The sequence below is a fragment of the Schistocerca americana genome, chromosome 5 (assembly GCF_021461395.2).
Source record: "Schistocerca americana isolate TAMUIC-IGC-003095 chromosome 5, iqSchAmer2.1, whole genome shotgun sequence".
NCBI classification, from domain to species: domain Eukaryota; kingdom Metazoa; phylum Arthropoda; class Insecta; order Orthoptera; family Acrididae; genus Schistocerca; species Schistocerca americana.
In genome coordinates, this window is record NC_060123.1 from 543452849 (window position 1) to 543524937 (window position 72089).

Consider the following 72089-nt stretch of genomic DNA (forward strand, 5'->3'; position numbering starts at 1 on the left):
GCAGGAGCAACGACGACATAAAAACCAAAGTAGCGTTGGCAAGAACGCAGTTCCAGGGCAAAAGTAGTCTACTAGTTTCATAGGAAGAAATGTGGCCTAAGACGATGATCGAGAAGGTCATTTGGACATGTGGATGGAAATGTGTTCCGAGATAGCGAACACTTGAAGTTGGAGATAACAGATCTGTGACAATGTAAGTTGCGGTGACTGATATCACGCAAGATAACACAACAGGAAAGTGGGACTATCCTGTCTGAACTAGTGGTTTGGCACCACACTCAAGAGAGCAGTAATGTTATACATAACAGCGGTACGCTCACACATCGGCCTAGAGGGACCCACTTCACTGCTGTTGCCGAATCACGTCGGTGAGGATGTCTGTCGTGCAGTGCACTGCTGAGAGTCGACCGCTCGGTACACCAACCAAGAAGCAATCGACATTGTATTTACATGCGAAGAAGCAAATGGCAATCGGTGGGAAGTAGTAGAGCTGTTCCAAGCGAAGCATCCCCACTGACAGCACCGCACCATGAAGTGTTGGCAACAGCGTTTGTTACATTTTAGATTGTGTCGGCGACAGAATCGTTTAAGAAAATGAGTAACCAAGAAAGCCGGGTGCACCTGGTGTGAATACCACCCCGGTATCAGCACCTCTCAGATGGGCCATCGTCATGGGGTAAGTCAGGCGACCATGTGATACACTCTTCCCAACAACTGTCACTCTCTGTATGACAATGTGCACAAGAATGAGATTTTCAATCTGCAGCGTAGTGTGCGCTGATATGAAAGTTCCTGGCAGATTAAAACTGTGTGCAGGACCGAGACTCGAACTTGGGACCTTTGCCTTTCGCGGGCAAGTGCTCGACCAATTGAGCTACCCAAGCACGACTTACGCCCCGTCCTCACAGCTTTACTTCTGCCAGTACCTCGTCTCCTACCTTCCAGACTTAGAGCACTTGCCCGCGAGAGGCAAAGGTCCCGAGTTCGAGTCTCGGTCTGGCACACAGTTTTAATCTGCCAGGAAGTTTCATATCAGCGCACACTCCACTGCAAAGTGAAAATCTCATTCTGGAAACATCCCCCAGGCTGTGGCTAAGCCATGTCTCCGCAATATCTTTACTTTCAGGAGTGCTAGTTCTGCAAGGTTCGCGGGAGAGCTTCTGTGAAGTTTGGAAGGTAGGAGACGATGTACTGGCAGAACTAAAGCTGCGAGGACGGTGCGTGAGTCGTGCTTGGGTAGCTCAGTTGGTAGAGCTCTTGCCCGCGAATGGCAAACATCCCAAGTTCGAGTCTCGGTCTGGCTCACAGTTTTAACCTGCCAGGAAGGTTCAATGTGCACAAGCCTTATCACCCTCGGACTTCCTTCTGTGGCGACCATGTTCTCACTGGCTGTCGCAGGTCACCAAGGTGCCGGGATTTTTGTCATTCATTTACATGAGGCAATTTGTATTGGGGGCGTTATCGTCAACCTTCACGACACCAACTTCTGGTGTAGGGCGAATCCCCATGGTGGCAGTGAACCATCAGCACCGCTTCATTCTCGATGTCTGGACGGCGATTGTTGATGACCAACAGGAGTGACTGCCCACAACATCTCATAAACGAGGCATTTGTACTCTTCCTGCGGGTGTCTCCGTCTCCCCTGCTCGAAAACCTTTCTTTGGTGGCAAGAAGGGTACTGTGCCTACGACATGATGCTGTTCTTGCTCACTTTGGCATTTCCGTGCCGTGGATTCCTGACAAAATCTACCTCAGCTAAGGAAAATGACCAGGTGCTCCAGTCAAGACCGTCTGCCCACTGAACCTTTAACATCATACGTGCTGGGGTGTTGTGGAGACCATTCAGCACCTGCAGACACTGGAACGAGGTCCACATGCCTCCAGTGCCACCATTCGGTGGCAGGCTGAGACGTCTGAATATAAATGCCAGTGGGAGTTACGTAGTCTTGGAGTATGGTTAGATACCCTTGGGGGTCTCTTCGAACGCATTGCCTAGCTGCAGTCTTACGACAAGCCATCAAGCAGTGAGTTTTTACTGTATGGCCATGACGAACTAATACATACCTTTTGACATGGAGAGAATCCGTTTCTTCCCATGTATCTATATGCCTTGTTTTGCTCTCGATCCTCTCAGTGATTGTCTTCACATTGCAAAGCCCTGTGGTTGTCTGAAAACGAGCGTGTAGTCTTCGTGATGTGCAATATCCCTCTCCCCAGGAATCATACTGAAATGGCCTGGCCATCAGTAATTTTGATGTCTCTTTCTGCCTTTAATCCTCTCAATGTGTTTGTTTCATTAATGTAGAACACAGTTAGCGGTAACTAACGAATACATTAATGGTTTAACTTATTACTTACTAATTTTTAGTTCTTATTTACCTACCTGTTACTGCACTAATGTAGTCTTACTTCCATTTTTATTAAGTTATTTACTGCCATATTATTCGTTTTATCCTACCTTACTAAGAAGTTGAGTGTTCCATATTACATTATTTTTTATTGCGTTTCATGTTTCTTATTTACAACATTAGCTCCTATACTTTTTTTAGCCGTGTAATGTCACATCATTGGCCTTGCTCATTGTTAGCTCTATGCATAGTACATCTTCTTTTACCTTGCATTTAACGGTGTTGTGTGTTGATTATTATAATTCTGGTTAGGGGGATATGTTTCTGTCTCTACATCGCTGTCTCTCTACTGCTGGAAACGCAGCAGACTTTGAACAAAGTAACTCCTTTCTTCCTGAAACTATCTTTCCCGCTTTTTCCTTCCTTCCTCCTAAGACTTGGCCCAAACAAAGCACTCCATAAATATAGGTGGCTATGTCTTTCTAAGACACAATTGACATAACAGGCGAAGGGGTGGAGGACAGACTTAAATATGCCCTAATTTATTGCGTAAAGTGCTACTTGCATCCCACAATACTGAAGATAAGCCAGTGAGTTATGTTGTTGTTATGGTTTTCAGTCCTGAGACTGGTTTGATGCAGCTCTCCATGCTACTCTATCCTATGCAACCTTCTTCATCACCCAGTACCTACTGCAGCGTACATCCTTCTGAATCTGCTTAGTGTATTCATCTCTTGGTCTTCCTCAAAGATTTTTACCCTCCACGCTGCCCTCCAGTACCAAATTGGCGATCCGTTGATGCCTCAGAACATGTCCTACCAACCGATCCCTTCTTGTAGTCAAGTTGTGCCACAAATTCCTCTTCTCCCCAATTCTATTCAATACCTCCTCATTAGTTATGTGATCTACCCATCTAATCTTCACCATTCTTCTGTAGCGCTGAATTTCGAAAGCTTCTATTCTCTTCTTGTCTAAACTATTTATCGTCCATGTTTCACTTCCATACATGGCTACACTCCATACAAATACTTTCAGAAACGACTTCCTGACACTTAAATCAATACTCGATGTTAACAAATTTCTCTTCTTTAGAAACGTTTTCCTTGCCATTGCCAGTCTACATTTTATATCCTTTCTACTTCGACCATCATCAGTTATTTTGCTCCCCAAATAGCAAAACTCCTTTACTACTTTAAGTGTCTCGATTCCTAATCTAATTCCCTCAGCATCACCCGACTTAATTCGACTACATTTCATTATCCTCGCTTTTGCTTTTGTTGGTGTTCATCTTATACCGTCCTTTCAAAACACTGTCCATTCCGTTCAACTGCTCTTCCAAGTACTTTGCTGTCTCTGACAGAATTACAATGTCATCGGCGAACCTCAAAGTTTTTATTTCTTCTCCATGGATTTTAATACCTACTCCGAATTTTTCTTTTGTTTCCTTTACTGCTTGCTCAATACACAGATTTAACAACATCGGGGAGAGGCTACAACCCTGTCTCACTCCCTTCCCAAACCACTGCTTCCCTTTCATGTCCCTCGACTCTTGTAACTGCCATCTGGTTTCTGTACAAATTGTAATTAGCCTTTCGCTCCCTGTATTTTACCCCTGCCACCTTCAGAATTTGAATGACAATATTCCAGTCAACATTGTCAAAAGCTTTCTGTAAGTCTACAAATGCTAGAAACGTAGGTTTGTCTTTCCGTAATCTTTCTTCTAAGATTACTCGTAGGGTCAGTATTGCCTCTCATGTTCCAACATTTCTACGGAATCCAAACTGATCTAGCCCGAGGTCAGCTTCTACCAGTATTTCCATTCGTCTGTAAAGAATTCGCGTAAGGAATTTTGCAGCTGTGACTTATTAAACTGAGAGTTCGGTAATTTTCACATCTGTCAACACCTGCTTTCTTTGGGATTGTAATTACTATATTCTTATTGAAGTCTGAGGGAATTTCGCCTGTCTCATACATCTTGCTCATCAGATGGTAGAGTTTTGTTAGGTCTGGCTCTCTTAAGGCTGTCAGTAGTTCTAATGGAATGTGGTCTACTCCCAGGGCTTTGTTTCGACCTAGGTCGTTCAGTGCTCTGTCAAACTCTTCACACAGTATCATATCTCCCATTTCATCTTCATCTACCTCCTCTTCCATTTCCATAATATTGTCCTCAAGAACATCGCCCCTGTATAGACCCTCTATATACTCCTTCCACCTTTCTGCTTTCCCTTCTTTGCTTAGAACTGGGTTCCCATCTGAACTCTTGATGTTCATACAAGTGGTTCTCTTATCTCCAAAGGTCTCTTTAATTTTCCTGTAGGCGGTATCTATCTTACCCCTAGTGAGATAAGCCTCTACATCCTTACATTTGTCCTCTAGCCATCCCTGCTTAGCCATTTTGCACTTCCTGTCGATCTCGTTTTTGAGACGTTTGTATTCCTTTTTGCCTGCTTCATTTACTGCAGTTTTATATTTTCTCCTTTCATCAATTAAATTCAGTATCTCTTCTGTTACCCAAGGATTTCTACTAGCCCTCGTCTTTTTACTTACTTGGTCCTCTGGTGCCTTTACTATTTCATTCCTCAAAGCTACCCATTCCTCTTCTACTGTATTTCTTTCCCCAATTCCTGTCAATTGTTCCCTTATGCTCTCTGTGAAACTCTGTACAACCTCTGGTTCTTTTTGTTTACCAGGTCCCATCTCCTTAAATTCCCACCTTTTTGCAGTTTCTTCAGTTTTAATCTACAGTTCATAACCAATAGATTGTGGTCAGAGTCCACATCTGCCCCTGGAAATGTCTTACAATTTAAAACCTGGTTCCTAAATCTCTGTCTTACCATTATATAATCTATCTGAAACCTTTTAGTATCTCCAGGGTTCTTCCATGTATAAACCTTCTTTCATGATTCTTGAACAAGTGTTAGCTATGGTTAAGTTATGCTCTGTGCAAAATTCTACCAGGCGGATTCCCCTTTCATTTCTTAGCCCCAATTCATGTTCACCTACTACTTTTCCTTCTCTTCCTTTTACTACTGTCGAATTACAGTCACCCATGACTATTAAATTTTCGTCTTCCTTCACTACCTGAAAAATTTCTTTTATCTCATCATACATTTCATCAATTTCTTCATCATATGCAGAGCTAGTTGGCATATAACCTTATACTAATGTAGTAGGCATGGGCTTCGTGTCTATCTTGGCCACAATAATGAGTTCACTATGCTGTTTGTAGTAGCTTACCCGCACTCCTATTTTTTTTATTCATTATTAAACCTACTCATGCGTTAATTCTATTTTATTTTGTATTTATAACCCTGTATTCACCTGACCAAAAGCCTTGTTCCTCCTGCCACCGAACCCAGTATATCTAACTTTAACCTATCCATTTCCTTTTTTTAAATTTTCCATCCTATCTGCCCGTTTAAGGGATCTGACATTCCGCGCTCCGATCCGTAGAACGCCAGTTTTATTTCTCCTGATAACGACGTCCTCTTGAGTAGTCACCGCCCGGAGATCCGAATGGGGGACTATTTTACCTCCGGAATATTTTATCCAAGAGGACACCATCATCATTTAATCATACAGTAAAGCTGCATGCCTTCGGGAAAAATTACGGCTGTAGTTTCCTCATCCTTTCAGCCGTTCGCAATACCACAACAGCAAGGCCGTTTTGGTTAGTGTTACAGGGCCAGATCAGTCAATCATCCAGACTGTTGCCCATGCAACTACTGAAAAGGCTGCTGCCCCTCTTCAGGAACATTCCGTTTATTTGGCCTCTCAACAGATACCCCTCCGTTGTGGTTGCACCTACGGTACGGCTATCTGTATCGTTGAGGCACGCAAACCTCCCCACCAACGGCAAGGTCCATGGTTCATGGGGGGAAGTGCGTTATATGTTTGTAGAATGAGAATCGCTTTACAGAAGGTGACTAAGATGTTAATTTTTTGTAATTGAAAAAAACTGCAGTGACTGAATTTCAACCCTGAACTATTCAACACATATTCTGAGAAATCGTGACAAACGAAATGCAAGCAATAAAACAATGGTAAACATAACTTTCGTCTCCTCATTACAATCCTTACAGAAAATACTACGTAATTTTTTAAATATTGATAGATACAAAAATCTCAGGATCACATAAGTTTCGTTTAAAGAAATATTCCACGAGCGGACGCCATTGGTGTTTGGTACTTTGCCATCAAAGTATTCGTCATCAACGTATACTGTTTTTAGCTTGAAATAAAATTCTAAAAATAAAAATAATATTATGTGCATGAAAAGGACTTTGTTGGGTGGTAGAATAGAGTTAAGACATCAATTATTCAACTAATTAGGATACAAATCTTGACTTACATAGCCACGGGAATACAAGAAACAAGAATCTTAGACAGCAGAGAAATGGATCTTTACCTTTCTCCATGATGTTAAGTAAGTGAATTACAAAGCTAATGCAAAGATTATACGTCAAGATGTGCCCACAAAACTCATACAATCTTCTCTCCTCTCCATCAATAAAAACTTTACAAAAATCCATCACTGAATAATGAATTGATAGAAATAGCAGTTTATTCCAGTGGTAATGTTTTATCGTCCCCTTGAATGCTTGAATCAATCATGGTGATAACATACGCTACAAAGATTTTGCTGCAGCATGTGAGGTGGGTGGTAGCGTTTCTCTTAATGTAGAATACTTACGTTCTACTTTATGAAATATTTACTAGATTGCAAAGTAAATAATTCAGTATTTATTGTCTTGTTTTTAATTCCGAAAGTACAATTATGACTTTTACAATCTCGTCTATGATTGTTTTAGCACCAAGGATAAGTTTCAATTTCTGAATGTCAAATTTCCAAAGTTGTCTTTCAAGTCTCTCATTTTTTTTTTCCTAAATATATATAGGCTTCCACATTATCCTGTATCTTCTCCAGTCGCTCTTCACTGAGTTTCTTCCATTATATGACCGAATTCTGGTTTTATTTCTGTGTTGTTAACACCTCATTTATCACTGATTTCTTGTATTTTATTGTCTTCTATCACCTACGTATCTGACATTTCTTTCATTATACTGTAAATGTGGGAGTAAGCTCCCTGTGTTTCCATTTTGGTCAGAGTAGGCGGGTCTTACCGCCACCTTAAATAGTCCAGAATACAAGGAGACTATTCTTGAGGATCATCTCTTGTTCATTATTTCTAACGTGTGCACGCAATAACTGTTTTAAATACTTAAAATTACCGTGCTTACGCGAATAACATAATGCCAGGAAGGCAGTTTAGGTCGTTTTTCTGTTTTTAGATCTGTATTTGCTCTAGTAATACTACGCAGTTGGCCTCGTTAACGTTTTTTACAAAATTGATGAGGCTTTCTTGTCCGGTTTTTGACAAATGTCACACTCGGGTTCTTCGGCGGAGGTTTGTTTGATGATTTTGCTGACGTCTTCCCAGCTCAAGTGGCAGGAATTGTCAAAGGTTGAACGTCCACTACTGATGGTGGAACTTGAGTCGAGCTCGCGGTTGCAGATTACATGTACCTCGCACGTAAGCGTCCAAGAGCTTTTCCTTGCTCATTTCCTGTACAATTCTCCCCTTGCTACCTGCAACGTTCGTTCGCAGCAGCGCGGTAATCCATGATCCGTTCGCCTTGAGTCTTTCATCCTTGTTGAAGCTATTGTCGTGTTTCTGTATTTCTATAGTTTCTCTGAACAATGAAGGATGATAGTTTTTGTCTACAGCAAGATATTCCGCGTCGGACAATTTTACTAGGTGATCGGTCTCACACAGCGCGTGCTCTATCATGGCCAGTTTCTCACCCGCCCAAATCTATGTTTTGTTGACATACTTCGAATAACCAAGAAGATAAGAAAGTGTTGTAAAAAGCGTGCTTTCGTAATCCGTTTTATTCCATGTTTACTGTACTTCTTTGGGTAGCAAATAAAGCTGGAACTGCGTAACCAGCGCTTGTTTGCTTACTGGTATTGCTTCGTGTTCGTTAAATTTTCAGCTTTAAACTCGTATGCTCGACATTTTTAATGTTTGCATATGCAGAAAACTTACCTTGTGTTCTTTACTAATCCATAAATGTGTGCAATGTCGGAAGACGCAAGGCAAGCATCGCATTTTGTGTATGTCAACAAAGTGAATTTTTATTGAAATGTCAAAGAAACAGAACTGCACTGAGGGCTACCTCCATACAGAACAGAGTTCTTGTTTTATTAGATTGTCAGTGATTTAGTTTCACCGTACTTTGCATATCTTCTCACTCAGAAATCTTACCTACGATGCGACATTCAGTGTGTGACCAATATAGCAAGTTACTATAAAAATATAATTTTTAAATTCCAGCATTACACAAATTTACAGCAGTATATAATACTGTAAATGTGATTAACGAAATGGTCTAAAACGCTTAGACTCCGTAAAATAAATATTTTGTGTTAACATGTATTATACCATTTTTTAGTAATGATAGGCTAACCTGTGTAACATACAGGCCTACCTTTCCAACAGTGCCTGTTTGCTTCTTTTCCCGGCGTATTTCTCGGTAGTAACTCCGTTTTTCAGGAAAAATCGATTTTGTCACGATTGTAACGTACGCCTAGTTTAATCATGTGCGTCGTTTTACCTGTCAATTTCATTTTGATGTTTCCAAAGTATAGAAGTCCATACAATGCTTTGTGATGTACCAAGTTTCAACTTCCATATATCATTTAAACGATAAATGATAATGATATTGATAGAGTCATTTTGTGTAACACAACTTTTTGTAAATATGTCGCTATACTTACCATTTATTTCGTTTTTTGCTTTTTAATTACAGACTGATGTCAGCCAGTAATTCATAGTCTTCACCATTTATACGTTACAATAACAGATAGCCTTCTGTAGAATATGAGGAGATGTCAAAGAGAAAAGTTTTCAGCTTAGTTTCAAATTATACTTTGCTGTCGGTCGGGAATTTTATATCACTGGCTAATTGATGTAAACCTTTGGTTGGAGCATTGTGATGAACCACTGTTTGTGCTGCAAACAATCCTATTGTAGCTTAATGAATGTCATTTTTATTCTTCTGGGATCGTGATTATGTACATCATGGTTCCTGATAAAGTGCAGTGGATTACTTACAACAATGCCGACGAAGGCAGTAACTATAACTGTGAAGCTGTTAGATTGCTGCTCAGACGCCGAGCAACTGGCAGACACGACGAAACCAGTGTTTACATAAGTGTTCCGCGAAAGCCTTCTTCAGAATGGAAGCAAAGCACACTCATACACTCATGCACACGCGCACACCCACCCACCCACCCACCCACACACACACACACACACACACACACACACACACACACACAAACAATAATACGTACGAATATCATGCTGTCCCCAGTTTTTCTAGCCACAACTTTTTTAACGAGGCAGAAGATGTGAACAATGAATAATTATCGGCAGAAAGAATTTAGGGCATGAGGAACAGCACCAATAACCAGAACAGTCACGTAGCCATGTGTTGTGCGGGGACGAAGCTATTCATGCAGCGCGGATCGGATGTCGGAGCGTTTGCGTTTGGGAACGCAATGAAACACACAAGATTAAATAAAAGCAAATAGCGCAACCATATATCATATATACTAAAGAAAATATTACTTGAACGGCACCTCTTACGAATAAATGTGATTCCTTTACACTTTACATTACGATCTAATCGATTAGTACAGCCGAAAAAGACGTAAGTTGGGATTTTTCATGAAGCAGCTATGTCTCCACATAGTCAAAGCACTAGATAATATTTGAGGTACGACCACAGAAGTCGATGGATTTCCCCAAATGGCGAAACTGGTCACAGGTACGTCATAGTGACGTCACAGATAATTGTCACATGGAAATGTAAATACGTTGAACCTAAAGTATGAGCTGTTTAAAAAGGCGGACAACGGTTCCATGTCTAAGAAGTAATGACAACTGCCTTCTTTTTTTTACCTCCATGTTCCTACCTGGATGGACTGTAGCAAGTTCTCTGGTGCCGACACTCTGTGTTGTCTCACCCATTGCCGGTCCATCAGAATGCACCAAAAATAAAGCCTCATGGTTCCACTAGCAGAACGGGGTATGTTGATATAATACTGAGAATGCAGATTGCCTTAAATAACGGTCGACGGGCGAACGATCATCAACCCAGTCCGCTCATTTATTTTTCACGTCTCCAAAACTAAAATGTTCAGTTGCTCAGCCAAAATCACAGATTTCAATAAAACTTTGAACATACCAAACCAGACCATGGCCAGGTCAGTGCCATAAACGAAAACATTATTCGGCTAAACTCTCAGTTGCAAAGCGACATAGTTCACAATCGTCGCTTATCTGTCTCTTTATAACATGATTTGCAGATATTAACTTTTCTAATGGGCCGTCGCTCTTAAAATTAAAACGAAATGACATACATACATGAATTACCATTTCGCAATAAACAACAACATTGATTCTACATAATACATCTCATGAAAACTGTACACACAAAATCGTTATAATCCAATATAAACAAAGTTAACAGAGAAAAAAGGAGAATACTCTAGCGGCACCACCGTTTAGGATAGGTAAAGTTTAGTGCCATATTGTGAGCACAAGTTGCAGCCAGGTGCAGGCCGGATTGCAGTAAGTTATGCTGGCCAGCGGTTGCAAAGTGGAATGGAGGCCACAGGGCCGTTGAACCATTGAAAAGAGTAAACGCAGCGGTTCGCATGGCGGAAGCTATAGGCAGAAGGGGCCCACTGGCATAAGCGGGGTGTGGGCATATGTGACTCGGAGCGATATGTTAGTGAAACAGAGGCGCGCAGCCGAGTATAAATAGGTCTAGTTTTCTAACGAGAATCACTGAAGTGTGGCAGCTCTCCCGGATGGCAGTGCGTGTCACTCTGGCAGGCTACATGCAGCAACAGATGGGGCGACAGTGTCCCAGTCCACGGTGGGTCGTTGGTTCGACCCTCTGAGGCTGACATGGGGTCCGCAGCCAGCCTGGGCAGGCCACCCTTTGGCTCGCTACCGCAGACAGTCGTCTTGGCTCCCGACACACACTGAAGACTTCCGTGGCGAGGACGCCGGATCGCGTGCGGTCGTTGCCACCGCGTTCCCAGGTGTGCCAGCTGACGAAGATTTCTGGCGGAGCAGCACAGAGTCAACTGGGATAGTGGCAGCTGAGTTGGCTGCTGGCGCAGCCATCCTGACGTAACCGGAACTCTACAGCTGGCGAACAAGGCCGGCACGACACAGCGTTGCGTGACACAGGTCGCTGGGGCAGCGGCCTCAGCATTGCAGGGCCTGTGATGCAGACCGAGGTCAACGAAGCACTCTAGTGGTAACGAACAAATCATTTGAAAAGCTCGGCCGAGTTTTAATACGGCACCTCCTGGCACCCATCCACTACATTTGGTGTCAACATGCCGCATTTGGTGTCTGATGCCACAACAAAAAAATAAAGGAAAATTTTCCTGTACGTACTGACTTTATTGATGTTTTACAGAACTCTGAACGATTAGTATTACTGTATGTTCAAAACAGTAATACAACCAAAATACGACCTACACAATACCAAAGCGGGAGAGATGGCTCAATAAAGGGTGCTACGTCAATGGGGACAATGCATTTGCATGATGGCCAAGGTCGTTTGAAGATGTGGGGCTGGCTCAAGAGGTGTTGGGTCAGAGACAGGTGGCGTAGAGCTTAAGTCTGTAGTTCCACCTGTCTCCACCATTTTTTTTTTTGGTACCTTCATGTGTAGGAAGCTTCTGACTGCATATCTCTACAGTCGCACCGTTGACTGTCAACCGAAGTTTCAACTGCTATGGAGTGTCAGTACAAATGAACTCATACAGCATAATATAAGTAAAGTGTATCACATCGGTAGATGTCAGTTTTCAATTTAACTTTTGACAGTTATACTTCAGTAACAACTAAAATTAAAACTATGTTTATGCTGTTAAGGGCAATTTCAATGTCACAAGTTTATATAGTTGCAACATGAGTAACTCTGTTGACCTAGCGGACATAGCTTAACTAATGATATTTTGAAGACAGTACTGTGAATAATAAATATTTTTTCCAGTTATTCTGTGAATTCACATTAATAATGACAGAGTTTGTGAAACAGTAGACATTTATAATCAGATAACAGCGACTTCAGGTTGATATTGTTTATAGCCGCATCATTCCAAGCCAGGTCAACACTCATTCTCCTGCGCTGACAATAACGTTATTCCTACCATGAATCATCTACTGGTTTGTTGATTTCACTGTTAATAATTGAAGTTTCTAACCAGGGACATATTTTTGTAATTTCTTGCATGTTTGAGTGCTCACTACGAACAACCTTACATTTGAAAAACTATGCAGCGTAGAGCACCGCCGTTGCTATCTAACCTTGTACTGACCCTCGATCGTACAGGCTTGAGTTTGCTTTGCTTAAAACAGCTGAGTGACTGTTAGACCATCAGTGACAGAGCCACTCGGGTTCATGCTACTAATAAGGTGAGTACACCATTTGTTTATTACATATTTTTACGAGTTTTAGACACAAGCAACTTCAGAAATGGATAGGCAGTGTGATTCCTGTTTGCAGATGCGAGCTGAGTTGATGAACCTTCGCTCACAGCTCCAGGCAGTGTTGGCTTCTGTCACACAGCTTGAGCTGCTTCCAAGGGCATTCCTGTGGGGGATCGTACGGGGGAACGTCAGGGACGTCGAGCACGACCTGTGTGTCCCCTAATCGGCCCACTGCTGTGGCCACCCCGCGTACTGCTTGCACTGAGGTTGATCCCTCACCTGTGGTCGAGTGGGAGATCATTCCAAAGTCTGGCAGGCAGCGAAAGACTTTCTGAGGGGCCGAACATAGGGCCTCTTCGGTTCGTTTGAGGAACAAGATTCGGGCGTTATCTGTGGCCGATGATGTCTCTAAGCTGGATGCAGTCATCCATCCTATTTCAGAGAAAGTTTCTCGGCCCACACGTTCGGGGCATTCACAGAGGGTGGGTTTGCTGGTAGTTGGGAGCTACAACATTATGTTCATTGTGGGGCCCCTTAAGAACATGGCCGCCATGGAGGGGAAGGAATCCTGTGTGTAGTCTGTATGCACACTGGAAGGAGCCATTCTGAATTTGGAAAGGGTGCTTCCGGATGCCACGAAGAGTTCAGGGTGCAACCAACTGCAGGTGGTGGCCCCATGTCGGTACCAATAACATTTGTTGCTTTGGATCGGATGAGATTCTCTCTGGTTTCAGGCGGCTAGGTGAAATGTTAAAGACTGCCAGTCTTGCTTGAGAGATAAAGGCGCAGCTCAACATCAGCAGCATCTATGACAGAACTCACTGTGGTCCATTGGTGCAGAGCCGAGTGGAGGGTCTGAATCAGAGGCTCAGGCGCTCCTGTGAACGTGTGGCAGCCGACCAGAGTTGCCGAGCGGTTCTAGGAGCTTCAGTCTGGAACCGCGCGACCGATACGGTCGCTGGTTCGAATCCTGCCTCGGGCATGGATGTGTGTGATGTCCTTAGGTTAGTTAGGTTGAAGTAGTTCTAAGTTCTAGGGGACCGATGACCTCAGTAGTTAAATCCCATAGTGCTCAGAGCCATTTGAACCATTTTTTTGAACGTGTGGCAGCAGATTCCTCGACCTGCGCCATCAGGTGGTGGTTTCCGGGTTCCGCTTAATAGGCCAGCAGTCCATTACACACAGAAAGCAGCTACACGGGTAGAGGGGTCTGTGTGGAAGGTCTGGGCGGTTTTCAAGGCTAGAGGGTCTCAGGAAACCACACAAGCGGTGTCCGTCTGGAAGGGGCAGGTAAAACGCAGTAAGGTAGTAGTAGAAACGATCGTTATTGTAGTTGTAAATTGTCGTATCTGTGTTGGGAAAGAACCAGAGCTCCAAGCCCTAATAGAAAGCACTGAAGCTCAAATAGTTATAGGTATGGAATGCTGGCTAAACCCGGAAATAGGTGCAGCCGAAATTTTTCCAAACGACGTAATAGTGTTCGGAAAGGATAGATTAAGTACAGTTGTTGGTGGAGTATTTATTGCTGTCAGAAGTAGTTTACTTTCTAATGAAATTGAATTAAATACTTCCTGCAAAATAGTATGGGTGGAGGTTATACTTGACAATCGGACTATACTATTAATTTGATCGTTTTACCAACCCCCCGACTCAGATGTAGGTACTCAACAGTTCAAAGAAAACTTGAGTCTCAATTCAAATAGGTACCCCACTCATAGAATTATAGTCGGTGGTGACTTCAATCTACACTCGATACGCTGGAAAAAAATATACGTTTAAAGCCGGCGGTGGTATAAAACAACATCCGAAATTGTACTGAATGATTTCTCAGAAAATTATTTTGAACAATTAGTTTACGAGCCCACACGAAGCGTAAGTGGTTGCGAAACATACTTGACCTCTTAACAACAAATAATCCTGGACAAGTAGGGAGTATCATGAAGAATACAGGGATTAGCGACCACAAGGCAGTTGCTGCTAAGCTGAATACCGTAACGCCCACAACCATCAAAGAGAAACGCAAAGTACATCTATTTAAAAATGCAGATAAAAATCTGATCACGTAAGCGTAGAAAAGCTGTGGAATGATTTTAAACAGATAGTATCGACGGCAGTTGAAAGATCTATAACACATAAATTAATAAGTGATGGTATTGATCCTCCATGATACACAAAACGGGTTAGATCGCTGTTGCAGAAGCAACGAAAACAGCATGCCAAATTTTAAAGAACGCAAAATCCCCAAGATTAGCAAAGTTTTGCAGAAGTTCGTAATATAGCGCGTGCTGCAATGCGAGATGCTTTTAATAATTTCCGTGAGGAAACTGTGTCTCGGAATCTGGCCGAAAACCCTAAGAGTTTCTGTTCATCTATAAAGCACATCAGTGGCAAGGTGCAGTAATACCTTCAATGCGCGATAACAACAGTGAAGTCACTGATGATAGTGCCACTAAAGCATAGTTATTAAACACGGTTTTCCGAAAATCTTTCACCAAAGAAGTCGAAGTAAATATTCCCAAATTCGAATCGAGAACAACTGTGAAGACGAGAAACATAGAAGTAGATATCCTCGGTATAGCTAAGGAGCTTAAAATCACTTAATAAAGGCAAGGCCTCCGGTACAGATTGTATACCAATCAGGTCCCTTTGAGAGTATGCTGATGCAATAGTTCCATATTTAGGAGTCATATACAACGGCTCGTTTACTGAAAGTTCCGTACCTAAAGACTGGAAAATTGCTCAAGTCACACCAGTACCCAAAAAGGGAAATATGAGTAATCCGTTGAATTAGAGGCCTATATCACTAACGTCGATTCGCAGTAGGGTTTTGGAACATATGCTGTGTACGAACATTATGAGTTGCTTTAAAGAAAACGATTTCTTAACACATAGTCAGTTCGGATTCAGGAAACATCGTTCTTGTGAAACACAACTAGCTTTTTATACTCATGAAGTAATGAGTGCTATCAACAGTGGATGTCAAATTGATTCCATATTTTTAGATTTCCAGAAGGCTTTCGACACCGTCAGTCACAAGCTTCTTCTAACTAAACTGTGTGCCTATGGAATATCGCCTCAGTTGTGCGACTGGATTCGTGATTTCCTGTCAGGAATGTGACAGTTCCTAATAATAGGCGGAAAGTCATCGACATAAACAGAAGTAAAGTCCGGCGTTCCCTAAAGAAGTTTATAGCCTCTCTATTGTTCCTGATCTGTATTAACGGCATAGGAGACAATCTGAGTAGCCGTCTTAGATTATTTGCAGATGATGCTGTCATTTACCGTCTTGTAAAATCATCAGATGACCAAAACTAATAGCAAAATGATTTAGATACGATATATGTGTGGTGCGAAAAGTGGCAATTGACCCTGAATAAAGAAAAGTGTGAAATTATTCACAGGAGTACTAAAAGAAATCCGCTAAATTTCGATTTCGCGATAAGTGTAACAAATCTGAAGGCTGGAAATTCAACTAAATACTTAGGGATTACAATTACAAATATCCTAAAGTGGAACGATCACAAAGCTCAATGTTCGGGGTAAAGCAAACCAAAGCCTGCGATTCATTAGCAGAACACTTACAAGGTGCAACAGATCTGCAAAAGAGACTGCTTACACTACACTTGTCCGCCCTATTCTAGCGTACTGCTGTGCGGTGTGGGATCCGCATCCGGTGGGACTGTCGTATGATATCGAAAAAGTTCAAAGAAGGGCGATTAGTTTTATTTTATTGAGAAATAGGGGAGATAGTGCCACAGACATGATACGTGAATTGGAGTAGCTAACGCTAAAGCAAAGGAGTTTTTCATTGTGACGGGATCTTCTCATGAAATTTCAATCACCAGTTTTCTCCTCCGATTGCGAAAACATTCTGTTGACACCGATCTACGTAGGGAGCAATGATCATCACGATAAAATAAGAGAAATCAGAGCTCGCATGGAAAAATTTAAGTGCTCGTTTTCCCTCGCGCCGTTCGAGAGTGGAAAGGCAGAGAGACAGCTTGAAGGTGGTTCATTGAAACCTCTGCGAACCAATTAATTGTATAGCAGAGTAATCACGTAGATGTAGATGTAGATGTAGATGTAGAGTAAGTAGTCTAACGGATGTACATTGCAATTAACAATGACCCAATGCACTTGGGATTAAGTGGTTTGGTGGAAAGCGTTTTCGTATAATACTGTGGCCCTGTATACCCACACATCCATCTTCAATAGTAAACGGTAACGAAGAGTTATTTATTGCTAAATAATGTTTGTAGATATTTTATCTGTCTATACGTTTCACTTACACGTATTTATTTTGTATGTAATTGAAATGTGCTTGTGTCCCGATTTTGCGATCTCAGTAATTCTCAGAAATAGACACAGTCTACCAGATAACGTCAGCAACACATTAGTTCAAGACATAAACAGTATGTCTAGAGATCTGGTCAAAGGGTTGTCAAAGGGTCGTGTGTATGGAATTTTAATCCCAACAGTTTACGAAGGGTTTTGGTGAACGTTTTCCAACAAAATGTTGATGTGTTAAGTGCAGTAAACACTTTCAAATTTTACACGCTAATTAACAAGTTGGGGAAAGGCACTAGCTGCATATTTACTTGCAGGACTCTGTCTAAATCTTTATAGTACACGTAGTAGAGGACAGTCTCTGCAACTTTTTCGTAAACAGTCTCAACCGAATAGCAGCAATAAATCGGTGTCAGACAAAATACAGAAGAAGAAGTTTGGACTGTTTTAGCATCCAGGAGAATAGAATGTCTGTGGGCGATTTTTTATATATCGTTAATCACCTGCAGCACAGATTCATCACCACCGTAGGTAGTAGATGGCATGTTATTTGCAGTACTAAATGGTTGACTACTTGGTAACGTATGTAGCTAACCACTTAGAACCGAAAATGCTTCACTACTTATAACAGTAGACATCTATTACACAGAAACTATTCATGAGCAGCTTAATAAAAATGCCACGTAAGAAAGGTAATAAGAGAGCTAACTATACGTAACAAATGCACAAACAGTCCAAATGGTTCAAATCTCTCTAGTATTATGGGACTTAACATCTTAGGTCATCAGTCCCCTAGACTAAGAACTACTTAAACCTGACTTAACTAAAGACATCACACACATCCATGCCCGAGGCAGTATTCGAACCTGCGCCCGTAGAAGCAGCGCGGTTCCGGTCTAAAGCGCCTAGAACCGCTCGGTCACAGCGGCCGGCTCGGATGCATAAAAACAAAATTACCACCACACTAGTTCAATGCACACACCAGTTCTGTACAAACTGCATATCAATGAACTGAGGTGGTCTAGGTTCCAGGTGAGCAGGGTACGACAGAGAGCGCGTTATGCAAATAAAACAATTGCTTAATTGCCAAATAAAAACAAAGCAATAAACACAATAAGATCTTTTTAGAAAGATGACCTCTTATCATATCTGTAAAAACGATTCTATCTCTTTTTGACATTCAATACAACGTTGCTCTACCCCAGGAACTTGAAAATGCTTCCATTCCTCTTGATATGATGTTCGCGAGGTACTCGAGAAGTTTCCGCTAAACCCTGTCCTTGTTTTCGACGGCGGTCATCCTTTCAACCAATGTGTGAAGAAGGTTACTGCGATGACGCACTGCAGCATTCAAATGTGTAAAGTACCTCATTCTTTTCTACCACATTTTGCTTCTCCTAATTTCCAAATTTACATTTTATGTCGCGCTTGCAAGTATCACTGGCATCCAGTGAGCTGAAGCAGTAATGCAGGACACATTAGCAGGTGTAAGATTTCAGTTCGCACGGTAACTAAAGTTACCGCTGGACGATCTGCCGCTGCCAGTGGACGGTGAGATGAGGCCCGATGGCTAGCCATAAGAAAGCTAAATCAACACACGCCACGTAGGAAAGCCACAGCCATTTTGGTGCGAAACAAGTGATTTTGTCGATTAATATTTACTATTAAAAGCTGTAGGGGTAGCGTCTTTGATTCTTAATCGAAACGTGTTTAGTACAGGGATCGAATCCCGCCGCTGCTTAAATTTTGATTTATAATCAAGATTGCCGGCCGAAGACTTCCAGCATAAAGAGTCACCCTCATTCTGCCAACGGCCTTGTTAAAGAGGGCAGAGGAGTGAACCGAGGTTCAAGGCACTCCCTTCTCCTAGGTGTGGGAAACTGCCGTAAAGACGGGAGAATCAGCAGTGATCAACGGCACGAGGATGCAGAATGCAATGGTAAACACTGCATTAAAGACTAGTAACGTGTATGAACAGGACGCGTGGCATATAAATGAAGGGGTGTCGTGATGACCTCTCCATTGACAAAAGATTCCGGAATAGTTCCCCATTAGGATCTCCAGGAGAGGACTGGCAAGCGGGCGGTTACCATGAGAAAAAGAATGAATTATCAACGAAACGATAATGTTCTACGAGTCGAGCCGTGGAATATCAGACACTTGAACGTGTTAGAGAAAGTAGAAAATCTGAAAAAGGGAAATGCAATGGCTCAATCTAGATGTAGTAGGGGTCAGTGAAGTGAAGTGGAGAGAAGACAAGGATTTCTGGTCAGATGAGTATAGGGTAACATCAATAGAAGCAGGGAATGGTGTAACGGGAGTAGGTTTCTTTATGAATGGGAAGGTAGGGAAGACAGTGCGTTACTGTGAACAGTTCAGTGACAGGGTGGTTCTGATCAGAATCGACAGTAAACCAACACACACCGCGCGGGGTAGCCGCGTGGTCTAGGGCATCCTATCGCGGCCCGCGCGGCTCCACTCGTCGGAGGTTAAAGCTCTCCCTCAGGCATGGGTGTGTGTGTGTGTGTCGTCCTTAGCGTAAGTTAGTTTACTTTAGATGAAAGTCTGTGAATGCTTAGTGACCGATGTCCTGAGCAGTTTGGTCCCATAAGACCCTACCATACATTTCCAATTTTTTTGCAACACCGGCAACGATAGTTCAGGTATACATGCCGACGTCGCAAGTTGAAGATGAATAGATAGTGTCTTAGAATATTAAAACAGTAACACATTATGTAAAGGGGGATGAAAATCTATAGTCACGGGGCACTGGGATGCAGTTGTAGGGGAAGAGTAGAAGGAAAGGTTACAAGAGACAAGAAATGAGTGAGGAGAAAGACTAATTGAGTTCTGTTATACATTTCAGCTAGTAACATCGAATACTCTGCTCAAAAGTCACAAGAGGAGGAGGTATACATGGAAAAGACCGGGTGATATGGGAAGGTCTCAGATTACATCATTGTCAGATAGAGATTCCGAAATCATATACTGTATATAAGGGGTACCCAGGAGTAAATATTGACGCATATCACAATGTAGTGGTGATGAAGACTAGGCTGAAGCTCAAGAGATTAGTCAGGCAGAATCAATACGCAAAGAAGTGGGATACAGAAGTACTAAGGCATGACGAGATCCACTTGAAGTGGCAGAGCAATATGGGGTAATTAAGTAGGCAGTAAAGAGGAATGCACATGTCTATAAGGGCAATCACAGAAGTAGGAAAGGTACACACGGATGTAATGAAGGTACCTGCGAAGAAACCTTGGCTAGTAGAAGAAATTCTTCAGCTGCAGAAAGGAAGTACAAAAATGTTCAGATATATTCAGGAATACAGAAATACACGTCGCTGACGAATGTAATAAATAGGAAGGGCAAGGGCACTAAAACGGAATGGCTGCAGGAAAAATGTGAAGACATCGAAATTTAAATGATTGTCAGAAGGATAGGCTCAGTCTGCAGAAAAGTCAAAACTTCCTTCGATAAAATTAAAAGGAAGGATGATAACATTATGCGTGCAACGGGAATTCCACTGTTAAATTCAGAGGAGAGAGTGGATAGGTGGATAGAACATATTGAAAGCCTCGATGAGGGGGAAAATCGTTGAAATGGCTCTGAGCACTAGGGGACTTAACATCAGAGGTCATCAGTCCCCTAGAACTTAGAACTACTTAAACCTAACTAACCTAAAGACATCACACACATCCATGCCCGAGGCAGGATTCGAACCTGCGACCGTAGCAGTCGCGCGCTTCCGGACTGAAGCGCCTAGAACTGCTCGGCCACCACGGCCGGCTGTGACGGGGAAGATTTGTCTGCTGTGATGGAAGAAGATACAGGAGCCGATTTAGATGAGATAAGGGATCCAGTATCAGAATCAGAATTACAAAGAGCTTTGGAGGACTTAAGATAAAATAGGGAAGTAGTGACAGATGACATTCCAACCGATTTTCTGAAATCATTGTGGGAAGTGGCAACAAAACGACTTTTCACGTTGGTGTGTAGAGTGTGTGAGTCTGGCGACATACCATCCGACCTTCGGAAAAGCATCCGAAGACAGCAAGAGCTGACAAGTGCGAGAACTATCGCACAATGAGCTTAACAGCTCAAGCATCCAAGTTGCTTAAGAGAATAAAATACGGAATAATGAAAAAGAAAATTGAGAATGCCGTAGGTGACTATCATTTTGCCATTAGGGAAGGTATAGGCACGATAGAGACATAACCTCCTTTCCCCATCGGTGACAACATACACATCGTGAGTCTCCCAGGCTACGGCTACGATCCACCAGGCGGCCTCAAAGTCACCTTCACCGGTTGGGGCACCACAATCTCCACCGGGCAGGCGGCGCCGAACACGTTAATGAAGGTAGACATCACCGTCATCGACCGCGCCAACTGCGTGGCCAGTTTTGATGTCAACGACCGCATGATCTGCGCTGGCGAGAATGGCAAGAGCACCTGCAACGGCGGCGACTTTGGTGGGCCGCTCGTCAGTGGCAGCATTCAGGTCGGCATCGTCTCATGGGGAAGGGGACAATGCGAGACCGATGGCGCGGTCTACTCTATTGTCGGCAACCTGCACTTGTTTATCCATGATGCCACGGCATTCGAGGATCCCATGGGAGTCTGATCAAGTTCGCTCATTCTTTCAGCATTCATGTACGAGGGCAGTTCAATAAGTAATGCAACACATTTTTTTTCTCGGCCAATTTTGGTTGAAAAAACCGGAAATTTCTTGTGGAATATTTTCAAACATTCCAGCTTCGTCTCATATAGTTTCATTGACTTCCGACAGGTGGCAGCGCTGTACGGAGCTGTTAAAATGGCGTCTGTAACGGATGTGCGTTGCAAACAACGGGCAGTGATCGGGTTTCTTTTGGCGGAAAACCAGGGCATCTCAGATATTCATAGGCGCTTGCAGAATGTCTACGGTGATCTGGCAGTGGAAAAAAGCACGGTGAGTCGTTGGGCAAAGCGTGTGTCATCATCGCCGCAAGGTCAAGCAAGACTGTCTGATCTCCCGCGTGCGGGCCGGCCGTGCACAGCTGTGACTCCTGCAATGGCGGAGCGTGCGAACACACTCGTTCGAGATGATCGACGGATCACCATCAAACAACGCAGTGCTCAACTTGACATCTCTGTTGGTAGTGCTGTCACAATTGTTCATCAGTTGGGATATTCAAAGGTTTGTTCCCGCTGGGTCCCTCGTTGTCTAACCGAACACCATAAAGAGCAAAGGAGAACCATCTGTGCGGAACTGCTTGCTCGTCATGTGGCTGAGGGTGACAATTTCTTGTCAAAGATTGTTACAGGCGATGAAACATGGGTTCATCACTTCGAACCTGTAACAAAACGGCAATCAATGGAGTGGCGCCACACCCACTCCCCTACCAAGAAAAAGTTTAAAGCCATACCCTCAGCCGGTAAAGTCATGGTTACAGTCTTCTGGGACGCTGAAGGGGTTATTCTGTTCGATGTCCTTCCCCATGGTCAAACGATCAACTCTGAAGTGTATTGTGCTACTCTTCAGAAATTGAAGAAACGACTTCAGCGTGTTCGTAGGCACAAAAATCTGAACGAACTTCTCCTTCTTCATGACAACGCAAGACCTCACACAAGTCTTCACACCCGAGAGGAGCTCACAAAACTTCAGTGGACTGTTCTTCCTCGTGCACCCTACAGCCCCGATCTCGCACCGTCGGATTTCCATATGTTTGGCCCAATGAAGGACGCAATCCGTGGGAGGCACTACGCGGATGATGAAGAAGTTATTGATGCAGTACGACGTTGGCTCCGACATCAACCAATGGAATGGTACCGTGCAGGCATACAGGCCCTCATTTCAAGGTGGCGTAAGGCCGTAGCATTGAATGGAGATTACGTTGAAAAATAGTGTTGTGTAGCTAAAAGATTGGGGAATAACCTGGTGTATTTCAATGCTGAATAAAACAACCCCTGTTTCAGAAAAAAAATGTGTTGCATTGCTTATTGAACTGCCCTCGTAAAACAAGTTACAGCTTAATCAGTTGTCATACACACTCAGACATTTTTAAAATTCCAATTTGTTCTATCACACTTGCAACCAAGGTATGTGTCATAAATTGCATCATCAGATAAATGGTATCGTCTGTCATTTGGCATACATCTTATTTTCACCCTATGTTTTGTAGGAGTAGGTGGCAGGTGCATCACAATGGTAAAATGGAGAGAGAGTAAACAACCATTTCATAACACTAACACTAAGTTGTGTGGAAAGTGGTAAGTAACATTTAGATACTGGATTTTGTGGGAGCAACTAGACACTCCGCCCTCCAATAGTTTTCGTTAAATTATAGGAACCTGTAGAGCGATTAACGTTCCTCATTAACTGTACAGATGTTGTGGATATCTTGTGTTAGAACAGGTAGCTATCTACATGACGTGCCCCTGTAAATCCATTTGAATCGATATGTATGATCGTTGCTAAGGTAATGACTGCTTTCTTCAGCCATAGAACTAGTTTTGACACTCCGTTCACAGTTGCCTTAGTTATGACACTGTAACTCACATAAAGCCCTCCTAACTATCCGTCCATTATTAAAATGAGTCAGATAAGTCGTTTACAAGCTCCAAAAGGGGTTTATTGGTGTTGGTTTCATCTATGCTACTTAAAAATTCGATTTTTCGTTACAACGTGTAATTTATTTTCTTCACTAGAAACAGTCGTTGTTATGAAAATTACACATTATTTACAGTTTTGTTTTACACACGCGAATGCTGTGATTTCAGTAGGATTCATTTACTTTTGGCTTATCCTCTTTTACTTACCGTTTACGTGTTGTATGCATGAAATTTTGACAGAAATTATCATACCTGAGATTTGTTTCCTTACGAAATATATATGAGTGCTATTCGGAAGGTCTGATCGATCACTAAATGGAAGTCATAGCAAAACTATGATGAAGCTTAGCATAGACCTGTCGGATAATGTCTCTAGCATGCCCTTCGTTCACGTCATGTCGCACTTTTCAGTCATGAGTGCACAGTGAACACGTAAAGGTGCCTAGATAATAGTGTCTCCCGCCAAGTATGATTGCCTCTGAGAGATTTCGCCAGGTTTCTGGCAGCCGACACAGCGTCACGCATTTCCTTTTTCGTGACAGTCCTCTGCCGCACACTGCATGGCCAATGAGGAGGCTCCTGTAGCTGTTTCAATAGGAAGTGTTTGATCACCCACCTTACAGCCCGGACTTGGCTCCCTGTGATTTTCTTCTCTGCTCACATCAACTGGCTTTATAGACAACATTCTAGCGCAGACAAAATTTTGACACAGACAACAAATTGCGGTTCAGCGTGTGGAATATGCAGAAAGCCCAGGCGGGTGACTTCCGTGACAAAGGTATTCGAAAGTTAGTACAATGCTACAACAACTGTTTTAGTCGGAACGTCAACTATGTAGATAAGTAGCTGCAAGTTGCAGCTAAGTGTTGTAAATAAAAAAAAAATTTTTCCTTTTCAACTCTGGTTTCCATTTCGCGACCGATTGGACCTTACTTTCCGAATAGACCTCGTAGCATTTGGAGTCTTCCACTTCCTGCGTACTTTATACACATCCACACATTGTATTAATTTCACGTGTGTACGTTCGATTTCCTCACATTTAAATTGTTGTTTTATCAGTTTCTTTGGCAGCGTTCAAAGTGTTTCAACAACATTAAATGTTTGTGAGAGAAGACCTTATGCTGTATTATTAACAAAGAGAGTTAGCTCTTACGAGCTGTGGCTTTACACCCTATGTTCACTCCCACTTGCCCGCTCTCCAGACAGTAACTCATTGACTAGTGCAAACTTCCCATCGGATGAGTACTGCAGATATTCGGGTCCATCACTGCGACTAGAATTATTTATTCACAGTTTACAGCATTTGCTCGAAAAAACGGTGGACGCTAATGATTTTGACTGGTGTAATTAGGCTTACGCAAGCACTCGTAACACACGCTGCCATAATTCAGGTTCTCTGATATAAGCTCAATAGTCTACTATCAGAAAGCTGTCACGATCATACGCCCCATACATTCTGTATGCATTTGTCTGCCATTTCTTTGCTGTAGGGATAGCATTAGGCGACTCTCTGTTTTTCAACAATACTTACGGCGTGGATTGCAGCTCGCTGATAATCTTGGGGATATGAGGAATCAGAAATGATCAAGTCACACATCTATGACTATGTGATTTTCTAACTTGGTGACGATCAGTATCCAAAAAATGATAATGAAACGTTCATTGTAAACCTGGAATGCGTTTCGTCTATTGAGAATAATTAAACATCGGTCTGTTATCTTACTGGTCTAATTTCTTATGATGAAACGATACTATAAGGAGAAAGGAAATAACGCTAAATGCGTAGTAAGGAAAGCACGTCAGGAACACTGCGATAGGTATATTTCTAATATCGAACACGATATCCACGGAAGACAACAAGTGGCATATGAGGTTTTAAAAACTTTAAACACAACAGAAAGAGAGAAGATACAAATAAATAGTAATGAAGAAGAACTGTGGATAAATCATTACAGCGAATTGCGGTATAATCAGACAGCACAAGAAAGTGAAATTGAACAACTAGACGAGAACGGATTAGATGAAATACAGTCTGGCGAATTAACATCTGCACTAACATCACTTAAGAACTGAAAAGCAACAGGAAAAGACGGCATTAAATCTGGATTATTAAAATATTGAGTATTGATGCTACACCAACGACTGCTACATCTCTTCAACGAATGTTGGAAGAAGAAGAGTATTCCAAGAAGAAGAGTATTCTCAAGGACTGGAAAAAAGGTAGAGTAATATCAATTTTCAAAGAAGGACATAAAAGCCTATGCAGTAGTTACCGAGGAATAAGTTTACTGGACTCATGATACAAGGTGTATCCTAAGATGATTAATACAAGACTTAAAAACATAGCAGGAGCAGTACTGCCTGAGGAACAAATGGGTTTTAGGAAAGGACACTCCACAATAGAGCAGTTTTTATTCTACAGGAAATAATAGAAGAACGAGGATAGTACAATAATGAAACACACATTGCTATTATTGACTTTAAAAAAGCTTTTGACAATACACAAAAACTTCTGGAAATAACGACGAATCACGGATATCTAAAGCATATAGTAAATGTGATAAAAAGTTTATATCAAGACACAAATATCACTCTAGATGTCAATGGTAAAACAACTAAAGAGATACCAACTAACAAAGGGGTACGACAATGCTGCTGCATCTCTACAACTTTGTTCAACACCTACATTAATGAAATAATACATGGAAATCAGAATTTCAGAAGGGCATTTACCTAGACAGGAACCTTCTTTTCAATAATTTGCTATATGCTGAAGATGCAGTGATCCTAGCAGACAAGGAAGATGGCCTTCACAAAGTAATCTACTTCCTAAAACATATAAGTGCAAAATTTAACACGGAAATTTCAAAAGAAAACACTAAGACAATGGACTTGATGGGGAAAGAACCAATCAGAACCAAAATGTATCAGGAGATTTTAGAGCAAGTAAGCCATTTCAATTACGTCGGATGTGAAATGACATATGGCTACAGCAGAGACATTGAAATTATGATTAGTAAATTAAGCCAGGTATGAGGAAAAATTAACCGAAACCTAAAAACAAAACCAGGAAAGACACTCAAATTAAATTTATACAAGACTGTTGAACTTCCCGCACTGCTCTATGCACTGTGTGACTACCCAGAAGCAAGAAAGCTGGATTGCGGCACGAGAAACAAAATTCCTTAAGGTGTTAAAGGTTGCACGAGAGAAGACAGACTAAGAAATCGAGATATTAGAGAAGAACTGAAAATCTTTAGCCTCAATGATAAAATTTGAAATTACAGCAGATAATGGAATGAACGTCTACAAAGAATGGAGAGATACTTCCCTGAAAGGCAAGAAATTAAGAGCGCCGTAGGAGAAGAGACAGAGGAAGACCCCGACAGAGATGGGTACCGTAACAGGAAATTCCTGTCTAATACCTGAAGAGAAAAAGAAGAAGAAGAAGATGATAATGATGTTAAATAGAGGTATACAGTAAAACGTCCGATCGCAGCCACTTTCGCCAAGTTAGTTTTTTTTTAAATCAAGAGAGATGGCGCCCCTCCACGCCCGCACCAACGTGGTGACCAAACTAAAAGTGTCACCTCCGTCAACATGTTAGTTATCCAGTAAGTGTACCATAGGATGCTGGGCTGTGATGTTATCCGTGCGTCTGGGTAAAACTACGCATTAACACGGTCCATCAGGTGATAGATAGTGGACGAAACGCGAGTGAGGGTAGCGATTTGAAGAACACAGGGAAAAAAGTGCCAAGGCTCGTGCCGTGGGGAAAAAAACCTCTGCGACAGTGGGATGGGTAATAAGAGCAGTAGTGCCCTTACTAGCTGCTTTAGTTCATGCAAGGTTGGATTTGTTAGTGTGGGTATCATGCATCATTACCGTGGCAAGCGATGGCGATGTATCCCAGTTGCTGCAGCCGCTACATTCCTGGAACAACCAAGATCGTTATACAGTAGTGGGAGATCGGCCATAGATCATCTCACTGTGTGGGGGATGTGTGGAGCTTGTCTGCATGCAGTGTACGGTACGGCTTCCCTTCGCGGTGCCAGTTATTCGGCACTGTATTCCAGCTGGATATCCAGTAATGGCGTCTGATTAACAGGGGCTCACCTGTACCGTTGTGTTTGCGTGTGCTTGGCCATAGATGTTAGGCCCTTACAAGTATGTCTTTTGGTCTTTTATGTTTCCATCTATGCTTGTGGTCGTACTTCCCCAGATTCAGAATAAACGGGTTCTGCGAATGTCTGGAGTTTCTGTATAGTCTTGTGGTGAGTTTGTGGATTACCTCCGTGAGAGTCTCAAGTCGACATTCCCGGTGAAGGTCCACAATGCGCGTGTTTCGTGGAGCATTGCTTATGACTTTGAGTACTTTATTTTGTATGAGCTGCCGACGGCGCAGGCGTGTAGGCGCAGCGTATCCCTAGACAGGAGCTGCGTACGTCATCAGGGGTCGAATAAGTGTCATGTACATGGACCTCGACACCCTTCTGTTCAGTGTGCTACGCCTGTTGAGCATAGGGTAGAGCTGTTAGAACCCCGCGCTAGCTCGGTTGGTCATGTGTTGTATAGCCCCCCCCCCCCCCCCCCAGAGTAATTTCCGGTCCAGCCAGACACCGGCCCACTTCTCACGGAAGCGTATTGGGCATGCATGTAGAGTTATTGGTCTGCAGTATGCCGCGAGAGGCCCTGGAGGAGGATAAAGCCGGACACCTTAGGGGGAGCACCCGGGGAGACAACTGCAGTCATTCTGCAAGGACACAGCGGGATGCCGGGGCGGACGCCCGCGCCTCGCTCAAGGAGGGTCACCATGCGAATGGCTTATCTGACAATGAGGAGTGTGCCGAGAGCTGATGGACACCTGCATCCATTAGGATAGAACGCCAAGAACGTTCGCGCGAAAGCATCTGAATTCTTGTGGCCTGGTGGCAGTCATTTTACCTGCCATAGAAAGCAGAGATGTGTCACTAATTCCAGCACGCCACGGGCACAGGGAGAAGTGTGGAAAAAGCGCGGGGAATCGGCGTAGGGAGGCGTGTGAAAGAAACCAGTATTCTTAAGAAGACGTTCTCCTCGAGGGTGAGGCTTGTAAATGACGGACGCCGGAAGATTTTGAGACGGAGGCCAAACATGAGTCTGTCCAGGGCTCACGCAGAGAGAGCGGTTATAAAGAAGTGTTGCGTAGCTGCTCTTTCTAGAGACTCGGAATGCAGGAAAACATCTTAGGAATGTGAAATCGTGAGGAAGAGGCCAATTCACGAGGCAAACGCCAGCCCACGCCAGATAGAAAATTTCTACCTTGGACGGAGAGGGGTGGCGATGAAACGGCGACCTGTCATTGGGCTACATTGAAAATTTCGTTCGTCAATGATAACGCCGAAAGGAATAGTGTTTCGAAGAGGAGTTGAGCTGAGAGGTGCAGGAGAATCGAAAAAGGAGAGTCGTGGAGACACAGCGGAAGCCAGAAAACATGGTCGTTCTTCCACTCATCGCGAACGTCTGCCTTCCGATGCCGTGACAGCACAGTTTCGGCCTCGCAACTGTCAACCGGCAGAAACGCGGAGATCGTACCTGGGCTCCGCCGCAAAGCCGTGATTGCAGATGAGGGCAGCTAACCCGTGCAGTACACGACGAACAATAACGAGAATGGTGAGACGATTTCCCTCCTGCACGCCCTTAATAACTGAGGCGTGTCCACGCCCAGTCAAATCGGCCCCGATATTTATAATTTTCTTTTTTTGGTTTGTATAAACAGCATAAAAAATTAATTCATTTCTATCATGTTTTGATCAAATAAGCAGTCTCTTACATTCAAAAATGAACTCCCTAATTTTATACCCTTTGTGTTTGATTTAATTTAATCATTGATATCAATTAACTGTTGGCTCCTAACGTGGAGAAATCTCATCAGTCATCTGCTCGTCATTTCACTCTCGATAGAAGACAGAAGAATTTCTCGAGTTAACTACATTTTTGGCGCCCAGCGTGGAGCGACCTCATTGATAGTGTTTACGGTATCTGATGTCACAGAGTAACTTCTCGAGTTCACTACAATACAATTCTTTATATGGGTCAGAGAAAGGGAACAAATGAGATAGAGGGACTGCATATTCATAATGTGACATTTGAGGAAAGGCATTAATGATGAAAAATAAAATATCACACTGTTAGAAAGTGGCCTCGAATGTAATAAACGGATTTTTTATGGTCAACAATTGCAAACGGACTTAGATTACATTGGCATTTATCTAGTGTCATTCGCTTGCATTTAATGTTAGAGATTGCTAATTTTTGTTTGTACCTCTTCATACTTTATCCCCTTAAATGAGTGTTAAGTGCCTCTGACTGCCATGCACCAGCTCTGGCTTTCATTTCAGACTGGTTAGAGATGTTCTCCGCTCGGGTGTGGTAGTTATGTTGTCCTCATCATCGTTTTATCCTCATGGACATTCATGTTGCCATTGCGGCGTCAACTTAAAAGAGTTGCGGTCGAACGTACCCAAGTGAGGACTCCTGGCCATCAATTTAATATGATCAGCTGTTCATAATGCCTTCTTATCGTTATCTGGGATTAGTTTGATTATCAGCTGACCATGTTGCTTAAAGATATCGACAAAAAAAGTTTACTGGATAATAGTATTCTGCTGACACTTAAGATAACGGTGGACAGTGGCACGTGACGTTAACTGTACATTATGGTGGACAGCAACTAGACTGAGGGCCATGACAACCGCAACACCACTGAGGATAGCGAAATGTAGTATAGTTATTTAACCCTCTCGCACCTACTACTACTGTTATCCAGCCTGGCACTCAGTATTTCTGGTATGACGTATCATACCACGTTGCATTAACCCTGTGCTAGAGGTCATAAGTCGTAGTGGTTCGGCAGTACGTGACCAGATGTTCTCAGTAGGTGTGCGATATGGAGAACAAGTTGGCCACAACAGCAGTGGTACATGCTGTGCATTGAGATAGGTCAGGATTGCGTGAACAGTGAGGTTTATCGGGACTTTCTTAATCACTCCAGTCAAATGACAGGATGGTTCCTCTGAAAGGGGATTACTGATTTCTTTCCCCATCCGCAAATCATCTCTAATTAACTCGATGTTAATGAGACATCAAACCCTCATGTTTCTTCCTTTTAGAGCATGAGGAAGTTGAAGTCTTCATTTGTCTCAGGTAATGTATAGTGATCGCGAAGAGAAGGTAACAACCACTGTCATCAACAAGTCACAGATTTAAAGCCTGCTCTCGAAACTACCAGATATGTGAACCAGAACCACATACAATCACGCGAAGTACTGGAACTGCATCACTGCGGCGAAATAATTCTGAAAATATTCATAGCGAAACCATGCGCAAAACTGGGACGCATCAAAGGCGACGACGTAATTAGTCTTCTTTGTTCCGCACTGTCATTGGGAGCACCAGTGGCTGCAAGACACTCCTTGGTGCTCAGTTAAGGCACACCGAAACAGTGGCCACCGTGCTGGCAGTCTACGGTTTCCCAGACAACACTCGTATAGAAGTCGATGTGTTGTGGAAAAAATTTGCCGGCCGGGGTGGCCGAGCGGTTCTAGGCGCTACAGTCTGGAACCGCGAAACCGCTACGTTCGCAGGTTTGACTCCTGCCTCGGGCATGGATGTGTTGATGTCCTTAGGTTAGTTAGGTTTAAGTAGTTCTTAGTTCTAGGGGACTGACGACCTCAGAAGTTAAGTCCCATAGTGCTCAGAGCCATTTGAACCATTTTTGGAAAAAAATTTGGCTGTTGATAACAACTTGAGTACGTATTAACACGTCTTCTTCTGCTTAAATTACATGTAACAGGCTACAACGTGATAAATTAATACGTTCACGGCCAACATACACTCCTGGAAATGGAAAAAAGAACACATTGACACCGGTGTGTCAGACCCACCATACTTGCTCCGGACACTGCGAGAGGGCTGTACAAGCAATGATCACACGCACGGCACAGCGGACACACCAGGAACCGCAGTGTTGGCCGTCGAATGGCGCTAACTGCGCAGCATTTGGGCACCGCCGCCATCAGTGTCAGCCAGTTTGCCGTGGCACACGGAGCTCCATCGCAGTCTTTAACACCGGTAGCATGCCGCGACAGCGTGGACGTGAACCCTATGTGCAGTTGACGGACTGTGAGCGAGGGCGTATTGTGGGCATGCGGGAGGCCGGGTGGACGTACCGCCGAATTGCTCAACACGTGGGGCGTGAGGTCTCCACAGTACATCGATGTTGTCGCCAGTGGTCGGCGGAAGGTGCACGTGCCCGTCGACCTGGGACCGGACCGCAGCGACGCACGGATGCACGCCAAGACCGTAGGATCCTACGCAGTGCCGTAGGGGACCGCACCGCCACTTCCCAGCAAATTAGGGACACTGTTGCTCCTGGGGTATCGGCGAGGACCATTCGCAACCGTCTCCATGAAGCTGGGCCACGGTCCCGCACACCGTTAGCCCGTCTTCCGCTCACGCCCCAACATCGTGCAGCCCGCCTCCAATGGTGTCGCGACAGGCGTGAATGGAGGGACGAATGGAGACGTGTCGTCTTCAGCGATGAGAGTCGCTTCTGCCTTGGTGCCAATGATGGTCGTATGCGTGTTTGGCGCCGTGCAGGTGAGAGCCACAATCAGGACTGTATACGACCGAGGCACACAGGGCCAACACCCGGCATCATGGTGTGGGGAGCGATCTCCTACACTGGCCGTACACCACTGGTGATCGTCGAGGGGACACTGAATAGTGCACGGTACATCCAAACCGTCATCGAACCCATCGTTCTACCATTCCTAGACCGGCAAGGGAACTTGCTGTTCCAACAGGACAATGCACGTCCGCATGTATCCCGTGCCACCCAACGTGCTCTAGAAGGTGTAAGTCAACTACCCTGGCCAGCAAGATCTCCGGATCTGTCCCCCATTGAGCATGTTTGGGACTGGATGAAGCGTCGTCTCACGCGGTCTGCACGTCCAGCACGAACGCTGGTCCAACTGAGGCGCCAGGTGGAAATGGCATGGCAAGCCGTTCCACAGGACTACATCCAGCATCTCTACGATCGTCTCCATGGGAGAATAGCAGCCTGCATTGCTGCGAAAGGTGGATATACACTGTACTAGTGCCGACATTGTGCATGCTCTGTTGCCTGTGTCTATGTGCCTGTGGTTCTGTCAGTGTGATCATGTGATGTATCTGACCCCAGGAATGTGTCAATAAAGTTTCCCCTTCCTGGGACAATGAATTCACGGTGTTCTTATTTCAATTTCCAGGAGTGTATGTAGAACTCCAGCAGCCATCGATACGACATTCACATGGCGTTTGGAGGATCTCTACCATCGCAGCAGAAATATCTTGTAACAATGAATGAGAGCAACAAGAGGCACAACAGATACATTCAAAGAAAGAACCATAGAAATACTGTTCACCTACTACTAAAGCTTAACTGAGAACATTTAGAAGAGAGAATACTGAACCATGAGAACCAGATTTCGGCAACAGAAGAGTGGTGCTGACTTTGGCGAACCTGAAATCCTTGCGATCGCCAAAGAACCCGAGCATCATTACTAACTGTGACTCATACAGCAGAATGGCGGAGGGAACCTCTCGACAAGACACGGTCGTTAAGGATACGGTAGCTAGTGGATCTTCCAAGAATACTCTGCAGAATGGCTGGAGCGGTGGAGCTCAGGGGTTTTGTTCAATAGTCGGCACATGCCACTAATGTGCCTAATGCTGAAAGGTAATAGTTCCGGTGCCAATTTGCTGTATGGTCAAACGCCTCTCGCCTGCTCAGCCATGGAATTGTCCTCGGCCGTTCAAACGGCGCGATTCTCTGTATTAGTTACCGCTTCAAGAAGAAGAAAACGCTCCGTTTAAACTTGAATCTCTTTGAAGCTGCCGCCGAATTGAGAAATTTATTACTTGCTCTCAAACAGGTGCCAGCCGAAATCTGTAAACAGATTTCTGTTCCCTGTATATAGGGCATTATTATTATACGGATTGTTTCCTTTCTGGAATTACGTGGCCGCTTTAATACTCGGCTAAATTTTCAGATACACCGAAATATAATTTATATGCAAATTATGGATAGGGAAACAGTTTGTTTCACATCAAAATATGCCGAAACTCTCACCTGATTTCATATTCATTAATTACTCCTCGATTCATCCTTTGTTTCCGGCCTTGCGCGGTGACTAACGCCCTCGTCACTTCACGTGGCCTTCTTCGGATTACCAGTAGTTTTCCCCTGTACCAACCCGATAAGGTTACTTAGTTTCTTTCTCTCGTTAGTTAGTTTTAATATTCGACTACAGGAAGTCGAAAGACGTCAAAGACTCATGGTAATAATCAAAGAAATGAGTCAGGTAAATCCGTTAGTTTCTTACGTAGCTTATCATATTTTTCTTCACAGGGACGATTTATAATAATTACATAAATCCACCATTCTCGTTAGTCTTCTTTGATGACGAACAACAGCTGCTAAATATTTAAGTTTAGAATGACAGCTCATCTTGCAGGGTATGTTTCACTGACTGGTTGCAACAGAGCTGCAAGAGCCACTGGTTTTGGTCGCAATTGTAACATGCCATTTCTGCTGATGAGTTCACGCGGCAAACTCTCGTTGTCACAGATCGACCAGGCCACGTGAGTTAGCACATCTGCGGGAAACCTTCCGAAAGAACGGCTACACCGAGACACAAATAAGACACGCCTTGCGGGCAGACAAGAGGCGGGAGGAGGAACCAGAAGAAGACGAAGCAAAACGTGTGGCGTTTCTGCCGTTTGCTGGACCGCCGACAGCCAAGATCGCAAGAGTATTAAAGAAGCACGAAATACCGACCATCTTTCGCGCACGGAAAAAAGTCAGAGATATACTTGGCTCAACCAAAGACCAGCTGGGGTTGCCGACACCGGGCATTTACAGTATTGAGTGCGAATGTGGGATGGAATACATCGGGCAGACACAACGATGTATCTCCCAGCGCCCTACTGGACACATCAGGAACGTACGACTAGGACAGACAAACAACTCCGCGGTAGCAGAACAAAGCATTATCGAGGGACACACCTTCGGATTCGAAAAAACGAAAAAGCCGTGCAGCGCCAACGGTTTCTGAGACTCGATCTTCAAAGAGGCAGTAGAGATACGTATGCACCACAATTTAGTAAACAGGGATAGCAGTTTTCAGCTCAGTGCAGCGTGGAAGGCCAACATTCAAAAAATGGTTCAAATGGCTCTGAGCACTATGTGACTCAACTGCTGAGGTCATTAGTCCCCTAGAATTTAGAACTAGTTAAACCTAACTAACCTAAGGACATCACAAACATCCATGCCCGAGGCAGGATTCGAACCTGCGACCGTAGCGGTCTTGCGCTTCCAGACTGCAGCGCCTTTAACCGAACGGCCACTTCGGCCGGGAAGGCCAACATTGACAAAATACGTCAGGAACGCTCCGATCTGAAGGCAGGGGCGTGAACAGACCGATTGCATAGCCATCGGGTCTCTACTTAAATTTTGGGTACCAACTGGAATAATTTCGTTATGGCTGTCACTCTCGGGGATATTAGTAATTCCGAGAGAATGTCGTCTACTACATGGTGTTGTTCAGACTCAGATTTTTAAGGGGTCTCTCAAATTCTTCTCACGTCAAAATACTTTCAATCTCAATAGCATTTACTTCCTCTCCGCTGTCTATTATATTGACTTCAATTTCATTTCCTTTTTAAAGCCCCACTACACAGACATCGTATTAAAGTCGTAGTGATAATAGATCACATGATCCGGAACAAATTTTCGTTATGGACGAAAGGTTTTCAGATGATTACAGGCAACACTAGTTATCGTTTTAATTACTGATTCTGCCCTATTTGGCGAGGAAGTAGGTACTCTGCAGGGTTACCGACACGCTTCTAAATATTTTTTCTAAATTTAGAGACTAATGTTTGGGGTTGCCCTCTGGAAAATTACTGTACCTGTTTACTGCAGTAGATAATATGCAGCTGCGTCGCGCCTAGTCTGTAGGTCTAGTTTGGTGAAATCTCATCGTCTGAGAATCAGCGAGTTCTGTGTAGATAGATTGCTTATTAAGAGTTCTCGTTATAGTTATCTTCCTTCACGGCTTCTTCTTTCCACTAATCTTCTGTGTGTAAAAACTGATCTGTAGCCTCTGCTATAATGGAAGTAAGTTTCCCGATTATTTAAAGAAAATTTCTCGGGAGAATTTCCTATCAGTGAAACCGAGAGATTAACTTCTTAATTAATCTGAGGGTTCATTGAGTGGCAATTATGACTATATTCCCGAGAGACTTGCTCTAAACAGCAGAAATGTTTACAACGACGTCGGGTCTCCCCCCTAGGTTTTGAACGCTGAAAGACAGTTCAGTTACACTTCTTAGAGCACCTACAAGTCGTTCCGCTATCGCTACCAGGAAGCGACTGTAAAATCAGCGCGTCCCTAAAACAAGTTACACTCCAAGACCAGTTCCCGAAAAGCATAAAATCAGTATGTTGGTTCACTTCTATCGCGTAAACCATGTACGATTAGCGATTTCACAGTTCACCGTCTGCTACTCGTCGTACGTATCATATATGTTTAACGCAGTTACGCTCTTTTATTGATCCTGTAATAAGGGACGCTACCATCTGACTGTTATTTTGACGTTGGTTTACCAACGATTTGAGCCTTCTTTGATTCTAAATACGACACTTTAAACCATTTAAAAGGGTTAGGTGAATTTTTTGGTATATGTTCTCATTTCTGAACTTTATCGCATGTGTTGTAAAGCTGCCATGGCAGCTCTACTACACTCCTGGAAATGGAAAAAAGAACACATTGACACCGGTGTGTCAGACCCACCATACTTGCTCCGGACACTGCGAGAGGGCTGTACAAGCAATGATCACACGCACGGCACAGCGGACACACCAGGAACCGCGGTGTTGGCCGTCGAATGGCGCTAGCTGCGCAGCCTTTGTGCACCGCCGCCGTCAGTGTCAGCCAGTTTGCCGTGGCATACGGAGCTCCATCGCAGTCTTTAACACTGGTAGCATGCCGCGACAGCGTGGACGTGAACCATATGTGCAGTTGACGGACTTTGAGCGAGGGCGTATAGTGGGCATGCGGGAGGCCGGGTGGACGTACCGCCGAATTGCTCAACACGTGGGGCGTGAGGTCTCCACAGTACATCGATGTTGTCGCCAGTGGTCGGCGGAAGGTGCACGTGCCCGTCGACCTGGGACCGGACCGCAGCGACGCACGGATGCACGCCAAGACCGTAGGATCCTACGCAGTGCCGTAGGGGACCGCACCGCCACTTCCCAGCAAATTAGGGACACTGTTGCTCCTGGGGTATCGGCGAGGACCATTCGCAACCGTCTCCATGAAGCTGGGCTACGGTCCCGCACACCGTTAGGCCGTCTTCCGCTCACGCCCCAATATCGTGCAGCCCGCCTCCAGTGGTGTCGCGACAGGCGTGAATGGAGGGACGAATGGAGACGTGTCGTGTTCAGCGATGAGAGTCGCTTCTGCCTTGGTGCCAATGATGGTCGTATGCGTGTTTGGCGCCGTGCAGGTGAGCGCCACAATCAGGACTGCATACGACCGAGGCACACAGGGCCAACACCCGGCATCATGGTGTGGGGAGCGATCTCCTACACTGGCCGTACACCACTGGTGATCGTCGAGGGGACACTGAATAGTGCACGGTACATCCAAACCGTCATCGAACCCATCGTTCTACCATTCCTAGACCGGCAAGGGAACTTGCTGTTCCAACAGGACAATGCACGTCCGCATGTATCCCGTGCCACCCAACGTGCTCTAGAAGGTGTAAGTCAACTACCCTGGCCAGCAAGATCTCCGGATCTGTCCCCCATTGAGCATGTTTGGGACTGGATGAAGCGTCGTCTCACGCGGTCTGCACGTCCAGCACGAACGCTGGTCCAACTGAGGCGCCAGGTGGAAATGGCATGGCAAGCCGTTCCACAGGACTACATCCAGCATCTCTACGATCGTCTCCATGGGAGAATAGCAGCCTGCATTGCTGCGAAAGGTGGATATACACTGTACTAGTGCCGACATTGTGCATGCTCTGTTGCCTGTGTCTATGTGCCTGTGGTTCTGTCAGTGTGATCATGTGATGTATCTGACCCCAGGAATGTATCAATAAAGTTTCCCCTTCCTGGGACAATGAATTCACGGTGTTCTTATTTCAATTTTCAGGAGTGTATATTTCTCACATTCTGAAACAGACTGTCCGTGATACTATCATACTAAATTATCACAGACTTTAATTATCAAACACGGTGCTGGCAATCCTGGTGTAGGTAGGTCTCGGTCAATAAATTTCCATCAAAGGGCACTCTGACCCTTTCCCTACATGACGGTGCTATGTACCTACATCAGACATACTGTGCTGCATATACACTACAGTAACTCCCTTACAGATCAACAATAATGACCGCAAACGTAACTCAGTTCACACGCATCTACTTCTAACCTGTCTCGACAAAATATCTTTTCTTGGAGTTATTCCCCTGATACCACATAAACTGATCCTCAACTTTAAATCCTGTCACCAGTTTAGGTCCCATCACTATTTCTCTGTCAAATTTCACACTCTCAACGATTCCAAATAATACACAACTGATATAAACTTTCCGTAATCACATCTACGCCGGCCCCGGTGGCCGAGCGGTTCTAGACGCTTCAGTCCGGAACCGCGCGACAGCTACGGTCGCAGGTTCGAATGCGGCCTCGGGCATGGATGTGTGTGATATCCTTAGGTTAGATAGGTTTAAGTAGTTCTAAGTTCTAGGGGACTGATGACCTCAGATGTTAAGTCCCATAGTGCTCAGAGCCATTTGAACCATTTTTTCACATCTACGTCCGATTTCTTAGTGACGCTCTTTATACTGCGGTGACCCAAGCAATTGGTATCGATACGCAAATATACAGGTAGCAGTAATCTTGCGTACACAAGGTACGAAAGAGCAATGCTTTGACGCTGATCCACGTCAAAGAGTTTCTGACGTGATTATTGCCGCTCACAGGGAAGTGTCAACTTCGAATTCGGAATGGTGGTTAGAGCTAGAGGCATGGAACATTCCACTTCGTGTAACATCCACGAGACAAATTTTAGCTGCAGTGCGACGAGAGGAAATTATGCCTCTAACAGTTACAAACAATATCTATTCGACATATGAAAAAACAGTGAAAACGATGATAAATATTAATTATTTATATAATATTTTATGATGTAATTGGACATATCGATGTGTATCACACAAAGACAATGATAATTGTAAATTCCTTTTATGATTTGCGTTTGTCTTCCTTAGTTTTTACCTTTTGTTGGTTGGCTTTTGTAGGTTCAGGACGCAAGACGCATATCACACTTAGGTCTGTTAAGAAATTGTAATTATTCGTTAATTTTTACTTGAGAATAGAGTTCGTTATTATAATAAGTATGAGTGAATAATTATTTGTAACTTTAATTGCTCTCTCAGTAAGCACTATCTGTGTTAATTATTTCTTTCCGCTGCAAGGAGCGCAGCCATTGATGATATCATTTTGTATCGCGTTTTTTGTCTGTGCTTTCCTTAGAAAAAAATAAAATGTTTGCTTGATGAAGTCTAAATAGTGCACAATACGAAAGTAAAGTTTAATAAGTATTTCAAATACTTATCCTATTTGCTCTAACAGTAGAAAGTCTCTATCAATTGTCTGACGCCATCTTAACAATTATCTCAATGGCAAATTCAAATTACGCAACTCTGCGGACATAAATGCCGAAGGCAATAAAAATGTGTAAAAATAAATGTGCACCGGTGGTCCCGAACTCATTTTAATGAAAATAATTCGAATCAGATTGGTTCTTTAAAAACAGTGCTCATAGCACGATCCTTATAACTAACTTTTCTAGCTGATGTATGGAGCCGAAATAAAGCACGAGTTGCGAAGAATATTGTTTCAGGTAACATACGTCAGTGTTGTGCTCGGCTGATATTCGGTGGTTTTAATGATCATTTTGATGAAGATAACTGGTTTCATCATAATCAACAGTGGTATAGAATCTGTTGTATGAACTATGATTTAGTGACACTTACACAACTTACAGACAACAGTTTGACACAACATTAACTTGGAGTTCTTTAGCAACTTGACCAAATCTTTAGCCAGGAGAAAAATTATTTAGTGATTACTCACTGTAATAAAATAAGATTATCATTTTCATTTACAAATTAATGAAATACCAAACCACCGAATAACAGAGCGAACGCCACATTCGGAATTCGTAAAGGAATCAAGTGTTCCGTGATCCACAGTGTTCAGAATGTGCTGCTAACGCCAAATTCCAGGCATCACCCCTCAGCACGTACAAAGCAGTGGCCGATAGACTTCACTTAACGACCGTGAGAAACGGCGTTGGCGTAGTGTTGTCACTGCTAATAGACAAGCAACACTAAGTGAAATGACTACGGAATTCAATGTAGGACGCCCGACAAACGTATCCTTTTTATATACGAACATTTTATGTGCTCTGATACGCAATTTAAATCTATCACTGTGTTTTTAGGAGTGAGTATCTTTGTCGTTCACATCTTTTTCCGACCTAGCGTTTCTGGTGTTCTCTGTCACTCACCGAGGAATGCATTCTCTGACACTGCGTCAGCTAATACATGTGCAAATTGTGTTGAACTTTACGAAGGATGTATCTGAAGACGCTTAGATGTGCACAGCTGTTTAGTGATGTTGCAGGTGGTCACTTTTAGCGTCTTCTATTTACGTATTTTTCACTGTATTTTTCATTGTGAACACCCGTGGTCTAGGGTTAGTCGACATTTAGCCGTGACACGGCTAGTACGCGTGGCCCCCCGTGCAACGCCCCACCCGTGCGTTTGTTTACTCGCTGTGCGAGGTACTAGGTTTGTTGTGATTTAGAGCTCTCACTAGGTATGGACTTGTCTTATTGCCGAGCGACGGCGAAGCTCACATTCGACAATTCGTAAGTGAAACCAAAGGCTTATGAAATCGAGCGGCTTTTGAGAGGCGACATGCATGTTGATCCCCACGAACTGATAGGCATCCATCTGTCTACCACTTCCAACGAGTCTAATCCGACGTTCCACCAACGGCTACCACTTTCGCCCTGCAGACGGTAATGTCAGCACGGTAACCGTGGGCAACGCGAGTGTGAGAGTGCATACTGCGCGCATACGAGGGGCGTTTGAAAAGTCTTTGCGAAAATTAAAACTGCTTACGCGTTTCGGGTAACCCTTTTTCATTTTTCGACATACTCTCCTTTTAGACTTATAGACTTCGTCCAACGCTGTTCTAATTTGTTGATGCCCTGCCAATAATAGAAACTGTCCAAGTCTACAAAACAGCTTTTAGTTACTACAATCACCTCCTCGTCAGAATGAAATCTTTGTTCCGCCAGCTATTACTTCAAATTGTGGAACAAATAGTAGTCAGAGGGAGCCAAGTCTGGAGAATAGGGGGGATGTGAAACGATCTAGAATCCTACTTCCATTAATTTTGCGACCACAACTGCAGAGGTGTGTGGTGGTGCACTGTCGTGACGGAAAAAGGACTTCTTTGTTGTCCAATCGCCGACGTTTTTCTTGCAGCTCGGTTTTCAAACGGTCCAATAACGATGAATAATATGCGACTGTAATAGTTTCACCCTTTTTTATATAGTCGATGACGATTATCCCTTGCGAATCCCCAAAGACAGTCGCCATAAGCTTTCTAGGCGAAGGGATGGTCTTCGCCTTTTGTGGTGCAGATTCTCCCTTGGTAACCCACTGTTTGTTTAGAGTGTTCTTTGGTCTCAGGAGTATAGTAACGTATCCATGTTTCATCCACAGTGGCAAAATAGCCCCTAACGTCCTGCGGATTCTTCCTGGACAGCTGCAAACCATCCTTGCAATACTTCACACGATTCGGTTTTTTGTCAACCGTGAGCAATCGCGAAACCCATCTTGTGGATAGCTTTCTCATGTCCAAATGTTTTGCAAAATATTATGTACCAGTTCATTCAAGATGTCCAAAGGACTAGCACTCTCACACACCTTAACTATTCTGTCATCCTTCACCATATGATGGTTTTTATGAATGATTTCTGGAGTCGTAACCTCCACAGGGCGTCCAGAATGTTCAGCATCACTTGTGCCCATATGGCCACTTCTAAAATTTTGAAACCACTTGTAATCTGTTCTAATCAAAGTTGCAGAGTCACCGTAATGTTTATCAAGCTTCTCTTTAGTCTCCTAAGGCGTTTTGCCATTCATAAAGTAATGTTTAATCACCACACGAAATTCTTTTCCGTCCATTTTTTGACAATCATTCAACTTCTTTGATCCACACGAATGCCAAACAGAAATAAAGAGACCAATATGGCTGAAACTTGGTGTGAGTTCTTTCCAGAGATGCTGATAACTAAACATGACTTTGATACGCCCAGGTGCTGCCATCTGTCGGACTTTGCATGGACTTTTAAAACGCCCCTCGTATTTGAACTGCAGTTCGAAGACCCGGCCACGCTCGTCGTTGACAACATGACTTCGATACGCCCTGGTGGTGCCATCTGTCGGTCTTTGCACGGACTTTTTAAACGCTCCCTCGTATTTAAACTGCTGTTCGAAGACCCTGCCACGCTCGTCATTGACACGTTACGCATCGAACTTCACAAACACGTGCCTCCGTACGTGTTCATCGGCGGCTTCCGAGCCACCATTATTTATGACGGACAACCGCGGATGTGTGGAGGCTGCGGACAGGAAGGCCACGACCGGTTAAACAGCCTTCGCGCCGCTTTGTCCTGGTGCCACGTGCGGAACCAGTACAGAAAGCGGTGTCGACCGCAGTACCACTTACGTGAAGCCGTACGGCCGGTGTGCACAGACGCTGCGTCCATGACGCAGTGCCACGTGACCGCGAGCTCAGCCGCCGGCGACGCCGTGAAGGCGGCGCCTCCCGACGAGACGCCCTTGAAGGACACAACGCACGCCACCACCACCACCACCACCACCACCACCACCAACACTGTCGTCGTACCAGAGGTGTCGGTTCCGGACGTCGGCCTCGTGTTATAAGGTACTAACCTCACCATTCAACAGGGTGGACACACAGACGCGGAAGCAATGGTCGCCGAAGCGTCATAACAAACTCCACCTCTCGACGGAAGACGACCAATGGGGCGGAGACAGGGAGCAAGCTGCCGACGCTGACTTTGGCGTGTCGTTGCCAACGGACTCTACCACTACCGCAGAAGACGCACCAGACGCCCATGACGCTCCTCCGCCACACGGGACTGGCGCCCAACTTGGGGAGTGCTAACACCGCCGAGTTAATCATGCCTACCGTAACGCTGGGTAGCCAAGCGGCCCCATTACCACCGAGAGGCCGCCATATATACCTACATACTCCGAATTAAGATGTCATAAGCCTACTGTCTGGGTACAGTCAACGCTAACGGCGTACACTCTATTACCAAAACTCGCATTTTGCATGATCCACTCTGGGCGGTGGACCTGGATAACACCCTCCTTCAAGAAATCTGCCCAGAGCTTCAATTGAATATTTATGGATACACAGCCTACAGCATCCCATCTTGCGACTGTGCGAGGCTTCGGACGTCACCTATCTGCAACCTGCACGAGGCCTTGCCATCACGGTAGGAGCAGTCCATGTTGTCAATGTAGACGAACCCTCTGGGACATTCGCTGGGGTGGAAGAGTCACCTCCTATTCCGACGAAATTACTCCACTCCTGAATGGGAATACTGCAAACTACATCATAGGGGGCGAGTTTAATAGCGTATTGCATCCAGCGGCGCAGACATTGCGCTACTATACATGTACGGCGTTATGGGTACTTGTGAGGTTGAGTCTTCTTCACGGGGACCGTTGTGGCTACATGTAATTCAGCAACCACTCTCCCAGCCGTCTCAACCGGATCCAAGCCGCGACAAGGGACGCGGAACCGTGGTCGACAGCCTTCACTGACCATTTCACCTACATCTGCTCGATCACACTATCCCGACAACTCACGTACCGCTGCCGCGGTCCTTGGACGCTGAATGTTTCCTACCTGTACGAAGACCCATGTCGACAGAAGATGGCTGCTGTGATGGACCGCTGCCTCCGGTGTTGGCATGTACATCCTACCACCTCACATTGGTGGCTCTACCACGTCAGGCCGACCCTCCAACGGACACACACGGGATGCGTTCTGGCGCCGGGCGACGTTAGAATTTTACTACATAGCGCTGAAGGAACTAACGACACAGCCGCCACCACGATACCAGCTAACGGCGGTTAATTGCCTCAAAGATAAACTACTCCATCACACCGTGGAACAGCTTGACGGAGCCAGAGCCCAGGGCGAGGGTGCAGGATACCATCGCCACCGAAATTGCATGTGTATATCACATCAGACAGAAACGCCACTGCAAGCGCCATCTTACGACATCAGTAGAGACAGCGCTGACTCATAGTATGCCATCGCGGCAGCATTCGTCCAGAATTTATGCCTAGGACCCAAGGACCGTTCGCGGGTACGGAGACATCCCGTTCTATTTGACTGAACCCAGAGTAGTGGCCCAGGACGACTCCGTGATGACTCCCATTACTGCTGAAGACATAACAGCGGCCCTCGCACAAGCAACCCGTACGTCACCGGGCCCCGACAGCTCATAGGGCCCCGACACCTTACCGAACGAGTTATACCACGCCTTCTATCCCCTGATGGGCGCTCAATGGATTCAGATGTTTTAAGACCTCCTCCGCCACGATTATACCGTCTCCACGAATTTCTCGAAGGCACCATGATACGGGATCCAAAACCGAGCAGTTCTCACCGTTGTGACGACTATCGTCCTATTACGCTCCTGAACGCTCCTGAACGACCTTATCCTTCGCACACGTCTTCAGGCCGTAATAGGACACATGATCCAACCTGACAAGACATGTTTAGGCGGTGAGAACAACATCCGCAGCGCACTTGGCCTCTACCACGATGTCACATCGCTGGAAGCGGCCTGCTGCCACAGAGGCGTCCTTGTCGCCGTCGATTTTGATCACATCTTTGATCGTGTAGACCATGGTTTCCTTCGCTCCATGCGCTAACGCTTGGCCTCTCGCAGGCGTCCGCAAGGGTGATTTTACGTTTCATCCACGGCGCGCGGTCGCGGATAATGGTCAACGGCTGACAGGCTTAACACAACACTCTTGGGCGGTCGATGCGACTGTGATGTCTTTTATGAGGAGTCTCACGCGCGAGCCGGCCGCTGTGGCCGAGCAGTTCTAGGCGCTTCAGTCGGGACCGATACGGTCGCAGGTTGAATCCTGCCTGCGGCATGGCTGTGTGTGATGTCTTTAGGTTAGCTAGATTTAAGTAGTTCGAATTTCTAGGGGACTGATGACCACATATGTGAAGTCCCATAGTGCTCACACAGACCGCAGCCAGCATCAGCTTGACGGGGACGCTGCTTCAGATCGTGCGACTTGAGACCTTCCACTTCCGGCCGCCGTGGGGCATATAGTTCCGTCTGTCGCCCACAACCCAGATTTATAGGTCGAACTGAGCAACATGAACGAGGATTTATCAGCGACGAGGGCACCGAGCTCGAGAGGCTGTTACCGTAACTATTAAGCACGACAACCCCGCAACAACGTCGAACAGAAACACCCGACAACACGCTGGACCATGTTGAGGCGGGCCACCTGTACCTCGTAGCTGCCCATACATGCTCGTTCATTGTGGTACGTGGTGGCGAACGGCATATTAGACATACGCCAGCGCCTCAATACGAACCGTCTTACGGATGGCCCATTGCGCCCACAGTGCGCAGTTGTCGATTCGGACACGTGCCGCCACACTTGTGCCGCGATGGGCAGCTACCGCGATCTTATACAGCGTATGCTGGCGGACCTGTTGCAACGACAGCCAGAGTCTATTAAGCGAGACGAAATCCTACGCCCAGACACTGTTTGCTTTCCCATCGCGAGAGCGAACGCAGTTTGGCTTTAGAACAGGGAAAGGCACCAGAGAGGCAATTCTGACGTTGCGATTGTTAATGGAAGCAAGACCAAAGAGAAATCAAGACACGTTCGTAGGATTTGTCGACCCGGAAAAAGCGTTCGACAGTGTAAATCGGGCCAAGATATTAGAAATTCTGTGAAAAATGTGAGATAGCTAGAGGGACAGGTATTATACAATATGTACAAGAGTCTAGAGGGAAAAATAAGAGTAGACGACCAAGAACGGAGCGCTCCGATGGAAAAGGATTTAAGACAGAGAGACAGTCTTTGTCTCCTACTGGTTAATCTGTACATCGAAGATGATGATGGAAATAAAAGTAAGGCTCAGGAGTGGAATTAAAATTCAAAGTGAAAGGATATCAATGATACGATTCGCTGACGACATTGTTACTGATGTGTTGGCGAATGTGCCAACACCTTGTAGATAGAGGAGGCCGAAATGCACGCTATCTAACGCAGACGGGCGTGAATTCTGGAACAGGATAAGTAGTGAATGGTAGCAAGAAAAGTACGTTGCTTTGGGAATACTTAACTTTTATCTATCCTTGTTCTGAATACAGCATTCTTGATGAGACATTTCATTCGATAACTATCAAACTATGTACGGCTAATGGCGCCTTGCTAGGTCGTAGCCATGGACTTAGCTGAAGGTTATTCTAACTGTCTCTGCCCGCATCTCGTGGTCGTGCGGTAGCGTTCTCGCTTCCCACGCACGGGTTCCCGGGTTCGATTCCCGGCGGGGTCAGGGATTTTCTCTGCCTCGTGATGGCTGGGTGTTGTGTGATGTCCTTGGGTTAGTTAGGTTTAAGTAGTTCTAAGTTCTAGGGGACTGATGACCATAGCTGTTAAGTCCCATAGTGCTCAGAGCCGAGCCTAACTGTCTCTCGGCAAATGAGAGAAAGCTTCGTCAGTGTAGTCGCTAGCAAAGTCGTCGTACAACTGGGGCGAGTGCTAGCCCGTATCTCAAGACCTGCCTTGTGGTGGCGCTCGGTCTGCGATCACACAGTGGCGACACGCTGGTCCGACATGTACTAGTGGACCGCGGCCGATTTAAGCTACCACCTAGCAAGCGTGGTGTCTGGCGGTGACACCACAGTTACCGTGAGTGAAAGTGAAGAAGAATTACGTGATCTGCTGAATCGAAAGAACAGTCTAATAAATACATAATACGGATTGAGAGCAAATCGAAGAAAGACCAAAGTAATGTAAAGTATCATAAATGTGAACAGCGAGAAACTGAACATCAGCATTGATGATGTGATCCTTGAGTTTCTCCCGGCGTATTTGATAATCAAAATATCCACGGGTATGCTGCCGGTCTATAGTGTCCAACGGGCACAATATTTCGGCGATCAAACATGTCGCCATCATCAGGTGAACTGACGGACTGAGCTCCTGTGAACGTGCCGGCACGGAGATCCGTACGCTATGGCTGCTCAGAGGGAACTGGGTTCGGTCGCGGCGGCGGCCGATTTAAATACCCTCCGCCCGTGGCGCGCTCCCTCCGCCGTCCGCGCCCAGGGCCACGGTCGCGCGGTGGAACAGATTGCGACGGCGTCTGAGATGACGTCGGTGTGATGGCTCTGTCCGCCGTGGTCGTCACAACTATACGTCTGCTCGAGCAGACCTGGGCGCGGACGGCGGAGGGAGCGCGCCGCGGGCGGAGGGTATTTAAATCGGCCGCCGCCGCGACCGAACCCAGTTCCCTCTGAGCAGCCATAGCGTACGGATCTCCGTGCCGGCACGTTCACAGGAGCTCAGTCCGTCAGTTCACCTGATGATGGCGACATGTTTGATCGCTGAAATATTGTGCCCGTTGGACACTATAGACCGGCAGCATACCCGTGGATATTTTGATTATCAGCATTGATGGTCACGAAGTAAATGAAATTATAGAATTCTGCTATCTAGGCAGCAAAATAACTAAAGACGTACAGATCAAGGAGGATGCCAAAAGCAGACTAGCGATGCCAAAAAGGGCATTCATGGCCAAGGGAAGTCTACTAGCATCGAACACAGGCCTTAATTTGAGGGAGAAAGTTATGAGAATGTACGCCTGGTGTACAGCATTATATGATAGTGAAACAATGCCTCTGAGAGAACCGGGATGAAAAAAAATTGAAGCATTGGAGATATAATCTGTAGACGAATGTTGAAAATTAGGCGGACTGATGAGGCAAAGAATGAGGGAGTTCGTACAGTATCGGAAAGGACAGGAATATGTGGAAAACACTAACAAGTAGAAGGGAGAGGCTGATAGGACATCTGTTTTGACTCAAGGAATGACTTTCATGGTACTTCATGAAGCTGTAGAGGGGAGTCTGGAACCACGCGACCGCTACGGTCCCAGGTTCGAATCCTGCCTCGGGCATGGATGTTTGTGATGTCCTTAGGTTAGTTAGGTTTAAGTAGTTCTACGTTCTAGGGGACTGATGACCTCAGTTGTTAAGTCCCATAGTGCTCAGAGCCATTTGAACCATTTGTAAAGGGCAAAAACTGTAGAGCAAGGCAGAGATTGGAATACGTGCAGCAAATAATCGAGGACGTACATTCATTGCAAGTGCTACTCTAAGATGAAGATGGTGATATAGGAGAGGAATTCGTAGCGGGCCTCACCAAACCAGTCAGAGGATTCATTACCTTAAAAAAATAAAAAAAAGGAAAAAAACGATAATTTGCCACCACATTCTTCTAAATCAGGCATGTCGTTACTGTCAGTTACTAGCAAGCCACCACCGATGCACTGAGCAGGGATGCTGCTAATTCCGTTTACATGTTCACATTGCTGCATAATCATTTCTTGAGGAGCAATCAGTGACCTGATGCAGGACAAAGTTAACTTAGAATTAAGTTGCACTGTGCTAACCGTCACTATATTTTTTTTTCACAAGTTTGTGATTGGACTCTTCCGGGAAACTTTAATGATTTCACCAGATAAGGCTTTGCGCCTCTCTGAAAAATTGATATCCATGTGCTGTATGAGCCGTGCTCTCTACAACCTGCGGTATCCTTCACCTTAATAAACTTTTGCTGTAATTTTTGGTTCTCTTTAAGATTTCTGGACTCAGTTATTTCCTCGCTATTTACCTCTCCACTCTCACTACACTAACCCTCAATCTTATATTTTTCTCCGAACCTTTGCCTCGCCTAAACTCATCCTCATTCACTACTGGCTTCAAACTGTCGACTAAGACCATTTACCAATTGCACTACTCTGCCGAAGCGAACGATACACTCCTCCTAAATCCACCCCCCCCCCCCTCACAAAAAATTACAACATCAACATAACGCTGATATGCAATGTCAAGTTAAAACCAAAAATGACACAGAATGTAAACATAGGTGCTCAAAGTTAAAATAGTAACTGAAACGATATCCATGTTCATACAACACACAGCATACACTCGTGTTTGGTTTGTAAGTCTTCAAGTGAATACTAGCCTTACTATTCCATTAATTTAATGTGTAGAAAATGGTTTTTATTTTAGGAAAGTACTATATCAAAACAAAACAAGAATTTGTGAATTTAAAAACACGATTATGGGCAATGAGTACTTAATGAAGAAAACGTCCTCCACGTTGCATGCCAAGGTATGTAGTAGTCAAGATTTACAATATATATTACGTAACTGGGCTTGTGCGTAGCATTTGCGTATTAAATTAAAGAAATCACGATGGCTTAAATTTACTTGATTGTGGTATTTGCATGTTAAATAAAAAATTAATCGTGTTGTTTTAAATTGTACGTGAGTGCGGCATTTGCCAAGTACGTGAAAGGAGTAGCAGCAACAGCCACAAGAATCTGAAGAGATTGGTCATACACATTTATTGTTAAGAAGAAAATGACTTTGGATAGTGGTGATTGAAATGCAATTTCTAAATTACTTTTACTCATAAAAAAGAATAATAACTTGTCCCTTATCAATTGAAGAACCTCGTTGCCAGAGGGTTTAAATTGAGGTTGTTATGAGTGAAATGGAAGTTGCAGGCAGCCTTAGATAACAACTGTAGTGCATTTTTCTGGTCAGTGATAAGGCTGTTGTCGGTGCGAAGGAAGACGCACTGCCGACAGCTATCAGCGTCAAGTGGCAGCGGCGAGCACGTGTGCCGCAGGTGGCTGGCCATATCTCCGGGCAGCTCGTACTTGGCGGGCAGTGCGTCTCGATAACAAGTGTCTTCTTTCTCTTCTTCTCAACAGTATCCCTCCAACGCGAGCTCTTCGCATCCTCCACAGTTATGCCCCTGGGTGTAGCCGTAGACTCGATTTGCAGGCTCACATTCTTCTCTCGCTTCCCACGCCCGGGTTCCCGGGTTCGATTCCCGGCGGGGTCAGGGATTTTCTCTGCCTCGTGATGGCTGGGTGTGGTGTGCTGTCCTTAGGTTAGTTAGGTTTAAGTAGTTCTAAGTTCTAGGGGACTGATGACCATAGATGTTAAGTCCCATAGTGCTCAGAGCCATTTTTGAACCACATTCTTCTCCAGACAATCAAATTATTGTTTCACAAATTTGCTAAATGCTTTGACTCACCCACTATCCCCACGGCTAGACGAAGACATGCAGACTTGATTATGGGTGGAAGTCCGGCTTAGTGTGTCGTGTACGAGTTATGTCTTTGGGATTATACAGGGTGGCGCAGTTAAAAGCAGCCCGCTTCCCTTTTGAATGCGAACGCAGTATTTCGACTTCTGAAATAGATTAAATAGCCACAACGACGGCAGTTTTATGCAGTAATACAGGCTCGGTTTCGATTTACTTCGTTAGAGAAGTTAGACGTTGCTCTTTGCGTTTTGCAAAATGACTTTCTCGATAGGAGAAGCAATTGAAATTGCGGAAGCGTAAGCAGAAACAAGTTCGGTTAACACAAGTCGCGAAATTTTCATGGTCAAGTATCCGGATAGAAGATTACCAGCAAAGTGAGGAATTTGCAGTCTGTACAAAAATTGGTACACCTACAGGTCTGTACAGAATATAAAATGACAAAGAATCCTTTCAATCAGCACACTAGACGTTTCTGCAGACATTCGCCGAAGAATTACTCAGAGCCGCATAAGTCTACACGTCTGGCCATTCTGATTTAGGTTTTCCGTGATTTCCCTAAATCCCTCCAGCGAAACGCCGGGATGGTTCCTTTGAAAGGACACTGCCGAATTCCTTACCCACTCTTCCCTAATCCGATGAGACTGATGACCTCGCTGTTTGGTCCCTTCGCAAAAAACAACCAAACCCAGCAGACGGACATCAGTAGGAGCAGTTGCCAGCGAATATTGAAAATCCTTCATTTCAAGCCACATCCTGTAACAGTTGTGCAGCAATTACGGTATGATGACAGTCGGAGACTTGTAGCTTACTGCACGTGAAATTTACATAACATAAAATGTGGTTTGTTACATCGTTTACAGAACATCTTGAATGAAGGAGCATAGTTTCATCTTTCCGGTCATGAGAATTCACAGAACACGAGGTATAGGGCAATGGAGAACACTAACATTTTGTGTCATCAACCACTTCATGATGAGAAAACTGGTATTTGGCGCAGTGAAACAGGAACGCGCATCACTGGACCGTACGTTTTGACACCAAGTTCAACAGGGTTGCATATATGGAAATTTTAGATGCAATTTGTGCTCAACTCACTAAATAGGAAAGACAAAACAGCTTCGTCCAGCAAGATGGAACAGCATGCCACCAGTATGAGGCGTCCCAGGAACATGCCCACGATGTCTTCACTGAGGAACGAACTGTCAACAAGTATTTGTGGCTCCCACGTCCGTCGGATCTGGCAACATTTCTTTCATGTGGGGACACTTGATGAGTGAGGTCTATGGAACAAATCCACACACTGTACAGAAACCGAAAGACATCAGCCGTGAAGTATCCGCCATCGATGTCCAAACAGTACGCTGGATGTATATGAATATACCTAGATGTGCACAGCTGAGTATGTTGCAGGTAGTCAGTTTCACCGTCTTCTATAAGCGTATTTTTCATTTAAATAAATGGTAAGCCCTTGTCAGCTCTTCTTTTCTGTAATTCCAATGTATTTCCTTTATACTTATACGGGCTACTTTCATCTGCGCACTCTGTAGTATAGATTGTATCAACCGTATGCTTTTCTCTATGCAGTTGTTAAGAGACTAGAGGACTTTTGCCTGGAAGAGGCAGACGCAGTTATAGGGCCGTGCTTGGCTAGATAATGGACTTGCCGGCAGCAGGGACAGGTAGATGTTCACATTGAGATTAACTATAATGTGCCTCTGAAACCTACTTTTTATGTAGTGGTTTTTGGGTAAAAGAGAATAGTGTTTAATTGTGGCTGTATTACAGGACAGATCAGCCATTATTAAATGCGTTATTTATCAGGGACCTAATTTAATGCTTTAATCCATCCAGTGACATTCACCAAACAGATTTTGTAATAAATCTGCAAAAAAATTCTTTTGGCAAACCAGTTCACCAGCCGATTACATCTAATCTTTATTATTTATCATTTGCTATTTTTTGAAGTAGCCGCCAATGTGATAATTTACTGCAAGCGTAAGCATCTGCGGCCGCTCTGTTATCAAAATTCTTCTGGATATGAGACCCCATTGCAAAGTGTTGAATTCTCAGACGTTTCGCCACTAATGCGAATGATTTTCCTCAGGGCTTTTGCCACCACACTGAGGAAGGCTGCTGAAACTTTGGACATTTTTACACACTGACAATTTGGTCATATACCCAGAATAATTTTACTGCAGATTATTCTATTACTTGTTCATTTACCATGCTGCCGCCTGGATCTTTTCCGTATTTGACCGGCTACTGCCGTTGTTTGCATATCTGTTAGTCAATAGGTTAAGAGTTAGTCTCAAATTTTTCAATTATTGAAACCATATTTGTGTTACACTGCTACTGCCTGAGTTGTCTAGGAGGGGGAGGACTAGGCCCAAGTAAGTGTTGAACATCATTCGTGACCAAAATATTTGATTCCCATCTTGTGCTTAAAGGGTCAAACAAGCTCATTAAGAAAAATTTACATTCAGGCTTTCAGCAGTTAATTTAAGAAGCACGAAAGAACAACAGCAATAAGTCTGATACGAATTTCATAAACACGAGTATGTAATTCCACAACATGTGTTGCATTGTTCACATTGCATTGAAGTAAGGCTTTAGTACACTGTCACACCTACCAACATTATCCTGTAAAAAACAGAGAAAACCAAACATATTGTATATTATTATGAAAATATCTATGTTCGAAGACAACACACAAGCTTAGCACTTAATTACCACAGTTATGCAAGCCAGCAAAATTTTTTAGGACAAGCTTATGTGACAGAAGAATGACGAAAAAATTCTACACAGTACCCATGCTTAAACACGACAGCTACAACAACAAGAATTAGTGTGACATACAATTTAACAATTCAGCTTATCATGCTTTCTGACAACCAGTTTACTGATTTACAATTTGCTATGTGTCACAGAATGTTCCATTACATCACTCACGAAAGAATTGAAAACTTACGATAACAATGACCATAAAATTTACGTTCAGTTTCTCAAAAAGGACACGAACACCTATATCAAAAATACCTAATTATAGAAGAAAGCCTAGACGGTACAATGTTGCTCGAAGAAGTTTTCTTTTTTTTTAATCAAGAGGCAGCGTCGCAACCTGCGACCTCAGAATCCAACGGATTGCATCCAGGTAGTTAGCATAAATCAGAGATAGACACCTCCCGAACAATCAAGGCAGTTCTGTCATGGCTCTAGTGACTGCTACCATTACCATGCAGGAAAAAGAATCTTATTTTTAACAAATAACTATATCAGAAATTATCTTTAACTCATCAAAAATGGACCTAAACATAATATGGCTAGGAGCGTAGTTACACACCCACAAAGGGTGTGTAAGGTAAAGGAACAGAAACCAAGCCTCCCCCTCCCCCCCCCCCCCCCCCCACTCGGAGTTAATAGAAATAAAATGTCGGACTTTCTTACTGAACACATGCCAAAATCACAACAAGGAGTTAAGAAGACTGGCACGTCAGTCGCAGTTCAGGTTGAAAACAGCACCCGATGGCGTAATGGTATCGAAGGGCCACCAAGCGGGACGAAAAATCAGAATGATTTGAATAGATGCACACGGTTGGTTAACGAACTTCGATTACGTTCGGCTACAACATGGTAACTGACACCAAATCTCATAAAGCTATCATATATTAAAAGGTAAAAACACGTCTTAGTTACCGAAAATCACAAAGTAACTGGTGGTACAATAACCAGCTGGTACAAACATGTGCAGGACTCTCGATCTTGCATTCAATGTGCCCACGACCATGGCTTAAGCAAACAGGAAGACTGACATCTTATGTTTACAGTTCTAATAACGATAAAAACGGGCAAGCCGCATAAGCAGACGGCGAGGCACTGAGGAAGACAAAATAAAGGAACACTTAGCAAAGCTCATGCTGTCCCCATATTCAGTCAACAGAAGCAAGGTACCTCACCATAGTTTCCAAGATGCCACGCTTCCGTCTTAATCGGGGCGCCATAACCACGGACTTCCGCAGTACGAATATCCTTGACCGCCTCGTGTCCTCCGTAGCCCCCCGGATGAAAACTTATTCTCGGACAAGTGGCCCAGGCGGAATACTGCAGTCCGGTCGTCCGACAACGGAGAAACCGTACGGTTCAGATCACTTGAGAGCCTTTCCTGCTCCGCCGTCCGGCTTGCTTGTGACACTACTACTTGCCCACGTCAAAACGTCCTGTCCTGCGCTAGAGCCAAAGATGGCATCCGGAAGACGTATCGCGACGTATCGACACGGTATAGCTCAATGCGGTATCATTCAAATGGTTTCTTTCAAATTAACTTTTTCCTCCCCCCCCCACCCCTCACCCATACTTTAATTAAATATACGAATGCAACGCTAACTAGAAGCGACCTTTACTGTAAGTTCAGCCTAATGTTTTGCTTAAGGACTTATAGTGTTTTAGCCCCAAACACCTTCACCAGTTGCATGGCTGTTGGCCGGTAATTTAGTTTCCCTGCACATATTTTCTTTTTTATAATACTGTTAATATTTCTGGTACATAAAATTATGGTACTTCAAAATTTGGCTTGTGCTTCATCGTGGTTAGGGTTTGCTTTCATCGAATGATGTCCTTGGACTTAAATTATCTCTTTATGCGCGCACTGCAACTACTTGGTACTTAAATTAGGCCGGCCGAAGTGGCCGAGCGGTTCTAGGCGCTACAGTCTGGAACAGTGTGACCGCTACGGCCGCAGGTTCGAGTCCTGCCTCGGGCATGGATGTGTGTCATGTCCTTGGGTTAGTTAGGTTTAAGTAGTTCTAAGTTCTAGGGGACTGATGACCTCGGATGTTTGGTCCCATAGTGCCAAGAACCATTATTTGAACTTAAATTAGTTTTGGCATCGCTGTAGTACTTCTTCACTGTTGGGCCTTAAGCTGTTTGCACAAATTCAAGAAGAATACGTGATTATTCTTGACCTGTTAACTGCGCATGATGTGCCGACTTGCATTTTTAAATTAATTTTTAATTACCTTGTCTTACGGATAAAACACGTCTTTTATTGGGTTCGAAGCCGATTAAGTGGTTGCTAAGAATGGCCAATTCGTTGCTGATATTTCCTATTAACCAGCATCGCCGCAGGGCAATTAATTGTTTCGTACCAGATATTGAGTACTTGAATTCTTTGGCAGGTTCATTTGTGGCCTTGTGTATGGGGGGACCAATGATGTTTATTAATTACCAATTTACTTACAAGCATCTCAAAGACTGGCTGTAACTGCGAGTGCGTCTTCATCGTATAGATTTTAACTGTTTTCAAGAACAAATTGTAGTTAAAGGATGTTTTGTTTCGTGGTGCCAGTACCTTTTCACTTCCCAAGCAGCTCCCTACCGCTTCAAATACACTCCTGGAAATTGAAATAAGAACACCGTGAATTCATTGTCCCAGGAAGGGGAAACTTTATTGACACATTCCTGGGGTCAGATACATCACATGATCACACTGACAGAACCACAGGCACATAGACACAGGCAACAGAGCATGCACAATGTCGGCACTAGTACAGTGTATATCCACCTTTCGCAGCAATGCAGGCTGCTATTCTCCCATGGAGACGATCGTAGAGATGCTGGATGTAGTCCTGTGGAACGGCTTGCCATGCCATTTCCACCTGGCGCCTCAGTTGGACCAGCGTTCGTGCTGGACGTGCAGACCGCGTGAGACGACGCTTCATCCAGTCCCAAACATGCTCAATGGGGGACAGATCCGGAGATCTTGCTGGCCAGGGTAGTTGACTTACACCTTCTAGAGCACGTTGGGTGGCACGGGATACATGCGGACGTGCATTGTCCTGTTGGAACAGCAAGTTCCCTTGCCGGTCTAGGAATGTTAGAACGATGGGTTCGATGACGGTTTGGATGTACCGTGCACTATTCAGTGTCCCCTCGACGATCACCAGTGGTGTACGGCCAGTGTAGGAGATCGCTCCCCACACCATGATGCCGGGTGTTGGCCCTGTGTGCCTCGGTCGTATGCAGTCCTGATTGTGGCGCTCACCTGCACGGTGCCATACACGCATACGACTATCATTGGCACCAAGGCAGAAGCGACTCTCATCGCTGAAGACGACACGTCTCCATTCGTCCCTCCATTCACGCCTGTCGCGACACCACTGGAGGCGGGCTGCACGATGTTGGGGCGTGAGCGGAAGACGGCCTAACGGTGTGCGGGACCGTAGCCCAGCTTCATGGAGACGGTTGCGAATGGTCCTCGCCGATACCCCAAGAGCAACAATGTCCCTAATTTGCTGGGAAGTGGCGGTGCGGTCCCCTACGGCACTGCGTAGGATCCTACGGTCTTGGCGTGCATCCGTGCGTCGCTGCGGTCCGGTCCCAGATCGACGGGCACGTGCACCTTCCGTCGACCACTGGCGACAACATCGATGTACTGTGGAGACCTCACGCCCCACGTGTTGAGCAATTAGGCGGTACGTCCACCCGGCCTCCCGCATGCCCACTATACGCCCTCGCTCAAAGTCCGTCAACTGCACATACGGTTCACGTCCACGCTGTCGCGGCATGCTACCAGTGTTAAAGACTGCGATGGAGCTCCGTATGCCACGGCAAACTGGCTGACACTGACGGCGGCGGTGCACAAATGCTGCGCAGCTAGCGCCATTCGACGGCCAACACCGCGGTTCCTGGTGTGTCCGCTGTGCCGTGCGTGTGATCATTGCTTGTACAGCCCTCTCGCAGTGTCCGGAGCAAGTATGGTGGGTCTGACACACCGGTGTCAATGTGTTCTTTTTTCCATTTCCAGGAGTGTATTTTACCAACTTTGATATGGGCAGGGATAAAACTTCCCGTATCACCTTATTTACCAGTGTCCTAATGGTATCATATCTAAGAGGCCAGAAATGTGTCTAAAATTCGTTAGGAATACACTAAAGTGTAGTAACTTCCAGGCAGATTAAAACTGTGTGCGCGGATCGAGACTCAGTATTCGAGAACATTACTTTTCGCGGGCAAGTGCTCTACCACCTGAGCTACCCAAGCACGACCCACAACCGGTCACCACAGCTTCAGTTCTGCCATTACCTCGTCTCCTACCTTCCAAACTCCACAGAGCGCTTCTGCATACCTTGCAGAACTAGCACTACTGGAAGAAAGGACATTGCGGAGACATGGTTTAGCCACAGCCTGGGGGATGTTTCCTGAACAAGATATTCACTCTGTAGCGGAGTGAGCGCTGATTTGAAACTTCGTGGTAAATTGAAACTGTGTGCCGGACCGAGACTCTAACTCGGGACCTTTGCGCGCGGGATTAGCCGAGCTGTTTAAGGCGCTGCAGTCATGGACTGTGCGGCTGGTCCCGGCGGAGGTTCGAGTCCTCCCTCGGGCATGGGTGTGTGTGTTTGTCCTTAGGATAATTTAGGTTAAGTAGTGTGTAAGCTTAGGAACTGATGACCTTAGCAGTTAAGTCCCATAAGATTTCATACACACATCTTCGGGACCTTTGCCTTTCGCGGCAAGTGCTCTGGCAGAACTGAAGTTGTGGCAACGGGTCGTGCGTCGTGCTTGGGTAGCTCAGTTGGTAGAGCACTTGCTTGCGAAAGGTAAAGGTCCCGAGTTCGAGTCTTGGTTCGGAACAGAGTTTTAATCTGAAAGGAAGTTTCATATCAGTGCACACTCCTCTGCAGAGTGAAAATCTCACTCTGGAAACTTCCCTCAGGCTGTGGCTAAACCATGTCTCCACAATATCCTTTTTTTCCAGGAGTGCTAATTCTGCAAGTTTCGCAGAAGAGCTTCCGTGAAGTTCGGACGGTAGGGGTCGAGGTACTAGCAGAACTGAAGCTGTGGCCAGGTGTCGTGGGTCGTGGTTGGTTAGCTCAGTTGGTAGAGCACTTGCCCGCGAAAGGGAAGCCCCGAGTACGAGTCTCGGTCCGGCACACAGTTTTAATCGGCCAGGAAGATTGATATCAGAGCACACTCCGCTGCAGAGCGAAAATCTCATTCTGACACTCAAGTCTTGGAGACTTTTACGATGGTCAGCGAACGATAAGGCGATATATACCATCACGAGTCAGTTAACTTGGAAATTCATCGTTTAGCGCAGGAATAGCAACGCAATCCTGGAGAGGAGTAAACGCGGCAGGGAAAACGGCAACAGTAGCATGGACATTCATAACGGTCGGTAGAGTAACTACAGACGCTCAGAAAATGTCATGCCGCGACGTCAGTACGTGACCATCGCCGTGGGTGACGGATGCGATAAGTGATCTTTTTCGACTCATCCGCGACCGGATAAGATTATATGAGGAGGTCAATTCATACTGCAGGAATGAGCGGGTATTTGATCCCAGCCTGAACACTTCCGTTTGCTGTCAGTTTAACTGAAGAAGCTTCGCCTTAACATGATGAACATCCATAACCCGTAAGGAACTTATCAGGCACCTTCATAAAGCAGTCGTAAGATGGAATAATAAAATTCCTGGATCTGCCGGAGATCCTTCGGCCTCTCCGCGCCCCAATGCATTAACGCTTTCCGGAGCAACGGTTTAGCATGCCATGACCACCATTCCAGTCCGCAGCTCGTGGTCATGCGGTAGCGTTCTTGCTTCCCACGCCCGGGTTCCCGGGTTCCATTCCCGGCGGGGTCAGGGATTTTCTCTGCCTCATGATGACTGGGTGCTTTGTGCTGTCCTTAGGTTAGTTAGGTTTAAGTAGTTCTAAGTTCTAGGGGACTGATGACCATAGATGTTAAGTCCCATAGTGCTCAGAGCCATTTGAACCATTTGAACCACCATTCCAGAAGTGAAGATAACGGTACTGGAAACGCAAGTTAGGGTGTCCAAGCCTCTCGAATAATAATCTCGAGGGAAGAGTTCTCCAAGACAGTGTCTTCAACTCCCAGTGGATGCGATACAGTTTTACTGAATGATGCGAATGATTTAAGTTTACAACTGCGGCACAGTGATCAGTGAAACAAGTGGGTATGACATCTATCACTAACAGTTCACCACGTAAAGAAACAGAAAGTTAAAAAGAAGGAGTCTGCTGCTAGAAGTATCTGTAAAATACGAATAGCAGACGAGAGTGGGATAGCGACAGATCCATGCATTGCATAAATGCGGAGAGCGCACCAAATCATCTAGTTGCTTACTGAAATAAAAATTGCGGATTGATTCACAGCGCACAAAACACAATTAACATCTCCATCTAACAGATATTTCAGCAAGTTTTACGAAATAAATGAACTATACCCTCTTCGTGAACACGCGCTCCATCTGTGGATCAGCCAAATCCTGTAGGGACATGTAGAAGAATTAAAGTAAGGTCACAAAAAGTGCAGCCTGTTCCTCGGCCGTTATCAAGAACTCCTAAATGAGTCACTGGAGCTCCCGCTTTGAAAAATAATGCAGTACCAGCAGACAGATCAGGAGCCACATTAAAGAAAGTAGAAGAAACGGTAACAGAATAACAAAATAACACTTCTCGCAAAAATATCACGTCTGCTCTTGAATCGTAAGTAAATCGTCGCTGCGCCGCAAGTGTATGATTGGACTTGATTCTGCTCACATTCATAGCAAGAACGGTATAGGCCTGCATCCAGTTAATACCAAAACAATTAAGTTAATAACTTCCAAGTGACCTTTAAAGTAGTGTATCACAGTCCCCGGCAGGGTCAACGGTTGAGTCTGAACGTAAAGTGCTGAATCCATCTGTTCCACCCTCTTTATAGATTTCTTTTTGCTCGCGACGCAACAAGTTCAGGTTAAAAAAGCTATTTGTTGCTGCTTTTCGGAAAGGTGATTGCCGCATGGAACAACGTGGTGGAGGGGGGGGGGGGGGGCACCGAGTGTCCTTGGAAAATCAGTATCCGCAGCAAAGGACGCAACCCACTCTTCCGCAGGTGGGCGCAGCGTTTACTGACAGTCTACGGAAATGAAAACTGACAGTATGCCTTTTGCCGTCACCACTTGTTCCACTGTCACACTGCAGTGTTCTCAACGCCAGCACGGACGGACCCGGTCCACTCCAGCGATTCCTACTATCACCAAAGAGTGTATCTCTGATGATGATCTCTGGAATAGATAGAAACAGTTTATCCACAAATAAAAAGTAACAACTTACACGTGAATAAATAAATTACAATATTATTGGGTCGGTATTTTCTGGGACAATACTCCAAAAATTTTGGAAGCTGCATGGTCTTGAAGATACTGCATGATCTTTGGACCATCGTGTATTCCAGTTCCGCGTAATTCGCAATAACCATCCTATCAGAACCATTGCAATGACTGAAAGGGAGCTGTTGTCCGTGCAGCAAAAAGAGCCTGCCAGCCTGAATGTCAAATGGCTCTGAGCACTATGGGACTTAACATCTGCGGTGATCAGTCAAGAACCTGAAACAGGTGTACAAACTTGACATAAAACACATAGGATAGGGGGCAGCCGCGCGGTGTGAGGCGTCTTATCACAGTTCGCGCGGCTGTCCCCCGTCGGAGGTTCGAGTCCTCCCTCGGGCACGGCTGTGTGTGTTGTCCTTAGGTTAAGTTAGTTTAAGTCGGATTAAGTAGTGACTAAGACTAGGGACCGATGACCTCAGCAGTTTGGTCCCATAGAATCTTACCACAAATTTCCAATATATATATTTATATAGGATTCTGAATGAAAGTAAGCAATGTGAATTGCTTCTGAAATTACCTTGATCATGTCTACAAGCAATCACAAATTTCTAACAAACCTGGCTGCACATCCCATGTGGACTTCTGAAACCGAAACCGGCAGTACCTGTACAGTGAATGTTTCTGGGAATCATTGATACTATCACGGTGGCAGACAACGCCATTGTAAAATTGAGTCACAGACATTGTAACACTACGCTCGGGTGCACATCACTCTTTAAAGCGTGTACTATGGTAAGTTGACGGGCTTCACCTTAAGAGAAAGGATTTTTGTATAGATTTTGACCGTGTGTACCTGAATGGAGGCAAATCAGACTTACACCCACTCAGTAATAACAATGATACGTCAAGCAATTCCGGAGTGCAACCACACGTTATGGGCGGACAAGAAACAACACAGCAGATGCTACCAAATTGTTAATAATACGGTCGCCAGCCTAATTAGGCATTAAATGAGTTTCCTCCCTGTACAAGTTGACGTAAGTTCATACAAAACAACAGGTAATAACACTGCATAATATGGTAAATTTTAGAACCGGATAATCTACTGAACTAATAATATCACTTTCTGTACTAACATGGACAAGCCATATATACACAACAAAACACTATAATGTTTACTACAAACTTCGTACTCTCTATTAATCTGATTAAAATCGGGCATAGGTTACCCTAGAAATAGCACTTTCGAAACACACATACAGTGTCAGTTTTGAAAAAGGTAAAACACTGATAAATTTTGGTTTTATATTGACTTTAACTTTGCTGGTCAAATCAGTTCAGTACACTACAGAATTCAAATGAATAGAAAAGAAAAGGGGGGGGAGGGGGATCCTGAAACTGTTATGATCACTGTATTGAAAATTTTGATTACTGAAATCATTAAGCACTCAAGATTTCCAATATATGAGTTAATACTCTTTTTGTCTTATTTCCTGCTCATTTAACTACCATTATTTCTGCCTCAAAATAACTAAACTTCATTACTAATTCAATTTCAAAACTATCTTCCAACTTTGTCAGGCGTTTGTTATTTACCTATATATTCATTAACAACAAAGTTCTTTAAACATCATTCTAACATAGATAGGTCTGCAGGTAATTATTATTAACATAAACTTTAAATCTTCATTTCGGGACACTCGGATTGCACAACATGTGGAAAGGACCCTGTCTAGGTTAGTTGTGAGGATAATTAACTGATAGGACATTTCTGGTAAAATTTAAGCTGTTATTGAACAGTATGGAACAAAAGTAACACTGGTCCACACGAATACAGTACTAAAAGTCTCAACCTGTTCGTATCGATGCGGCGGTCGGGAGGCGGCGAGATGGCGAGGCACAGAGCACACAATCACAGCAATGGCTCTTGATGTATCGGCACTTTGCTTCATCTTAGCGTCGCAATACTTTTCCGTTTAGTGCCTATGGAATATTGCCATGCTGTATAGGCGTCGTAAACGGCACATCCGAGGCTCAACGAAATCACGTTTTCCAGGAGAGCCTCCTCGATCCAGAACGTGTTTCTCAGACCGATGCCCAACTCCGACTACTACTGCTGAGCACGTTATCCCGTGCAGCGCCCGTGTGCATTCTCCCGCGCTCGCCTGCCATCCACCTTTTACCGCTCCCCTACAGACAGGGTATTCACCCGAGGTTTTGCATTCTACATATCCTAATACATTGCCTACGTATGGACCAGACGCACAATTACAAAATTAACATCTTACAATAGTTTCAACGTTTCTTACATTTCAATTCTGTTATAATATTGCTTGCAATTTGACATAAACATTAATATTCACATCGAAAATTTTTTACAGTTTCTTTAACATAATGGCATGAAACAAAAAAAAGAAATGAAATCAGAACATCGATTACAATAATTTATCGAAAATCAGAAGAAAAAATTATTATATGTACAATAGTATAGCGTTGGTGTTGTTACAATACGAAACGGTGAGAGACAAATAACAATGCGACTCACACTGCACTGAAGGGAAGCAAGGAATCTCTATCGGTGCTATGATGTATGCCCTGTCGCCAGTTGCAAGAAGTCGGAATGCATCTGAGCTACCTAAGCACAGTTCATGACCTGTCCTCACAGTCTTACTTCCGACCATATGGCGGAAGTACGGTACCGCCGGGCACTGACACACGCAATTAGTGGCAACGTAGGCGGCGCGAGGACGGAAGTTGTATCGCTTAGTTGCTGCTCCACTATCTTATGTCACCGGGCGTGGACTGTCCAGGCATTAGTGAGGACATACCAACACGCAGCCCGCGATCGACTATGTGCTAGGACAAATGGTATGCCTGAATCTGGGGAATCGATAGATTTAACAACCATTGCAGCCCTCAACCAATTCCCCCTCCCAGATAATGAGATCCGCCCTAATATTTATGTCTCCAAAATACTTTACATTAGGGTTCCTCTCTCCTTTCCCTCTCCATCCAGCCCATCCATTTCCTCTTGCAAACACTGCACTATCCACACAACACACTACTCTACTTCTGACTTCCTCACCGATTGTATTTCCCACTATCAACCTCAGCTTCGTTCTCTCATCTCCACAGTTTTTCCTATCTAACAGATCACTATCTTTCTAGCCACACCCCTTAACACAGGGAATATACTGTCCCCTCCAGCAATACCCCTCATCCTCGTGCAGTCCAGTGCTTCGGTGCTTTTATCAGAATAATTTCACCTTTCTTTGAGTTCCCAATATGTACAAATAATTCCGTGTTGTAACTGTCACTATTCGATATATAATTTAAAATAGAAAATCACAGCAAATTTTGTTTTATATTTCTCATCGTATTATTTTTTTAATTCACTTGACTGACGAGCGGAGAATTGAACTGCTAACAGCTGGAGGGGTATGAACTAACAATAAAGGAAAAAAAGAAGTTCTCACCAAGTGATTGTTCTCGCGAACGTAATTGAAGTGTATTACGGAAGTATCAATACAGGTAGACTTTAACTGTCAAGAAACTAGAACATTTCCCCTACTCTTACTGACGATTAGTACACAATATGATGGAAAGTATCCGGACACCTGGCTGAAAATGACTTACAAGTTCGTGGCACCCTCCATCGGTCATGTTGGAATTCAGTATGGTGTTGGCTCACCCTTAGCCTTGATGACAGCTTCGACTCCCGCAGGCATACGTTCAGTCAGGTGGTGGAAGGTTTCTTGGGGAATGGCAGCCCATTCTCCACGGAGTGCTGCATTGAGAAGAGCTATCGACGTCGGTCGGAGAGGCCTGGCACGAAGTCAGCGTTCCAAAACATCCCAAAGGTCTTCTATAGGATTCAAGTATGGACTCTGTGCAGGCCAGTCCATTAGTGGTATGTTATTGTCGAGTAACCATTCCGCCACAGGCCGTGCATTATAAACAGGTGCTCGATCATATTGAAAGATTCAAGCGCCATCCGCGAATTGCTCTTCAACAGTGGGAAGTAAGAAGTTGCTTAAAACATCAATGTAGGTCTCTGCTGTGATAGTTTCACGCAAAACAACAAAAGGTGCAAGCTCCCTCCAAGGAAAACACGACCACACCATAACACCATCACCTCCCATTTTTGCTGTTCGCACTACACAAGCTCTCAGATGACGTTCACCGGACATTCGCCATACCCTCACTCTGTCATCGGATCACCAGATTGTGTACCGTGGTTCGTCACTCCACACAACTTTTTTCCACTGTTCAATCGTCCAATGTTTACGCTCCTTACACAAAGCGAGTCGTTTGGATTTACCGGCGTGGTGTGTGGCTTATGACCAGCCACTTTTAGCTATCAGTAATAAGCTAAATGTCGAGTGTGTATTTTGTACGGTATTTATATCGGTACATATGCTTGCTAATGACCAGGTAACTTTGGTGAGTTTTCTGACTTATTCTAAGACTATAGCGCTTGTTCAAAAGTCAGCGCGGATTGTGAAAGGCCAATAAGACAGTAACCAGCATACGAAGTATTTACTTTATAAAGTTGTTATTTGTGATAAGTGGGATTGCACATAAGACTGAAAAGAATGAATGGTTCGAATGGCTCTGAGCACTATGGGACTTAACATCTATGGTCATCAGTCCCCTAGAACTTAGAACTACTTAAACGTAACTAACCTAAGGACATCACACAACACCCAGGCATCACGAGGCAGAGAAAACCCCTGACCCCGCCGGGAATCGAACCTGGGAACCCGGGCGCGGGAAGCGAGAACGCTACCACACGACCACGAGCTGCGGACTGACTGAAGAGAGAAGCATCTTGTGTAGACGATATTTCGATAGTTAATTGTTTGACTAAGAACTAATAAGAACGATAGAAACGGTACAACTGTGCAGTATTGTTGATTCTCGTTTGGGCTACTGATGTCAGTTTTTATAACGTTCCATGTTCATAAATCAGTCTCCTGTCATTGTTCAGTATTGCTGTGGCAATTTTTTAAATGTTTTGTTAAAATTCTGTTGAAGTGGTCGTTGTGCCCTATCATAGAATTGAAATGCTTCCTGTCAAAATGCCTATTTGTCTCCTTCATGAAAGTAATTTCTTAAATTCTTTTTGTAAGGTAGCCGTTGTGCCTAATTATTGAATTTAAGTGGTTTTTCTGTAACAGAATTCGTTGTACCTCCTTCCCTAAATTCATTTTAAACTTATTTTGTTTACAGTGGCTCCTGGAGTTAACCACTTTGTATGTGTTATTTAATTGTGGGCACTATGGGCGATTTTGTCCCAATTTATCTGTTTTTATAAACTTGTTATGAATAATGAACTTAATCAATCAGCCCTTCCACTGGCCTTTCAGGCCGGTACGGTGTCAACACAAGTGTTCGCCATTTTTGATACTATTATTTGACACAAGAAAATGCACAAAATCTAAGAAATATTAAAACCGTTTATAGTTTTGTAATTCACACATCGTAAGGTTACAGATCCCACTTTTTCTGTCTGTCGAACGTTGAAACAAATGACATTTCGAGTATCTGCTCCAAATTTCCGTTCACACGCAACGTTTCTTCCTGTCTGTGATCGGACCTTGTGTCTGAATATTTCTTGCATTATTTGTGTCCTAAATCTACCATGCCCATGAGTAACACTGTCAGGTAAAAATTACCTGCATTACTCGTTTACACATTGGATTCTCCATTCGGCCAAGCATGCGTATTTTGTGAAATCTGCAAAGGGTTTGAATGATACTAATTAAAGAGACATAAGAAAATATATTATTTAATACTAAAAGCGTTCCTTCCATAAAATCGAATTGAAACGACACTTTGAATTAGAAGAATGCTGTATACTAATACACTATTAACGCATTCACACCGAAATGTCAGAAGTTATAGAAGCATGGCTGGAGTTGCTAGTTTGAAACTACGCGCGAGACAGATACTATTTTATCCAGATTGTATCGAAATATGCTCGTCCAAATGTGTGTGCATCTCAAGAACGCTGTCAACCAATTGGCCTCACTAAAAATTAATCCCAATCCGTACATGAAACAACAAAAATTAGTTCGTAAACCAATGACAGCACACAAAGATTAGATTTTAATGCAGCATGCGTTTTAAATATCGGTTGCTGCATGATTATCTATACGCAGTATGCGGTAAGACTAAAATGGTTCAAATGGCTCTGAGCACTATGGGACTTAACTTCTGAGGCCATCAGTCCCCTAGAACTTAGAAATAATTAAACCTGACTAACCTAAAGACATCACACACATCCACGCCCGAGGCCGGATTCGAACCTACGACCGTAGCGGTCGCGCGGTTCCAGACTGAAGCACCTAGAACCTCTCGGCCACCCCGGCCGGAGGTAAGACCAAAAAAATAAGATTAGAAATTACATAAAAATAGTAAATAGTGCAACGGGAAAGGATATGGCATCTTCTAACTCCATTATTTGATCTTTCAAAGCTACCACTTCGTCTCCTGGTGTATTCCCGTCCACTCTTTCAGTGAAACGTTGCCTAATGCTCCCTCTGAAACTCTAATCTCTAGTTTTTTCAGTTTGATCAGGTCCCATCTCCCAAATTTACTACTTTATTCAACTTATTTAGATTTAACTTACAGTTCATAGCCCAAAAAACCACCTCCAGCGTACACATCTGCCCCTGGAAATGTCTTGAGCTTTAAAATCTGGTTTCCAAATCTCTGCTTCATCATTATATAATCACTCTCATGCCATCCAAAAGTCTCCATATCTCTACATGTACATAACCTTTTTAGATGTTTCTCAGACCAAGTGTTAGCAATTATTAAACTAAGCCCGCATCTCGTGATCGTGCGGTAGCGTTCTCGTTTCTCACGCCCGGGTTCCCGGGTTCGATTCACGGCGGGGTCAGGGATTTTCTCTGCCTCGTGATGGCTGGGTGTTGTGTGCTGTCCTTAGGTTAGTTAGGTTTAAGTAGTTCTAAGTTCTAGGGGACTGATGACCATAGATGTTAAGTCCCATAGTGCTCAGAGCCATTTGAACCATTTTTTCTTTTGATTAAATTAAGCTCACTGGAAAATTTTGTTGTAGTTTTGGCAGAAGAGCCAACACCGTGTTACTATTGGAGGCCGAAATGCTCGCGTGAGGAGGGAAGGACTATACTGACGTGAGGTCTGGAACATGGCAACATTGCACCTCAAGATAGGAATTAAAATTCAGAAAGCGGACGTAGCTAGTTGATACTTAACTTTTATGATGAACGTCGCTCTTGACGGTACTTGATTCACAATATTATCCAGATTATAGTAACTGAATATGGCGCATTGCTAGTGTAAGTAGGCTGTTTAGGTTTTTTTATTGGTAACGCCACCTCTGTATAAAAATCACTGGCTGTGCTGTGTGAAGTCTGTGGCTAGTTTGCATTGTTGTCTGCAATTGTAGTGTTGGGCACCGGCAGCTGGATGTTAACAGCGCGTAGCGTTGCGCAGTTGGAGGTGAGCCGCCAGCAGTGGTGGATGTGGGGAGAGAGATGGCGGAGTTTTGTAATTTGTCATGAACTGCTACATATATTATGGCTATTAAGGTAAATACATTGTTTGTTCTCTATTAATATCTTTCATTTGCTAACTATCCCTATCAGTAGTTAGTGCCTTCCGTAGTTTGAATCTTTTATTTAGCTGGCAGTAGTGGCGCTCGCTGTACTGCAGTAGTTCGAGTAATGAAGGTTTTTGTGAGGTAAGTGATTTCTGAAAGGTATAGGTTAATGTTAGTCAGGGCCATTCTTTTGTAGGGATTATTGAAAGTCAGACTGCGTTGCGCTAAAAAAATATTGTATGTCAGTTTAAGGACAGTCGTGTATAATTGTTCTAAGGGGAAGTTTCATATGTCGACCCTTAGCCGAGGATACCTCACTGGAATCTTCTGATTTTTTCTTGTAGTTTGTGTAATTAGTGTAGATTTTGTTTATTGCTAGCCCGTAATTATAGAGAGAATTTCCTTTATAGTTGTAGATTTTCATTGTTGTACAGTAAAACAGTTGTGGCATGCAAGTAGATTTGCAGCAAGTTTTTCGCAGCTGCGCTTGCAATTAACTAAATATTATTTTGAGTGCTATGTTAATGTGTTCCCCTATTTTTGCTCTTCAAATTGTGCTTTTCTGTGTTATCGTGTGAAATATTGTGACAATTATGGCGTGTGAAAAACGTAATACTAGGCTCCAAAGTAAACTGAGAAATGACAGTGAAGACGAAAGCAGTGTGTTAGCGCCGCAGAGTAATGAATTAACTAATGTTCAAAGTAGTAATTTGGTAATTGCGCATAGGGAAATTGAGCGGGCGGCAAACAATGGCGTAGGCAGTGAAACAATTAGTGAACAGGGAAGCATTATCGATCGATCGATCGGCAGCAGCTTGCCTCAGGAATCGGGAATGACAGAACACAATATTGCAAATACTGTAGACACAGGTTTTGGGTTCTCACCGTTTTCTCAAATGAGTCAAGAAACATTTTCTGCTTGTCAAAATGTGAATGTTGCCGGTGCAACTTCACTGCCGAAAAGCACTGAAGAACATGTTTCAGACACCAGTGCATTGTTATTACAATTAATGCAACAAATGGGACAAAAGCTTGAAAAGTTAGACACAATGGAACAACACCAGAGACAAACACAGCAACAGTTAGACACAGTGGAACAAAATCTCAAAAAGTTAGACACAGTGGAACAAAATCTCAAAAAGTTAGACACAATGGAACAAAATCTTCGGAAGTTAGACACCACGCTTGAACAAACACGTGAAGATTTAACCACTGAGTTACATAACATCGAATCGAAATGTCAAAAGGTCTGTAATGACGTAAAAACACGAATTTGTGAGCATTTCCAATCTATTTTTTCGCGTCATGAAAATGTATTACAGAATCACGAAGCAGCCATAAAAGAACTGCAAACTATTGTTCATGAAAATCATGAGACCTTGCAAGCTAAAATTGACTCAGTTGCATCTACCGATTCGGTTACGCAACTTGCAAGAACTCAGGATAACTTAAAGGACACAGTAGATACCCTGAAAAATGGTTCAGAAAGACACATGGAGGAAATAAGTACACTATCGGAGAAAGTAGCCGAACTTTCGGATCAGGTCACTAACTTATCTACAAAGGTAGATGATGATCTGAATGACACAAGACCCATAGCCTTCACTGACACAGAAGAGTATGAACAAATTAGAAAATTCAAACAAAATCAAAATCAAATCAATACACAGTACAAAAGAGAAATCCGGGAAGTGCAAGATCAGCTGGCACAAGTAGTACAAGAATTACGTATTTCAGAGGACACTCGCGCCCCAATACGGGAAGAGGGACATAGAAATACGGAACAACCACAAAATAATAACACAGCGCATTTCGGAAATTATGAAAGAAATTGGCAATGTGCACCGAATTTTGAGATTGAACAGCCGACACGACGTAACAATGACCGACATGCGACTCGCCGACATGATGCTTTTGCCTATAAGCTGTTCATTACTACACGTAAATTCAAAACATTTAAGAATTCCGGCAACGACATTCATCCACAAGCGTGGCTCCATCAATTCTCTCATTGTTTACCTCCCAACTGGTCACTGGAGCACAGGTTAGAATTTATGTGTGGCTATTTAGAGAATGAACCAGCTGTAAGAATGTGATCAGTCATTCACGATTGTCACAGTGAAGGAGAATTTTACCATGCCTTCCTCTCAGCATATTGGTCTCAAGCTACACAAGACCGAGTAAAACATGGCATCATGATGATGAAACATTTCGAACAATCTGAATTCTCCAGTCTTGTGAAATATTTTGAAGACATGTTGCACAAGAATCAGTACCTGTCAAACCCATACAGCCCCTCAGAACTCACCCGCATTTGCTTAATCAAATTACCTGAACATTTACGACATATTATTTTGGCAGGACGTTGCAAAGACGACATTGAAGCTTTTCAGGGACTGTTACAAGAACTGGAAAGTGACACTGACAATCGTGGAACACAGGAAAACAATCACTACAGGTCACTTCCGTCACAATTCCGTGACGACAGAAACAATTACTGGACACGACAGGTCTATTCTTACAACGCAAATCGTGACCAAAATAGACACCACCCGTACGACAACCGTTGGCAGAGTAGTAATAATTACAGGGAAAGATCACCTCTCCGCAGTAGTGACTATCACAGTGACAATCAGAGAAACAGACAATATGGGAACCAAAATAATTATTATTACGGGAGACAGAATAACTTTAGACGCAACGGTCCAGCGCGCAGTTACAATTCAGGGAGAAATTCTCCACCACTTAACCGACAAGAAAAAAACTACAGGAACTACCGACATGACGACAGACGATGTGATCGTAACGACAGACCTGAATTGCATCAGAACTGGCGGGATTCAAACAGAGCAGGGCCTTCTCGTCACGGTGAATTTGTAGAAGTTAGGTCTCCAAATCCCAATAACGACGCGCGCCAACAAAGACACCATAGGCGATGACTCACACCGCTGGCTGCCACAAAACGTACTTATGAAACTGACGACGCAGCTGCCGTAGCTAGTAATTACGTAAAAATGGAAGACATTAGGGACATCTTACTCCAAGAACACGACGTAAAACATAACAACATTGCATATCCTGTGATTCACATTACAGTAAATGACGTAAAATCTACGGCAGTACTTGACTCTGGCAGTCCCATTTCAGTAATCAGTGAAACAGCCTTTAGCAAATGCAACAAATCGAACGATTGCCCCACACTTCCGTTACGTAAGATTAAATTACAAGGTGCAATCTTTGGAAAAAGTGTAGATGTACGCCAACAAACCAACTTAGAATTCTTTTACTTAAACTTTCTTTTACTTAAACTTTCTTTTACTTTCTTTTACTTAAACTTTCACGATGCTGAAATACTTTAGAAAAAGAAGGTAAGTCAGTAGCTTTGAAATTTGAAGATTGGCTCTCAAACCATGACGAAGAAATTAATCGGCTTTACCTCCTGTTAGACAAAAGTTCGGAATTTTCGACGGAACTTGACGCTAACAATCACTCTGCAAGTACTGACAGGGATGATATCGACGGCGCATTTGACACTAATAAGTTAATTCAGAATAAAATTCAAACAATTGAGAATTGTAATGACACTGATACGCAGGACCTTTTTGAGATTTTACAAGCACATTCCACAGTTTTTACTCACAAAACAGGAACAATCAAGGGATTTCAATACCAATTTCTTGTTCGTGAGCATACTAAATTTTGTGTTAGACCATACGTAATTCCAGCACATTATAGGGACCGTCTTAGAACAGAAATACAATCTATGCTTGACGAGGGCATTATTGAGCCTGCAGTAAGCTCATACAACAATCCATTACATGTTGTTGAGAAGAAAAATGGATCGATCAGGCTTGTCTTAGATTCGAGACAAATCAATACTATCATTATTCCTGAAACAGACAGGCCGCAGACGATGGAAGAACTTCTTCAAAATTTTAATGGTGTAAAAGTGTTGTCTTCCATTGATCTCAGATCAAGCTTTTATCAGATCGAACTTCATCCAGAATGTAGAAAATACACA

At 44.1% G+C, this 72089-nt stretch overlaps 1 protein-coding gene across 1 annotated transcript; it reads left to right on the forward strand.

Moving 5' to 3' along the window:
• Nucleotides 1–10165: 10165 nt before the first annotated feature.
• Nucleotides 10166–42880, forward strand: LOC124616509 (trypsin delta-like). Its single transcript, XM_047144822.1, has 3 exons — nucleotides 10166–10184; nucleotides 21429–21667; nucleotides 42710–42880. Exons 1-3 carry the CDS (start codon nucleotides 10166–10168, stop codon nucleotides 42878–42880), a joined length of 429 nt encoding a protein of 142 aa, XP_047000778.1.
• The last annotated feature ends 29209 nt before the right edge of the window (nucleotides 42881–72089 follow it).

Bases quoted from the DNA above. Each gene is read 5' to 3' on its own strand.
- LOC124616509 (XM_047144822.1), top strand. The intron at 21,668-42,709 runs GTCGGCATCGTC...TCCATGACGCAG, and splicing joins TCGTCAGTGGCAGCATTCAG to TGCCACGTGACCGCGAGCTC.